Source organism: Salmo trutta, chromosome 22 (assembly GCF_901001165.1).
Source record: "Salmo trutta chromosome 22, fSalTru1.1, whole genome shotgun sequence".
Taxonomy (NCBI): Eukaryota; Metazoa; Chordata; class Actinopteri; order Salmoniformes; family Salmonidae; genus Salmo; species Salmo trutta.
The window spans coordinates 20,852,562-20,918,312 of NC_042978.1; the positions used below are offsets into that span (position 1 = coordinate 20,852,562).

General features: G+C 42.7%; 2 protein-coding genes and 1 long non-coding RNA gene across 5 annotated transcripts; 1 reads left to right on the forward strand and 2 right to left on the reverse strand.

Moving 5' to 3' along the window:
* Positions 1-1,906: 1,906 nt before the first annotated feature.
* On the reverse strand, positions 1,907-4,056 carry LOC115158358 (uncharacterized). Its single transcript, XR_003868659.1, has 3 exons — positions 3,939-4,056; positions 2,371-2,478; positions 1,907-2,267 (listed from the first exon to the last, which is right to left on the reverse strand). It is a non-coding gene; the product is annotated as an uncharacterized LOC115158358 (long non-coding RNA).
* LOC115158357 (glypican-1) lies at positions 2,773-49,096 on the forward strand. The gene is made up of 9 exons (XM_029707198.1): positions 2,773-3,494; positions 34,572-34,730; positions 38,967-39,361; positions 41,513-41,678; positions 41,789-41,919; positions 42,037-42,177; positions 42,273-42,403; positions 46,003-46,178; positions 46,391-49,096. The coding sequence occupies exons 1-9, from the start codon at positions 3,338-3,340 to the stop codon at positions 46,594-46,596; spliced, it is 1,662 nt and encodes a 553-aa protein (XP_029563058.1). The 5' UTR covers positions 2,773-3,337; the 3' UTR covers positions 46,597-49,096.
* A 90-nt stretch (positions 49,097-49,186) lies between these two features.
* ankmy1 (ankyrin repeat and MYND domain containing 1) lies at positions 49,187-58,901 on the reverse strand. Of its 3 annotated transcripts, none has more exons than XM_029707196.1 (19): positions 58,359-58,901; positions 57,979-58,125; positions 57,376-57,860; positions 57,023-57,239; positions 56,730-56,906; positions 55,979-56,613; positions 55,556-55,727; positions 55,193-55,333; positions 54,890-55,039; positions 54,687-54,794; positions 52,961-53,092; positions 52,749-52,862; positions 52,453-52,618; positions 52,210-52,357; positions 52,064-52,090; positions 51,663-51,817; positions 50,047-50,112; positions 49,700-49,810; positions 49,187-49,535 (listed from the first exon to the last, which is right to left on the reverse strand). In XM_029707196.1, the coding sequence occupies exons 1-19, from the start codon at positions 58,563-58,565 to the stop codon at positions 49,351-49,353; spliced, it is 3,543 nt and encodes a 1,180-aa protein (XP_029563056.1). In that variant the 5' UTR covers positions 58,566-58,901; the 3' UTR covers positions 49,187-49,350. The 3 variants fall into 3 exon arrangements, with proteins under 3 accessions (XP_029563056.1, XP_029563055.1, XP_029563057.1); XM_029707195.1 differs by having other exon boundaries at positions 57,023-57,269; XM_029707197.1 differs by lacking the exon at positions 50,047-50,112 and having other exon boundaries at positions 57,023-57,269.
* Between the last annotated feature and the right edge of the window lie 6,850 nt (positions 58,902-65,751).

The window sequence follows — 65,751 nt, forward strand, 5'->3', positions numbered from 1 at the left end:
CTTTTTTGTTTTCTTGAGTAAGGCAGCTCCAAAGTGCAGGTGTTTCAGCCTAACTCAGTGCTTTCTGTGGTGGTGGGGCAAGCCAGATGAAAATATTGAGCGTTGCGCCGTGATTGGCTCAATGTTCTGTCACTCATGGGGACACTACGTCACCGCCAAGTGTAAGGGTAGAGCTAGAAAATTCTAGCCCCTTGGGTGCTGCCATAGAGTTACATTAGAAGTTCCCATCCAAGAAGGCTCAAGGTCATTGGCCACAGATAAAATTACGTCAAATCACATTATATGTACAGTAGCTTTGATTGGACTGATCATGTCAACATCATACTTTCAAAATCTTAACTAGCTGTAATCATCATGATTCAAGTCGACGATCTACTGGCAAATCCCTTGTAATCCTTGTCATATAAAGATAAATAATGAAGAGAAATTATAGATAAAACATATCGGTGCTTATAGGCCTTTGGACATAAACGTTACACAACAAGTAGGAAATCGCAAATTCAACAATGAATGGTTTAGAAGGAATCAGTGACAGTGGCTAACTGCAAGCATTGCAAACCAATCACTAGCCTGCTATTCAGTGGAGTGGGTGTGTGGTTCCAAATGTGACCACACTCTTTTCCAAGTTTAAAATTATAAACATTCAGCATTGGCAATGCTGTCAATGAAGCATGATTTGTGCTGCGCTCAAAGCAACTGTTAACTCGGAACTGCGAAAACTCGATTCAGTGAGTTCAAGACAACTGGGAAGTCGGGAATAAACAAGCTCCGACTGGGAAAATATGTTTTGAACGGTCATCCAACTCGAAATTGTAAATCCGGCCTCTTTCTAGAGCTACAACCTGAAGATCAATGACATCATCATGATTCAACCTTTTCAGAGTTACCAGTTGTTTTGAAAGCACCATAAATCCAAAGAATGGCAGACTTTGATGACAAACTTTCCCATGAAGGACTGCCGTGCCACCTTCCCGTTCAAATGAGCACAGCACAACAAGGTGAGTCCAAAAATGTATTGTATGCTGCTGGCATGCATCCCACTTATTTTATTTTTCCCACCAAGATTTACATGCTAAAATCACCACTGGTAGAGTGGCACTGTATTGTTTTCAGGTTAGAGTAGATTCTTACATTCTCACCATTCAGCTCCAAACCAATCAGTCATGACTCCTGTCATTAGCCTACCCCAACAGTCCTCCCTAGCACGTCATGATCTTGTCTTGACAAATAAACACAATCAAATGGGATAGCAGACTATTTATTATGGATAGCTCTGGATTATCATCTGTAATATATTGTTGTGAATAATCTATACTTTTTTGTTTCTGCATTGACATGCAAACAGTCCTTGGCAACAAACTGTTTATTGAACATGGCGTGTGAGATGTGCATGAGTTAGATTAGAATATTGGTCAACCACAGAACCAGCTTGATGGAATAGAACACCATGAACAGCAGAATGTGGGAAATGAGTCTTAGTTTGTTTTTGGCTCAAAAGGTGCTTGTAAAATGTGGCAATGCACTTAACCACTACGAATTTCAGTATGAGTAGTACTATCATCTTGTGGCGAAGGATCTGTTTTCTCATGAGCCATTTTTTTTATAAGAGCTGAGAAAAGAGAAAAACACTCATACGCACATCAAAACCACAGCAGCAAGTCCCTTTAAAGGCAACTTTGTGTTATTTAGCATAAAATAATACATCCATGCATGTGAGATATGCTCTGTGAATGGACTCTTCTGCTCCATTAAGCAAAAAAAATGGACTATAGGGCTGATCAGCCACTGATGCTTCTCAGTCAGAGAGAGAGAGAGAGAGAGAGAGAGAGAGAGAGAGAGAGAACACTATGCCAAGAGCCTAGACAGACAGAAATCGGTGGGTGCCTTGACCTTTCTGTCTTCTAACTTTCTCGCTTTGTACGCCTACATAGGCCTGAGTTTCACACTTCTACCACACAACACATGCATACAAACCACATACACACACACACATATACATTAAACACATACACACACAAAGGGCCGTGTCTCAACCCACAACACCATGTTAATCCAGTACAGATCCTGGGAGGCTACACTGTTACTGCTACTAACAGGGATTACAGTGTGGTTAGTGAGAGACTAAATTTGTCCCCTGTACATGTAATTACACTGTCACCTCACACATGCCAGTGGCCTTTCTACAGCTTAGTGGCTGGTCAGACCTCCCATCCACTGTGATGGATAAAACTCCCCTCTCTCAGGCTTCTGAAGGCTACCTTTGTGCCCTGCAAAGAATCAGATTGGAAATTAGTGTATACAGTACAGTAGGCTTATGTCAGTAGGAATATGTGTACAGAATGAATGAAGATGCTTCGTATCACTTATTACCGCTCCAGGCATTACCACGAGCCCGTCCTCCCCAATTAAGGTGCCACCATCCTCCTGTGGTCTTTTCCATAGAGATCCTATGGTCTTGTCATTGTGTCTTGTGAGCATCTGTGCATAAAATATTGATTACGAACAGCACTCATACAGGTGAACACAGAGTATTGTCCTATTGTCATAATGTTATCCCATCCAGTAGCCTAGATGTGGATTTCAAGAGCCAATAGTAAAGGCATTTGAGTTTATCTCCATAACGCGAAATCTCCAGAGATTTTTCTAGAATGATACACGTCTTTCACCAAAATAAGTAGGAATGCTATTGGCTATTGAATCAAGATTGCTGCGATGTCTAATATAAAAGGGCTGCACTTGCAGGTAGAGGCGCACTGGCCTGCAGGTGGTGTCATCCTCTGTTCTCTGCGGGGCAGGACCTAAACAGCTGCCCCGCAGTAAAACCAGCCGGAGTATCCCAGCGCGTCTCCAATCCTACAGGCTGTGCTACGTGCTCAGCTCACAACACTCGGCTTTTCTCTCTGACACATCTCCGTTATTTGTGAAGGAGTTAACCTGATCCATTTAATTCACTTTAATCCAAGATTATTGTGAATATTCACAGACAAAAGCAGAGCCTGTATTTTCTACGTTATATTGGTGTATTTGGATTACACGTGTTACAGTAATTAATTTGATATTTATTTGTGAGCGGTTCTGTCTAGTAGACTCCACTGCGAGGACTGGCTGATCTTGACAGTCACAGCGTGCACCAATACTGCACGTCGTCACAGGACTCCGGGGAGAGCTGACAGATTGCTCAGCTGGTGTTTGCAGCTGTATCTTCGGCGCCAAAGCGAGATACACTGCCAAGGAAGGCTTTATCTACCGGTTGGATGCCATACGAGGCTTTGTAGGACTTCTTTTAATTGCCTCGACTCGTTCTCTTGGATCTACACCTGGTTGTTTGGTTGTCGGTATGGATTTCCTACAGGCTCTTCTATTCTTTTTTCTATCCGCTGTCCCGTTGTCGGCGGACAATGCGAACAGTAAAGCCCGGAGCTGTTTGGATGTCCGACAGTTCTACAGCGGGAAAGGCTTCACCCTGAACGGGGTGCCACAGACAGAGATATCTGGTAAGTAACGGTGCATTTTGTAGCCATACTGTTACCTATTTCACGCAACTAGTTCATTAAATAATTGTATACAATTTAGTATACATTTTGCTTCCGGTGTAAACGTTAAATAATGAGCACAAGACACGATTGAGGGCAATAAGGTAGTTAACGGTCAGCTAATAGGCTACTGTATCTACCTCTACAAGCACACTCTCCATGTGCAGCTAAAGCCCCGAAGTTGCGCACTTCAGCTGAAAAGAGCTTCTCAAAGTGCTCTGCTGTCTTCACATAGCATCAATATAATACTTTAAGATGTGGTACACAGAGAGAATAAAAAAAATAAACATCAGCATCATCATCCATTATAATTTTGTAGGCCTACCTGAGTGCATCACTTGTTTTCAGTCACGCGGATAAAAGAAAGCATGGTATAACCAAGAGGCAAAGTATGGTAGAACTTACATTCTATTTCAGGCACAATAGCTCAGACACACCAGTAGGATTGTCAAACATTTGTCTGCTGACAGTAGGCCTACTTAGTAACTCTGAACAGTGTCAGCAGTCAATCTCTTATGTTCACACAGCAAAGACCATGAAAGTCTTCAGCACTCAGCCTTCTTAAAATACTCCAAACCAGAAGGTGGCAGTAGCGTTGTTTGACAATGCATGTCCATGTGTGTTGCTGAAGGTCTAGATTCCAAGCTAGCTGCACTGTTGCTTTTTTGTACACTCATAGAAAAAAAGGTTCTGGATAAAACCAAAAAGGGTTATATTGCATGTGTCATATATGGCACCTACCAGTCAAAAGTTTGGACACACCTACACATTCCAGGGTTTTTCTTTATTTATTTTTACTATTTTCTACATTGTACATTGAATTCTAAATAAATCACTGACAGTGTCACCATCAAAGCATCTCCACACCTCCTCCTCCATGCTTCATGATGGGAACCACACATGCGGAGATCATCCGCTCACCGACTCTGCATCTCGCAAAGACACGGCGGTTGGAACCAAAAATCTCGAAGTTGGACTCATATTTTGATTTGTTTAACACTTTTTTTTCTTTAAGAGTGAAGAAAGCCCTTGATGATACTAGCCAGATGACCACAGCTAGATACTACCTAGCAAGATTACGAAGAAACAATTTAATTCACTCTCCATAAACCCACACTGCCAGTGCCAGCCCATAGCCAAATGCTTAGCTAGCTAGCATTAGCATATTCACTAGCTAGCACAACATAGCTAGCTAAGCACTGCACTAACTCGGCAGCCAACATAGGCAGATGTTTCATTGGAACTAGGGGTGCGTTCGTAAATTCAATCTGGAGTGCCAGAGTGCGCTCAGTGTGCCCTCTGGGCGTTCTTAAATTCAGAGCGTTTCTCTCTCGAAGCGTTCATAGCGCACACTGCACACTCTGGCCAGAATAAGGGTTGACCCGAGTGTTCTCGCTGCACAACGGCACTCAAGCACCCATGCTAACTGGCTAATACTGGCTAGTTTACTCGCTACTTTCAGACATAAATGTGAGAACACCTCACTCTGACCATTTTACTCGCCCTAGCAGAGCTGGTCAGGCTGTTTTTCTGTTATCCAGAGCATTGGTGACTTGCTGCTGGCAACAATTTAATTTTGTAAAAATAAATTTGCCGACATTTACTGTCACAGGCCATATTCAACGGGTGTTGAGTGTTTGTAAGTTCGTCAGTTATTCTGCGCTCTGGCACACTCAGGCGAGAGTGCTCTGAAATCAGAGTAGATAGCCAGAGTGAATTTACGAACGCGCCCTAGCTAATCCATTAAGATGTAATTATGTCAATACTAGCTACAGTGGTTAGCTAGTTTGGAGGAAGTATTTAGTGTTGTGTGCATTGCGTCTGTGCACTTAGCTAGCTACCATCCCATAGCCCACATTCCATATGAGGGATGGCAGGTTGCCTAGTGGTTAGAACATTGGGCCAATAACCGAAAGGTTGCTGGATGGAATCCCTGAGCTGACAAGGTAAAAATCTGTCGTTCTGCCCCTGAACAAGGCAGTTAACCCACTGTTCCCCGGTAGGACGTCATTGTAAATAAGAATTTGTTCTTAACTGACTTGCCTAGTTAAATAAAATATGAATCGGGACGGGCTCACCTGTGGAAGTATGGAGAAAATACCCTATTTTTATTTTTATATTTGATGGCTCCCCACGTGGGGTTTCGTGCTCTCTGATTGGCTCAAAGTCAAGTTGTCAGCCATTGACAAGCATTGCGATTCTACTAGTAGAAACGATAGGCTCGTCGCTACCGGGTCGGCATGCAGCAGGTACAGCTTTTCTTCTAACAAGAGAAGGAACGGCAGTCTATCGGCTGTGAGATTCACTGTGTGTTTCATGTTTAACCTTTGGACTTCTCTCCCTAATGCTACTCTACATTAGACAAGGCCTCCCTCTATACTGCCTCATCTGAACGTTAGTCCATCAGCAAAAATGGTGTCATCATATTGACTGTGTTCTGGTGTGATGTCATGGCTTGATGACCATAACCAAACTTTCCTTTAAAATATATAGTGATTTATATGGATAACTGAGAAATACAGACACACACGCATACACACACAGCAATATTCAAAATTACTGTGAGTAGACAGTTAATATTCCAGGATGAATGATCAAAACAGCCATGCAGATGAAGAGGCATTAACAGAACAGTGTAGGAGGTGGGCTGCCAGTCTTCACATCCAGCATCACGCAAAGCAACATGTTCTATCACAGTGATTAGTAGGCAATGTCAGCCTCTGAAGCAGTCACCCTTTATATTAGACGCTTTGTTGTGCCATCCTCCATAACTAATAACTCATACACACACATGCATGTAGCACACACGCACGCACGCACGTACACACACATGCACCTCTGCAATTATTGCAGAGTTGCAATAGGTTTCTGAGTCTCCTGTTGGCTGTGTATTATGTACACAGAGCTAAGAGGGTAGTAGAGGGGAAATTGCCAGTGGGCTCTGCAGGGAATTTGAAGGTCACTTCATTCAGTCTCAATGACATTTTGAAAGCAAGGGGAAAACATTGAATATGCCCAGTGAGAATCATTCAGGGTCTGTCATCTTTTATTTATCTGCAAAACAAAGTAGCGGCCGCAGCTCAGGAATGGATTGTCGTTTTTCATGATGTCCAGGAGATGTGATTCTTTATATCTGCCATTAAATTCTCCCATTTTCCCTTTAACACCACATCAGCATCATGCCCTGGGGCTTCAATATCACTCAGTTGAGGCCCAGATTGAAACATGAAATCGTTTTACACCTTCCCTGTATGTGACAGTGTGCCAGACAAAAAGCAAATGTGTTCTGTAGATACTGATCTACGTTTTGAAAAATGTAAATTAAGTTTGCTGTGTGTACTTTTGCCTTATCTATGTATTTAGTCTTACTAACATCTGAGATGATTGTCGCAAAACCCCATAAGCAGACAATAATCCCTCATTGTTCACTGTTGCCCTTAACAAAGAAAGTTTCTTATTTCCTCCATTCAGGTGGAAGCTATATGAGTGTGTGTGTAGGGCTGGCACAATTACCGTGTAACCGACGGTTATGGATAAGACCATCATAACAATTTTTTTTGTGGAACCAACAGCTGACTGAAGACAGGACAGCCGGGCATTTGTGTGGTTGGGTCTGTTTTGGCCTTAACATTGACTCTTAACAACCTGATGAAACTTTAGCCCTGTTTCCATTGGCACTTTGAAGTCAATCCAGGTTGGGCTGGCTCAAATTGCGTTTCCACTGCCTCCAGAAATGAGAAATTATGTCATGTTGCTAGGTAGCCAATATGCGACTGCAGCTGGCTTCGCTAATGTTGCTAACTAGCAAGATAGTGAATAATGTATTTCATCCTCACCACGCTGTAACTAACGTTACCCATACTCCTGTAAGTGCCAGCCAGACTCAGAGCCATATATTTAGCTTGCTGACGTTGGCTAGCCAGCTAAAGGTTAGCGTCATCGTTAGCCAACTAAAATTCATGCTAGCTCACTTTAGCTAGCTAGCTTGTTTCAACTTTGATTTGCTAGCTAAATTAGGTAGCTAGCATTTGAGTGCTGACTGTTCTCATAAAAGTTGATTGTGTAGTGAAAACATTTATGAAGGATCCAGCTATGGTGGTAATTCGTGTCATGTCTGACTATGCACGCTAACAGCAACAAGCCCAGATGAGCGAGCTAAACGTTTTATTTATAAAAAATATTATATTTATATATATATATATATATATTATATATATATATATATTTAAAAAAATTGCTAAACGTTGTGTCAGCAGTGATTAGCTTGGTGGTTATATAGTAATGGCGTCACCAGCCCGAATTGTAATCGAGCTGGCACCAGCTGTGTAACTGGGCTGCGCTGGCCAAGGTTTCCCTCGATCTAGCTCGAATTTGGTCCTAATGTTAAGTGGCAGTGGAAACGGGGCTTTTGTTGCTCATTGCTGAAACAAGCAAACCAGTCTTCGGTTGCCTAGGCAACGCCCCCCACTATGGAGCAGCAGCACACAGAAATATAATTATTAGAATGGGTGTGGAGCCTCTAACTCAGGCAATTGCACTGGTATACTTATGGGTACACTCACAATGGCTGCCTGGTATTGTGATATAATAATTTCCATAGTAATGTAAAATGTTCATTCAATTGATGTTAACTGATGTGGCTCATGCAATGGCATGTCTTTTTTTGTAATGTCAGTTGAGTTGATTCAATAAATCACAGCACATACAGTATTTTAATGTCCATGCTATCAGGGATCCTTGGGACATCTGTACACCATTTAAGTTGTCATTTTAAATGGTTAAGTGTTATTGTTAGGGTAAGGTTAGGGTTTAGGGTACTGGCACATATTTTACTTGCTGATTGGCTCCTATGGGTACACTCGCAATCGCCACCAGACCACCCATTATGCCATCGTTGACTTGAATGGGGATGCCCGTTTTATTAATTATTTCAATTCCAGCACATGCAGGAGAGGAGGAAATGTGAGTTTAAAAAAAACATCTATATATAGACTACTTCATATTTTTTTGCTATTTGAACGGTCATTACGGTTACTTGGCTGGCGAATTACCGTCATCAAAATTCTATGACCATCACAGCCCTATGTGCGTGTGTGAGTTTAAAGCAGAACTGAACTTGAACTTGAGAACCAACTTCTTCTCTCGTTGAAAACGGCATATGTGACATCAGTATTAGTCAGAAACATTTATTCCAGTGCCAGAATTGACAAAAAAATGCAAGTAGGTTAATTTGATCATAATGCAAAAAAAACAGGTTTGTGAGATTTGTGTACAAGAGTCCATCAGGACTTACTTGAGGTTTGGGTTTTGATTTAGACAGTGCCCACTAACAGGGTATAAACAGAGATTGCGGTCTAGTCAATGGTATGACCGAACACAAAGACAGTGAGACTGACCTGTCCAGCAGCTGAGCAGATTAGACTTTGTTTACATAAGACAACACGTTGCACATTTTTAAACTTGAGAAATACTGGACCAAACACCTTAGCTAGTGTACAATTGTGTGACTGAAACCTCATCTGCAAAAACTAAAAAATGAATTACAGATAACTCAAGTAATCTCAAATCAAAGTATATTGGGCACTTACACATTTTAGCAGATGTTATAGCTGGTGCAGCGAAATGCCTGTGTTACTAGCTCCTAACAGTGCAGCAAAAATGTTACAAGTACACAAATAATAATCAAAAACTAGAAACAAAAAATCGCAAATGTCAGCACGAATCCAGTTAAAAACCCAAATAACACTTTATCGGTAATCCAAATGCAATCTAGCTGTATCTTAGAATAATTCTGACTATTTTGAGGAAGTAATACTGACTTTGTTCCTATGGCGTCTCATGAGGGACAAACATCATTAACTGTCACGTCGAACCACACTCCCAAGACTGAAATCAACATTTTCTTAATAAGCAACAGAGAAACACATGCGGAATTGGTGCTTTCAGTCACTCTTTAAAGCGTACTGAAAGGTAACACCTCTTCCAGGGAGGACATTTTATTCATGAAGTGTCAGAATTGAAGTGCTGCGTTGTTGGGGCGGCAGGGTAGCCTAGTGGTTAGAGCGTTGGGCTAGTAACCAAAAGGTTGCCAGTTTAAATCCCCGAGCTGACAAGGTACAAATCTGTCGTTCTGCCCCTGAACAAGACAGTTAACCCACTGTTCCTAGGCTGTCATTGAAAATAAGATTTTGTTCTTAACTGACTTGCCTGGTTAAATAAAGGTAAAATGAACATGGGTTCCCTGTTCCATTTACTGTGGATGCACTCATATGGCAGACGCCGAATTGTACAGAAGCAGGTTAATGACTCCATGACCTGTTTTTTATTTTTATTTTTTTATTTTATTTTATTTTAATTAAAAGAAAAAAATGTCATGCCTCACCTGCGTCGGGTCATATTGTATGTTGTGCCACTGATGTGAAAACGAACTCATAAAACATGAATAACACAAGATAAGCTACATAAAATATGGAAGTGTTCCAGCGTGGGCCTTCAGACTGCTGCCTCCCTTCCTGAGAACACGAGGAATCATCAGACGACCGCTGAAGTCAGACTCCAGATACATACCTGATATTATAATGAAAAGGTAGGACAGTCCCATGTTTTTAGATGTTTCTTTACATTGTTGACTTTCATCGACTTCAGTTGCATTCATTGAGGAAGACATCTGAAAGCTGTTACAGTACCACTGTGTTAATCAAGCTGCTATGAGTTTCCTCTTCCCCAACTGCTACACAAACCTGATCAGCCTTGTAGCCTGGCCTGACTCCCAGCAGCTTCTTTTTCCTGAGGAAATCAATAGACTTAATCACTGGTGTGATAAAGAGAGGCGGTTCTCAGGCCCCTGAGCTCTGACGAGGAACCATGAAAGCTGCTTTTCACATAGAAATAGTTGGGTTGGCTGACGTCACGAAAATGATGCGCTCGCATCGATGGGGCCCAAAGCCGTGCTTTGTTATGATTCTGGACAGTCAGATGGATAGCAACAATGACAAGAAGATTCCATGTGGGGAATCGTAGGTGGCTTGTTTCAGCACGTTTATCTTGTTCTTGATACCTTGTTTTGACTTATTTCATGTCAACGCTAATATGGCAAAAAATTCACTAGCTAGCTAACCAACAACTGTAATGATGTATTTGAGATCCAACAAGTGGGGTGGCAGGTAGCATAGCGGTTAAAACTTGTTGAGGACAGACGTTCCGCTAGCGGAACACCTAGCCAATATCCAATGGAACAGCATGGCATGAAATACGAAAACCTCAAAAATCCAATAATTTAAATTTCTCAAACATACGACTATTTTACACCATTTTAAAGATACACTTCTCCTTAATCCAACCACATTGTCCGATTTCAAAAAGGCTTTACAGCGAAAGCCAAACATTAGATTATGTTAGGAGAGTACATAGACCAAAATAACCACACAGCCATTTTCCAAGCAAGTATATATGTCACAAAACCCCCAAATAAAGCTAAATGAAGCACTAACCTTTGACGATCTTCATCAGATGACACTCCTAGGACATTATGTTACACAATACATGTATGTTTTGTTCAATCAAGTTTATATTTATATCCAAAAACAGCATTTTACATTGGCGCGTGATGTTCAGAAAATGTATTCCCACCAAAAACTTCCGGTGAATTTACAAAAATACTCATCATAAACGTTGACAAAATACATAATTATTTTAAGAATTATAGATACAGAACTCCTTTATGCAACCGCTGTGTCAGATTTTAAAATAGCTTTACGGGGAAAGCACATTTTTCAATATTCTGAGTACATAGCTCGCCATCACAGCGAGCTATTCAGACACCCGCCAAGTTTGGGGCAACCTACACTCAGAATTAGTATTAGAAATATGCTCTTACCTTTGCTGATCTTCATCAGAATGCACTCCCAGGACTGCTACTTCCACAAGAAATGTTGTTTTTGTTCGAAATAATCCATAGTTATGTCCAAATACCTCCATTTTGTTCGTGCGTTCAGGTCACTATCCAAAGGGTAACGCGCGAGCGCAATTCGAGACACACCGTACTTAGAAGCATGTCAAACGCTGTTTAAAATACATTTTTATGGTATTTTTAATGTAAAATTGCGATAATATTCCAACCGGACAATAGCGTATTCATTCAAGGAGAAAAAGAAAAAACAGCGTGCTCGCGGGACCGCGCATATCCAATCCCTTTGTTGCCAGGCAGACCACTCAGTAACTGAGCTCCTATACTCTGCCCAGTGACAGGAGAAGGCTCAAAGCACTTTCTGAAGGCTTTAGACAGCCAATGGAAGCCTTAGAAAGTGCAACGTAACACCACAGATACTGTAGTTTCGAAAGGGACTAGAAAGAACTACAATTCTCAGATCCTCCACTTCCTGGTTGACTTTTTCTCAGGTTTTTGCCTGCCATATGAGTTCTGTTATACACAGACACCATTCAAACAGTTTTAGAAACTTCAGAGTGTTTTCTATCCAAATCTACTAATAATATGCATATTCTCGTTTCTGGGCAAGAGTAGTAACCAGTTTAAATCGGGTATGTTTTTTTCATCCGGCCGTGAAAATAATGCCCCCTATCCATATCAGGTTTTAAGAACATTGGGCCAGTAACCGAAAGGTCGATGTGACCTTGAGCAAGGCACTTAATCCTAATTGTTTCTGGATAAGAGTGTCTGCTAATGGTATACAAGTGCTCATTGTGAAAATCAATTTGTTTTCAATAAATATTTGGAGATAAAATATATTTTACATGTTGCCAACAATCTAAGCCAAACCTGTCTTTTGCCCCATAGTTGCGCACTTGTCAGTTTTGTTGCTAAACAACTGCTTTTCACTGCTACTGAGAAGAACTACTGGCCATAAACATCTAATACCTGTGGTTTCCTTTAGTTGGTCCTCAACTCCTACAGTATGTAATATATACTGAGCATTAAATAAACTGAGCGAGAGTGTTGTTGTCAGTGCTCATGAGGTGGTGCTGGCTTCAGGCCTGGTTCTGTTTGTGCTTCTTGGTTCAGTTGAAGTTGGGCAGATACTCTTGTTTGGCTGTGCTCTTTTGGCAGCATAGTCACTGACCAACATTCGCTGTACCACGTGTGTTTATCGCAGTCAATTGCTGCACTGAAATTTAGCAAATTTCCAAGCTTTTGAATAATTTACAGGGAAACTTGGCCACAGTCCTGTCGTTTGGGCTCTGTCAATATTGAGTTTCCCTCCTCACCAAATTTGCAGGCAGATTAGTTTAGCATTGAAAGTGAAGCCTGGGAGGGGAAGGGAATTGAAGGGGAGGGAAGTGACAGGGATCGACGATCGTACTCTGTCAGTGCCAAGATGGCACCCCTCACTCATCGTAATGCTCTTAGAGCCGTTGCCTGCCTTCACATCCACTGTGAGAAACATGAGAGAGCAGAACACCTTGTGCTGAATGTTAATGGCTTTCGTTTGGCCAATTATTGCCCTAAATGAACCATTCTCCTCCAACATCCGTGGTGTCTCCTGAGTTCCTGCTGCTTCACACTCTAACTCCAGACAGAGCTAGAATGCATCATATTTCAGTGATAAGTAGGACATCTGTGGAAACTAATAAATAATAATGTCTCCAATTTCCGACTTAGTTTTTGTCTCCTCTTTACTCTCTTGCACACTCTCCCTTAAAAAAAAACATGAAAAAATCACGGAAAAACCCAATAAAGAAACATGTTTTTTCGGCACAGGTGTCTTCTTTTTTGTAAGCCCGTAACCATGTGTGTGAGCTGTATACTTTTGTTTCTAAGTAGATTCGTTTAAGACTACCAAGAAACCCTGTGTAAACCTGATTTAGCCCACTGCAGTAAAAGGTTAATGTCAACTAGGGCTGTCAAACGAGTTCATCGCAGGATTTGTTGTAATTAATCATGATTAATCGCAAATTCATAATTTGCTCAAATTATGCTGTAATTTTCGATATTTTTTTACAAAAAGCATTACAAGAAATTTTCAAACTAACGGTTAGAAAAATCAGGTAAATTGATTAACACATTTTCTTTAACTTCGAAGTCAACTTGTTTTGTCAACGCATTGTTGTTTTTAGCTGTATAGATTATGTAATTTGGATGTTTTCAGTGTATTTTGAACACTTTCAGACAATGCGCCCCCAAACATTATTGCACTAAAATTACAAAAAGTTTACTTGAGTTAACTGATAAACTCTTACAGCGCTAATTTTAAAATGTTAAAAAGGAGACACAGAGCTCTAGCTTCTCTATTTTAGCTGGGCTTCTTCCAATGGTCACTGACCAACATATGCAGAAGAGAGGCGTGCGCTTGCAGCAGTAACACTCCGAATGGATGGCTCAGAAATAAGAAATCATTATTTGTAACACTAGGGTAGGCTAAGTTACCTTTTTACAGATCGGCATTATTTAATTTGCAATTCCATATTTGGAAACATTGCTACTGCAACATTTTAACACCACCTTTTCACATGCAAGGAGAATAAACACTATTTCACCACCACATGTGAACTTGCAATTCCACATGTAAATGTGAGATTTTCACATGAGAAAGCTTTTTACAGGTGAAACACCAAATTTCACATTTGCAACTGCAATTCACATGAGTTGAAAACATGTTTTTCTTCTCAAATGTGAAAACGTAGTGATAACACGAACTCTAAATGTAATACATGTGAAAATATGGTTTCACGAGAAATTTAAGCTCAACGTGAAAAATGTAAGCTCTCCTTTTTAGAGCATTGGTATTTTCCCTTGGTCTACAGTTTTTCCTCTCTCCCTGTATGTCTGTATACTGAGAAAGTGAGTGGCCTTTAGTGTTCCTGATATTGTCATTGAGGGTTTAAATATAGGGCCTAAGTCTAGGCTTGTACCACTGTAACGTTCTATTGAACTGACTCAAGCTGGAGCGCTCCCCACCTTGACATGGAAATAGGATTTATTCTGAACAAAATACTGTAACAATGCCTGATACACGGTACTATAAGGAAAACAATATGAAAGAGCATTGTATTGATTACAGCTAGAAACTGTCATTGATACATTCCTAACATAGATGTGTGTAGTCCTAGAGCAGCGTCTGTGTACACTTTAAGCACACATACAGTAGTGTTTCCTATTGTAGCTGCTTTGTATGGTGGAGGATCTTCCATGTGTCAGGGAGGACATTGATGCTGTCCAAAGTCTCTAGCAGAAGAACACCCATCAGCGATCAGCTGCTCACTCAACCGTTCAAACAGTGCAGCAGCGCATAGAAAACCTTATCACAACATTGTTTCTTGCTGCAGAGCTACTCAGGTGGCTTTTTAAAAGAATTGTTTATCTGTGCCGTGCAGGTGAATTATAATCTGAGCTCACCTGCCACAATGAGAGACCTCAGGGTGATTCCTCACGAAACTAGAACCATACAGAGCAATGGAACAGTCATTTGGAGGAAGGATTGTTGACATGCAGTACCAGTCAAAAGTTTGGACACCTACTCATTCAAGGGTTTTTCTTTATTTTTACTTTTTTGGTTACTACATGATTCCATATGTGTTATTTCATAGTTTTGATGTCTTCACTATCATTCTACAATGTAGAAAATAGTAAAAATAAAGAAAAACCCTGGAATGAGTAGAAAATGAGTACAAACCCTGGAATGATGTGTTCAAACTTTTGACTGGTACTGCATATTTGACATGTGTATCTGAAAGCATAATTGAGAAATAATTAATTGAAGTTTAAAACATTTACCAAATATTTTTTTAAATATTTTCAATATTCATATTCATGAATTAATATAAGAAAATTGTTATTGAAATCACTAATTTGAAATGACTAATTAGTGACCTTAATTCATCAATCAAGAATAAGGGTGGAGTGAAAACCCGCAGACACTCGGCCCTCTGTGGAATGAGTTTGACACGTGACATAGACTGACCAGGTGAATCCAGGTGAAAGCTGTGGTCCCTTATTGAGGTCACCTGTTAAATTCACTTCAATCGGTGTAAATGAAGGGGAGGAGACAGGTTAAATAAGGATTTTTAAGCCTTGAGACAATTGAGACATGGATTGTGTATGTGTACCATTCAGAGGGTGAATCGGCAAAACAAAAGATTTAAGTGCCTTTGAACGGGGTATTGTAGTAGGGGCCAGGCGCACCAGTTTGAGTGTGTCAAGAACTGCAACGCTGCTGTGTATTTCACACTCAGCAGTTTCCCGTGTGTATCAAGAATGGTCCATCACCCAAAGGATATCCAGCCAACTTGACACAACTGTGGGAAGCATTGGAGTCAACATGGGCCAGCATCCCTGTGGAAAGTTTTTGACACCTTGTAGAGTCCCTGCCCCAACAAATTGAGGCTGTTTTGACTGCAAAAAAATATGTTCCTAATGTTTTGTACACTCAGTGTGTATCAGCAATCTTTCCTCCAAAGGACCCTTCTATAGATATATTTTTTTATAAAATCTCCCAAATCATGGTTTTGTTTTGTTATGTTTCGTGTAGAATCACCCCTCTGTTTATCAGTACAGCCAAAGTTTTCCCTCACTACATGTGCTATGTATTCCACTTGGGCTGTGCAGTTTTTGAATTAGTATGCTTGTTATGGGTGTATTCACATGACTGTGTTTAGTTTGTCTTTTGGTTTTGTGTCCTTCTCTTGGTTCTGGTGCCAAGGTTGTTTTATAGATTGTACTTTGTGGGTGAAGTATTCTGTTGTGTGTTTGGGACTGGGAGTGGCTGTGTTGTGCTTTTGAGGTGTGTGAGTGTGTATTTGGTAGGGTCTTAGGGCAGGCTTGTTAAAAGCCTTTGGCTGTAAATTTTTCATGATGTTTGAAGTCTTCCTCCGGTGGGAGGAGAAGCTCCTATGTATTTTAAAGGTAGCAGGACGGAGGACGGCGCTCTCCATCTCCTTGACAGCCTTTGCAGCTTGCGCTCTGTCTTTTTCATCCCTCCCTCCATATTCCTCTTCTTCTTGGATCCCATCCCTGTCTCCTCCTCTCTTCCCTTGTCTTGGTTGCCAGTTGTGTTTCTTCTTGCCCCTCTCTCTCTTTGTTCTTCCTATTCTCGCCCTCTCGTTATCTTTTCCCTTCCTCTCCAACTCCTTTGTTCCTCCTCTAATCTCGCTTCGCAGTTTTCATGCTCCCTCTTGCTCCTGTGTTCCATTTTACTTCTCTCTTCATCTGTAATGTTGGATGCTATTATTAGTCTGTTTCTTCCTCCTTTCTTCCTCAGTTCATCTGCTGATGTTTGATGTGGTCCTCTTGATTGGTGCTAGTCTGTTAAATTAATGAAGCCACATGATCTGTGATTCATGCTAGGGATGAAATAAAGTACACATGCTTTCCTTTGCGGTTGTATTGAAGAGGCAGTGAGTGGCTGGCAAATGTTGAATGGTCTATAAAAGTATGTAATAAAGAATTTCATGCAGCTCCCATGCGTTCCGCTGTGCAGCTCAGAAATCACGTATTTAGAAATATAAGATCTTTCAATATAATTTATGGATCATAACAGTTAAAGCTGCAAAAATGGAAATTAAGCAAACTATTCTAATTTTTGCAACCAGGAAATGGCGGAGTGATTTCTGCATATTGCACCTTTAATACAGTAGGACGATAATGCCTTTACTGCTGACACTCATCATGGATGACAATCTGGAATTATGATGTTTTCTGTCTTTGCATAGGTTCACAGTTATCCAAGTTCAGTATGCCCTTGAGATATCAACAGGTAATGTATAGTACAATAGGGTGTAACAGGATAAGCTTCCTTATACATGTCTACAGGTGCAGGCTATAGTCAAAATAGCCTGAGGGAGAGGTTAGCTAAGTAGCGTTGCTCAGTGTAGCATGCAGTGTCCTCACAGAGGCTACAGGATGGCCTTCGTCCTCACCATGAGGTCACGAGCCACAGATGTAATCAGTGAGACTGCTTATCTCAGAGCCTCCTGTTCGTACACTTGATTGGATTAGCCCTTTACAGGTTTCAGATTGGAAGAACTAGCTGGTTAGTCCAAACCCTGTCTTCCGATCTCATTGACTCTTTTAGGTGGCTGTATCCCCCTCACACAGACACTTACAAACTTCAACAAGATCAACAACATCATTTACAGTAAACAAACTTCCACATAGTTAGACAAACACACATAATTCATAAGCGTCCGTTGCTATGCTTCCTTGAAAACGAAGCAGTGTTCTAGCTGAGTCTAAACTGGTTAAGGGAAGTCCTCGTTTACATGTCTGGGGTTTGGACTCAAAGATGTATTCTGAGAGAGACCTATAATTACCCATGTTTCAGTAGAAAGCTTAGCTATTCCAGAGTTTATATTCAAGTCTGGCTAGTTCATGCTACTTCAGTGAGAGCTGTTTTGCTGGTACAAGCATGTGCCAGTGTGTGTTATGGGATTTAATACCTCCTACTTTCACTCACTCAACTTCATACTTCTTACTCATCTATTTTCCTCTTCTTCTCATGTACACTTCTCCTCTTTCTTCTCCATAACTCATATGTTTACTCACTGCTCACATGCTCGACTGTCTCTCTCTCTACCTCTCTCGTGCGCTTCCTTTCTCTCTCTCTCTCTCTCTCTCTCTCTCTCTCTCTCTCTCTCTCTCTCTCTCTCTCTCTCTCTCTCTCTCTCTCTCTCTCTCTCTCTCTCTCTCTCTCTCTCTCTCTCTCTCTCTCTCTCTCTCTCTCTCTCTCTCTCTCTCTCTCTCTCTCTCTCTCTCTCTCTCTCTCTCTCTCTCTCTCTCTCTCTCTCTCTCTCTCTCTCGTCGAAAATGTGCCCTCAACCAACCATATTTAGGCCTGCAAAGGGTTTTCCTCTGTCTTATTATGGAGGGATTAGGATGTCTTTAAGACATTAATAATCTCGCCACAATCTCAGAACTATAATCCAGTGTTTATAAGCATTGAGCATGGCAGTTTAAGACCGTCTCCATGACCTGTGGGATTTAATCCCTCTTTTTCTCTTTGTTGCTCCAGTATCTACAACAGTACAATGCATCAGATCATCTGTGAAATGCATGTCATGAACGTCTTTGTACAGCTGTCATTCCGGCCAGATAATATATAGCTTGGATGCTGTGCAGTTGTGATGTCCTCTAATAAAGATCTTGATCTTGTGATCAGAGAAGGAACATCTTCAAAGTCTTTTGGTCTCTCATCCTTCTCCCACTCCCGCTCTTCTTTCAGGGACATGTGGAACTGATAGTTTGCTAACAGTTTTAACATCCACGCATCATTTGCAGGGGATGATCCAAATAAAGTGTTACATTTCTCTCCTATCATTTCTACCCACACAGTTGGTTTTTACCAGTATACTGTAGCTGGCCATCTGTATTCAGCTCTGGAGTAGTGGGTCACTATCTCTCTTACCCAAGTTAACTGTCAACGGTTTCATAGCATGAAGTCGCCTCCCTTATAGCATGACATTGGGAAGCCCTTATTCTAAAATTGATTTAAAATGTTTTTTCCCCCTCAAATCTACACACAATACCCCATAATGACAAAGCAAAAACAGGATGTTAGAATTTTTTGCAAATTTATTAAACATTCAAAACTAAAATTTTACATTTACATAAGTATTCAGACCCTTTACTCAGTACTTTGTTGAAGCACCTTTGGCAGCGATTACAGCCTTGAGTCTTCTTTGGTGTGACGCTACAAGCTTGGCACACCTGTATTTGGGGAGTTTCTCCCATTCTTCTCTGCAGATCCTCTCAAGCTTTGTCAGGTTTTAATGGGGAGCGTTGCTGCACAGCTCTTTTTAGGTCTTTCCAGAGATGTTCGATCGGGTTCAAGTCCAGGCTCTGGCTGAGCCACTCTAGAATATTCAGTGACTTGTCCCGAAGCCACTCCTGCGTTGTCTTGGCTGTGTGTTTCTCATGGTCTGAGAGAGTCTTTAGGTGCTTTTTGGCAAACTCCAACCGGGTTGTCATGTGCCTTTTACTGAGGAGTAGCTTCCGTCTGGCCACTCTACCACAAAGGCCTGATTGGTGAAGTGCTGCAGAGATGGTTGTCCTTCTGGAAGGTTCTCCCATCTCCACAGAAGAACTCTGGAGCTCTGTCAGAGTGACCATCGGGTTCTTGGTCACCTCTCTAACCAAGGCCCTTCTCCCCCGATCGCTCAGTTTGGCCGGGCAGCCAACTCGAGGAAGAGTCTTGGCGGTTACAAACTTAATAATGGAGGACACTGTGTTCTTGGGGACCTTCAACGCTGCATAACGGTTTTTGGTACACTTTCCAAGAATTGTGCCTCGACACAATCCTGTCTCGGAGCTCTACGGACAATTCCTTCAACCTCATGGCTTGGTTTTTGCTCTGACTTGCACTGTAAAATGGGTTAACCTTATATAGACAGGTGTGTGCCTTTCCAAATCATGCCCAAGTAATTTAATTTACCACAGGTGAACTACAATCAAGTTGTAGAAACATCTCAAGGATGATCAATGGAAACAGGATGCACCTGAGCTCAATTTCGAGTCTCATTGCAAAGGGTCTGAATACTTATGTAAGTAAGGTATTTCTGTTTTAATATTTTTGCAAAAATGTCAAAAAATGTGTTTTTGTTTTGTCATTATAGGGTATTGTGTGTAGATTGAGGAATAAATTGAATTTAATACATTTTAGAATAAGGCTGTAACGTAACAAAATGTGGAAAAAGTAAAGTGGTCTGAATACTTTCTGAAGATACTGTATATCTAAAGCCTTGGCAAACTCATTCTGCTTTCTGGTAAACATTCTTACCACCAGTATGTAACTGCTCATTGAGAAACCAACAGCAGTAATTGACTGAATACAACACCCTGAAGTAGAATGATATAAAAATGCTTCTTAGAAGACACCCATAACCACACAGCATGACACAAGTTGCTTATATTTACAGCCTCAGAGGGATGAGGAATAAAATACTAGCTTGCTTAAGAAATGGCTTTAAGGGCTTGATACAATTACATAGAATTACATTATTATTATACCCTCAACTTGCTGTGTACACATGCACACGCGCGCACACACACACGCATGCACGCGCGCACACACACACACACGGTGTGCAGACAGGCCAGGGTTGATGCCGAGCAGTGATGTATTTTTGGACTTATAAACGTATAAACCCAGGAATGTTTCACCCAAAGTGTTGTTTTTCCCATTAAGTTTTTTGTGCATATCTATATTACACTTAAAGGGAAAGTCCACTCAAACTGTATTTTGGTATTTTTTTCATTAGTCCACTGTTGGTACCGTCCCAAATAGTTGTCAAGATATTGGACTCTCAAGATGCAAAGTTTCGCCGGTCATGTCATCATGCTAATGACACTGAATCTTTTTTTAATTAGAATCTTTAACCCAAATACAATGCACCTTCACAGGTCCGTTCAACCATTTATACGAGCCCTTAGTTTTCTCTGTTTCTTCTCATTTATTAAAGTCAGAGAGACTATTTCGGGATGCTTGAAAATACATGATAGAAAACTACAGGGCACTCAGGAGTCCTTACTTAATGTGAAGTGATGTAGAGGGAAAACCACTCCCGTCTGCAACCACTGATTCTCCAGCCCTAATAGGATCATGAGGCCTCATTAGACACCTCCATTACAAGTTTATCGTTCTTTCCTCCTCCTAAGGTAATAAAAATATATTCGGAGGCTGGCCATGTGCATACTTAATCAGATACAGGTGCTTTTTTTAAGAACAGGGTAGAGTCAGACCTCAGTGTTCCATAGCGCTGGAAACTCACATACACAGTCCTTCCACCCCTCATTATGCCGTCTGTAACAAGCATGATATAAAAAACTTGCACTTGACTAATATGTTCATTTATAAAGGAAGGAAGGGAGGGAATACAAAACTACTGAAGAAATACATTAAATTGCACTTATTGGCATTTTATAGAGCGCACCAGACCTGCTTTGATGTCATCTCTTGTGGCACACAAAGAGGCGAGCCACAGGGCGGCCGTCAATCCCGTTTATTGTGCGAGTGTGACGGCTTTATGAGCCCACAGGTCAAAGGGCACCAGCGCTTAAAATGAAGGTGAGATGCTGCAGACTCAAAATACTTCCTGTGGCTTACTTTCAACTCCAGCAGACTCTGCAGGGGGCATCCAACCTGGAGGCATGAGGCGGATGTCACGACTGGCAAATAGGGAGAAGAGGTGGAGTGATGGAGGGAAAGAGGTGATAATGAACAAGGGCAGAAATAAAGGAAAGGTTAGAGGGGATGTGGAGGTTAGGAAAAAGATGCTGTGAGGAAAGGTGCTCTGAAAGGTGTTCTGAAAGGTACTCTGAATTGGGAAGGTTGAGACAGTAGAGAGATCAGAACTGACTGAATGGTGAAAGCAAGCCATTACAGTAAATCTCTTGTATTCAATTCAAACATGCTGTAATGCCAATAAGTTAAAGGATTTCTAGCTGATTTTAACATGAGGAACTTTGACATGTTGCCTTCTTTTACATTGATATTGTAGTGTGTGTGTGTCTGTGTACTTGCTCACCCCTCTGACACTGGGTGGGCTTATCCTCTGTGTCCATCCGCTGTGGCTCATAAGGCTGATGGGTATTATGTCTGTGTTGTGTTTGTTAAATGCACTGAACCGCTTAATTGAGACCAATTGTTTCTGTAAACCTCAGATCCCCTGTGACCCCAAATCTGAAAACAAGGTCAGACTTAACGAAGGCGCTTATCTCCGTGTGACTCTGACCATGAGACACCCATCTGGAATGATCTGTGTTTCAACACTAGCTTTTCAAATGGCCGTATGTGGATGTAGCCTAGCCTACGTACATCAGGTATTTATCCCATCACTTTGGTCAACTTCAGCCATTGCAGAATGTCCTGCCTTTAACCTGCAGTATTATCACCTTGGTTCTTGCCTTTTGGAGTGCGAATGACTATTTGTGCCTGTTTAGGCCCGAGTTGATGAACTAAGTTGATAGCCTATCTCAGTCTTACTGTAGATCCTATCTAACCGTCTAACTTCATTCTATTGTTTGTATTTAGCGTTATATAGCTTGTTTGGCTGCCATTCAGACGCATCCATTTATCTTTGAAGACTTGGCTGGAGGCTGAACAGAGCTCAAACAAATTTGCAGCCTGACATTTTTCCGGCTCTGCGTCTGAATGCCTCTCTTTCACAAAATGAGATGGGCTAGCATGACGACGTGGTTTTCTCGCCATTACCAAGGGGGATTTGGAACCACGCCCTGTGCTCTTGTTCAGGCTCGAACTGTGTTCAGGCTCGCTGTGGTATTTAGTCCGAGCCCCACGGAGGGCATTTAAGAATACAGGGAGGAATGAGAAGGAGGAATTGTAGTTGGTTAACAGAGGGATCTGTAGCAGAAAAGGATGGGACATGTAGGTTAACAACACTAGATTGGGATATTCATTATGTACATGTTTTATAATTAAAGTGCTTATGTCTGAGAAAATGGCTCAATACTGTTTTAAAAGGTTTCTACTGTCCAATGTGCTCTGTATTCTTAAGACACAGGTTGGTATTTCTCTCTGAAGTTTTGATAATAGTCCGCTCACAGTAGAAGTCTTTTTGGAACCGTTCTGAAATGGACCTGGTGCTTTCCCACCCGGACCCGATATGCATAAATAATTTTTTAAAATATAGACACCCATTCTGAACGGACCCGAGGACAATTAGACCCGTTCCTTATAGACCAGGTTGGATCCAGACACGATCCAATCTGAGTGAGGGAAGCAGTAGAACATAATTTTTTAAAGCTACTAGCAGGTGGAGGGGCCATACTGTGAGTGAGTAACACAGGGAGGAGGGAGGGAGAGATGAAAAACAGCAACCAACCAACCAACTTAATGCAGCTGGTGGCCACAGCAGATACTGACTGTTACTTTTGATTTTGAACCCCCCTTTGTTCAGGGACACATTATTCCATTTCTGTTAGTCACATGTCTGTGGAACTTGTTCAGTTTAGGTCTCAGTTGTTGACTGTTATGTTCATACAAATATTTACACATTAGGTTTGCTGAAATAAACGCAGTTGACTGTGAGAGGACCTTTCTCTTTTGATGAGTTTATATATATATATATATATATATATAGCCATTGATTCTTGAAGAATATAATTTATAAATGCTTCATGAGCTTAGTTCAACTGCCACACTCCATGAGAACCCAAAATATAAGCTTGTTTTTCTCCAATGTTTGTAAACATTGTAAATGTAAACAAACACTGTATAGCCTCATAACATGGTTAAAACAATGTTGATATCATGGATGGTCAGTCCTTGTTTCCATAGCTCTGTCTATTAATCTGAGTGGTTACGTCTCCAGGCCCATCCCTCAGCTTTTTACCAAAATAGGCGGACATTTTGTTATTGTTTCATCTGTGGATTTTCCCTTTGAACAGCTGCATATTATCAGTGTCTCACCAGCAAAAAGGTAAACAATAGGCCTATAGCAAATGCAGCATATGGCATTCATTTTTCACATGTAAATATCACTTTTCAGTAGTGCTCAAAGCATGCCATTCCATGAGCGCAGCATTTATTTATCGAATCAATGAGCCCAATCAGTCCTCCATGACAACAAAATCTTAAACAACAGAGTAGGGCTGGCTAATAAGTCCTTAGTTTTAGGGTTATGCTCAGGTAAAACAATTTGGCTAATCTATACTTCCATATTTCCAAGTCCTATTCTTGAAGATCAAGGGTTATAACATTTATTGGAATGACTGGAATTCTGATTGACTTTGGTTTTTAATGTGAAGATATAATTTAATTGTATTATTATATGTAGTAGAAAGCGATGGGTTAGAAGAAGCCAACATAACCAACCCATAAAATGTAACATCCATATATGGCCAGCTATGTAAACTTTAACATTGATTTATCCTGCAATAGATGTCGTTCAATTGGTAACAAACATTTTTGTCTTCTTCTATTGCCTCTTAAGAGCGAAGTAATCTGAATGTAATCAGATTACGTTACTGAGTTTGAGTAATCCAAAAGTTACATTACTGATTACAATTTGACAGATAACTAGTAACTGTAACGGATTACATTTAGAAAGTAATATACCCAACCCTGGTTATTTATCATCAAATATGATTATTTAGTAGCTGTCTTGATTGCATCAAACCGGGAGAAACTAGTTAAGCTAGCTAACGTTAGCTAGCTAGGCTAATTGAGGCAGTACTGCATGCGCTTTCTCATTCTACAGTTACAAATGACAACAAATCCATTCAGAATATTAAGTAGCAGCTTACCTGCTATCTTCCAAATCAAATTTTATTGGTCACGTACACATGGTTAGCAGATGTTAATGTGAGTGTAGCGAAATGCTTGTGCTTCTAGTTCCAACAGTGCAGCAATATCCAACAAGTAATCTAACAATTCCACAACAACTACCTAATACACACAAATCTAAGTAAAGGAATGGAAAAGAATATATACATATAAATATGTGGATGATTAATGACCGAGCGGCATAGGCAAGATGCAATAGATGGTATAACATACAGTATATACAATGAGATGAGTAATGCAAGATATGTAAACATTATTGAAGTGGCATTATTAAAGTGACTAGTGATCAATTTATTAAAGTGGCCAATGATTTCAAGTCTGTATGTAGGCAGCAGCGTCACTGTGTTAGTAATGGTTGTTTAACAGTCTGATGGCCTTGAGATAGAAGCTGTTTTTCAGTCTCTCGGTCCCAGCTTTGTAAAAAAGCTAACGTTTAAGTTCCTTGCTCAGAACATGAGAACATATGAAAGCTGGTGGTTCAATATTCCCAGTTGAGAAGTTTTAGGTTGTAGTTATTCTAGGAATTATGACGTGTCGACTATTTCTCTCTCTACCATTTGTATTTCATATACGTTTGACTATTGGATGTTCTAATAGGCACTTTAGTATTGCCAGCCTAATCTCAGTAGTTGATAGGCTTGAAGTCATAAACAGCGCTGTGATTCAAGCATTGCTAAGAGCTGCTGGCAAACTCAGTAAAGTTTGAATGAATGCTTACGAGCCTGCTGTCGCCTACCACCGCTAAGTCAGACTGCTCTATCAAATCAGACTTAATTATAATATAATAAACACAGAAATACGAGCCTTTGGTCATTAATTTGGTCAAATCCGGAAACTATCATTTCGAAAACAAAACGTTTATTCTTTCAGTGAAATACGGAACCGTTCCGAATTTTATCGAATGGGTGGCAACCCTAAGTCTAAATATTGCTGTTACATTGCACAACCTTCAATGTTATGTCATTATTATGTAAAATTCCACTGCTGTCCCGTCGATGTGGATAAGGGGGTTCTCCCTCTGCTGTTTCCTGAAGTCCACGATCATCTCCTTTGTTTTGTGGATGTTGAGTGAAAGGTTGTTTTCCTGACACCACACTCTGAGTTGTTGGTAATCAATCCTACTACTGTTGTGTTGTCTGCAAACTTGATGAAGTTGGAGCATGTTCACCCATGTAGTCATGGGTGAACAGGGAGTACAGGAGGGAGCTGAGCATGCACCCATGTGGGGCCCCAGTGTTGAGGATCCGCGAAGTGGAGATGTTGTTTCTTACCTTCACCACCTGGGGGCGGCCCGTCAGAAGTCCAGGACCCAATTGTACAGGGCTGGGTTGAGACCCTGGACCTCAAGCTTAATGATGAGCTTGGAGGGTACTATGGTGTTGAATGCTGAGCTGTAGTCAATGAACATTCTTACGAATGCATCATCTGTGGTTCTATTGGGGCGGTACACAAATTGAGGGGGTGGTGGCCATCTTGAAGCATGTGGGGACAGCAGACTGGGATAGGGAGAGATTGAATATGTCTGTAAACACACCAGCCAGCTGGTCTGCACATGCCCTGAGGCAGCCGTATTTATGTAGTCCATGATTTTCTGTAGACCCTGCCACATACGTCTCGTGTCTGAGCCGTTGAATTGCGACTCCACTTTGTGTCTATACGGACATTTCGCTTGTTTGATTGCCTTATGGAGGGAATAACTACTCTGTTTGTTTTCGGCCATATTCCCAGTCACCATTCCATGGTTAAATGCGGTGGTTCGCGCTTTCAGTTTTGTGCAAATGCCGCCCTCTATCCACAGTTTCTGGTTAGGGTAGGTTTTAATAGTCACAGTGGGTACAGCATCTCCTATGCACTTCCTTATAAACTCACTCACCGAATCAGCGTAAAAATCAATGAATCCCGGTGGCTGTACAGACTCCGACAGTATATCTCGAGCGAGCCATGTTTCCGTGAAACAGAGTATGTTACAATCCCTGCTATATCTCTGGAAAGCAACCCGTGCCCTAATTTCGTCTACCTTGTTATCTAAAGACTGGACATTAGCGAGTAATATACTCGGAAGCGGTGGGTGGTGTGCGTGCCTCCAAAGTCTGACCAGAAGGCCGCTACGTCTTCCTCTTTTGGGTCAGCCTCTGGGATCAGTTTAAATGCCCTGGGTGGTTCAGACAAAGGATCCGCTTTGGTAAAGTTGTATTCCTGGTTGTAGTGCTTGTAAGTTGACATCGCTCTGATATCCAATAGTTCTTCCCGGCTGTATGTAATAACGCTTAAGATTTTCTGGGATAACAATGTAAGAAATAATACAGAAAAAAACAAAGTACTGCATAAAAAAACAAAGTTTCCTGAGGACTAGAAGCGAGGCGGCCCTCTCTGTCGGCACCATCTTGTCCCCATCTTGTTCCATTGATTAGTTATCTCCTAACTTTTTCCACACAGAGGCTCTATGACTGTAGCCTATTGCCACTTTGATGAATTCTGATTGGCCAACAACAAGCTACACACTCCACTCTCGTGAAAAGCAAGAGCAACATAAATTATAAAATGACTCTCTACTGCAGCAGTCGCGATCGGATCTGTATGGTCCCTTCCAGACAAGTCAGTTAAAATTACACATACCCGTGACAATCATATCAGATCTGACCCAGACCCGTGACATTGTTTAGAATTCTGGATCCGGACCCGCCCGGATCCGTGAAGACCTCTACCTCACAGTCTTTCGTTTTTAAGGTGTGGATTTAGTGTTTCACTGACTGGTGGGTTTGTGCCCACCGGAGGCATAAACATGCAGAATGTTGGCTAGGACTGAATACAGATGAGCATTGACAGCAATCAGCAGTGCCAACAAATTGCTGTGTTTTACCCAGAAGCCTGCAGGACACGAATTATATTTACTTATTCTCAACATTCTATCATTTATTTAGGGTATTTCTCACTGCAGTGCTCGCCTCTCACTGTGGCCGCCTGAAGGAGCAAATCCAATCAGAGTTAACTCCTGGATAAATGTATATGTATTAGCCCTTGGGAAGTCTAAATTTATGCTGTGGCCTAGAGGCAAGTGGAGAAGAAGAGGAACCACTTCAGTTGGAATTGTCTTTGTGTTCCTCAGACAAGGGCTTAGGGAGAGAACAGGGTCAAAGGTCATGGGCAGGCACATAGCTCTCTTTTAGTTACCTACTTTATGGAGGCCCTGAGATCTGTATCTGATCCGTGGTGTGTGTGTGTGTGTGTCATGGTACATATGTCTGATTTTTAGGCTACTGTTAACTATTTTCTGTACTCTGTCTAACTATAATAATTATTAACTTGTATTTTCGAGGCAAAACAGGACAGATTTAATTGGGTAACCATGAAGAATAGTTTGGTTTACCAGCCAAGAGTCTGACACATTGAAGTGTAATGAAAAAGCCTAGATGCCCCATATGCAAGGCTATAGAGATGATTGATGATTTCAGATGGAGATATAGGATAGATAGACACAGCATAAACCTGTATATATTCAAATTGGCTAAGATGTTGAATAATTTATGTATAATGAACATTGAATATAGATCATTGAGGAATCAGAGGAAAATACATTTGCATTTCAGATTATCCCAAATCCTCATTGTCAGTCACCGCAGACTGGTAGTAATAGTGTAATGGCCCACTTCAACATTCAAAATCCGGACCAAAACTAAATTAATTTTTCATGAATAGTTGACCAGAGAGGGATTAAGCACTCAAATAGAAATTATTGGCCATGGTGATGCACTTTAATGTCATTTCTGAGAAGGTTGTAACAGACTACCAATGTTTAATTCTACAAATTAGCAAATGATTCTTACACCATATCAGGCACTTTACATATTTCATCTCAGACAAATATTATCTCAATGTCATCCCTTATTTCGTTGTCAGTGTAAATTAACTCTCCTCTCTGTCTCAACATTGTGGCGTTGTTGACATCAGATTTGTCACACATGGGCCTCAGATCACACAGTCTCCACTTTGTGCTGCATCAGGACTCTCTCCAGCCAGGTCTGAGAGCTGTCAAGGACCAAAAGCAAGCAAGCAGGCAGGCATGGATGCATAGATGTTCCCCTGCCAGCATCCCAGTAGATGCATGTGACCATTTATGAGATTAAAGCATGGGATGGCTGTGGTGGGATTATGCCAGGTGGGCCAGAAGAGACGCAGTGCTCTGCTTAAGATGCACAGCAATTCAGTCATGATCAACTGGCACGACAAGGTGTGTGTGTGTGCGGTTCTCAGGAGAGGGTGGGAAAGAGTTGATGGTTGTATAGGGTATTGATGCTCTCAATCTACACTCTTAGAAAAAAGGGTTCCAAAAGGGTCCTTCGGCTGTCCCCGTAGGAGAACCCTTTTTGGTTTTAGGAAGAACCCTTTTTGGTTCCAGGTAGAACCCATTTGGATTCCATGTAGAACTCTTTGTGGGTAGTAGTTTGGTTTCAGGGGTGCCCGTAGATCCTTAGTTACCATGACAAACTAGATTAGTGAGTATGTGCTCTCTTCCTCTGTGCTGTAGCGTGTAAATGTAGCGTATAAATAATTCCTTACCAGTTGCTTTGCATTCTCTATCCTACAATACCCTTGGGTGGTGGCCTGCAGGCTATGTGTAAACCTCATGTGTGTCTGTTCTGTGTCTGTGTACAGTATCTTTGTGCGCACGCGTCTGTGTGTCTCTGTGCACATGGCTGAGAAAGGAGATGGAGTAGATGTCTAATATCAGGTGACGGCTCAGCCTTTCTCTGAATACAGATGGCTGGCGTTAGTGCACCGGGCGCGTCTGGCGACCTTTCACTGAGTCGGCCCCGGTGTCTACCCTGTCAACACCTGGCTTAGGAGCAGTGTTACTCCCCACACTGCGCCCCGGCCCTGGCGGTGATGTCACACTTTCCAAAATGTAAACTATCAAAATAAAGAAAGTCGCACACTCCATGTATAATCTCCCAGCAATTTAATGGGTTTTTACCAACGTTTCGGCATCACAGACCATGGCAGACCCCGAGGAAAGCACAGTGATGCCGAAACGTTGGTTAAAAACCCATTAAATTGCTGGGAGATTATAAATGGAGTGTGCGACTTTCTTTATTTTGATAGTTTGTAGTTTATTTGCCATTAGTCAGCACCTCCACACAAACTATTATTCTGGGTGTGCGCCAGCTCATGTTTTTTTATCTACACTTACCAAAATGGACACACCATCACTGAATGGCCCCTCCCAGAGCCAAGGTGCCCGTAAAATGATGCAGCATTTAGAAATGACTCATGTCCTTTCCAGATGAAACTGTAGGCAGGGAGTAATGGGAGTGACGGTGTGTCTGGTGAGTGGAGATGTGGGGAGGAAGGCAAAAGAGTGGCTGCCATGTTAAAACAGTAGGCCACATCCCAGATACATGCTCAACAATCTCATTGAAATGATCTATGAGATGAGTCACATCAGATGGATTTTTATTGTTCATTTTTTTTTTATGTAACCTTTATTTAACTAGGAAAATGCAGTGGTTTAAATTGAATCATTAATGCTGTGTTAGAGCTAATCTAATGTATATGTGTGGGCTGTAGAATGAGCTGCCTGTACCGGTGATTATGGGTCTAGATCTGCTATTCTCAGATGGCTTTCCAATACAGCTGTGAATAATGTTCATGGGATGTAAAGTAGTGTATGGTTGTAAACTGGATCATTTTACACTATGGTGCACACAGAGCAATAGAGAGAAAGAAAGATGGGGAACAGAGAAAGAATAGGTCAACTTGAACACATTGGTAGTGTCTGTGGATGGAGAGGGAGAAGTAGCAGTCTGGTAGAGACAGATGCAGAGTGACTGAGCATCATTCATTATCCCTGTTACAGTATGATAGGGTGCAGAGAAACCTATATCATTGTGTTCATTGTCATTATGTACTGTAACATTATGGAACAAACTGCCTATATGGGACTGTGATCCACTGAATGGGCTGCAGTTTATTTGTTTGTCACTCTAAGTGAATTAACTTTATAGCTCCTGCAGGATAACCAGTTTCCATTACGAAGCAACGCTGGAACATTAAGGCCCTTTACTGTAGTAAACATACTTCAGTCTAGGGACAACAAACATCTCTGTCTGTGGTGGAAATGTGTTTCCTCCATCCACAGATCAGTGGTTAAACCAAACACAATTAAATATATTAAAGTGGAACGGCAAATCCTCCATTTGGATTTTTTTGCATCTTCTAACCAAAGTTTCCAGTTAGTTAAGGTTACACATTCTGAAAGTCTTTTCAAGCCTTTAATTTCCCCTTCCAAGCATCTGACATGGCTTTCTTTTTGATCTCTTTTGCATGGTTCCATTTAGGTAGTTTGTCACCAACAGACATTTGTAGGCTGGCCACAATCATCTGTCCAGACATTAACTTCTGATTGCAGAAATGACAGCCATTAGAGATAGATGTGATATGGGATGGAGAGTGCAGGTTCCTGGACAAATAGTCAAAGTCAATATTATCTTTCAACGGCTGTCCAATCAAGATTTGCTAGCTACATTTTCTGTGAAAGTCTTGCATATTCTATTAGCCTGTATTACGTGTATGTTGTGCCTTTGACTGTGGCTGGCAGAGCTCTAATTGGCTATGAATGGGCTTTGATTCGATTAGTGTGACACAGGGGGCAAGGTTGGCCACCCCTCATCTCCCTCAGCAGTAATCTGCCTCTTGAATAAACGCTGTAAGTGGGCTGGACTCTCTCCCCGCACCTGCTCCCTCACACAGCCAGCCAGAGCCAGACCTGTTCTGTCTGTCTGTCGAACACTAAGCAGCAAACAGGATATAGCCCACTAGCCACTATAGCCAGGAACTACATACCCATTTTCAATCATACCCATCACAGATAATACATTGATAGGCCTAGAGCTTCTCTATATGGAGTGCCGAATGTTACATATATAGCATTTTAAGGGATCTACATAATGTAGGCATAGGTCTCAGGAACCTTGCTGTCTTACTGGTCCAATGAAAGATGTGATCCTATCTGCATACTGATGATGACTTGCTAGTTGTTATTCTGTGTGTCTGTCTTTGCATGTCTATGGATTAGGGAGGTGTGTCTGGGTGCTCAGGCGTGTGTGTCCCTGTGTCCCTGGCTTGTATGAATGTGTGTGCACACGACAAATCTGATTTATCAGTCTTGTCTCTCCTTGTTCGCTGTCAGCAGTCATTGAAATGCAGGCCACACGCCTGCCCCCTGCTCGCTGACTAAAATGGACGAGCGCTCACGAGCTGGCCAGGAGATTAGATGTTTAATGGGATTTAAGCCTTTTCTTCTCTGCAAGACGCTCGGCCTACCAGAGACACACAATATGATTTCTACTGGAATCCCTCCATTGTGTTTTTACTGGTTCACACTTTGCGCTGCATATCAAATCACCTCAGCACAACCTGTTTGAAGTTTCGCTTCAGAAGCTATGCGCTGTTTCAAAGTAAAGAGATTTTAACACTTTGACACATGAGAGAGAGGCACGAGGAAGGAGTTTATGATAGGATAATGCACAGTAAAAATGTCTGTCAAGTTAACAGAGTTCTGCCCTTCTCATCTCTTTACACAGCGTGATCACGATCAGGCTCAATCATCCCTTTTTTATCTCCTCTCAAAGTTGTTTGATTTGATATAAAGGATTGCAAATGACAGTGTCACATGCTGTGCAAAAGATGACAGAAAAACAGACAGAACACTGCTTGACTACCACACAACTAGTGAGCTTCCTGGCACACAGATCCTATTTCCCTTCTCTAGAATTTTAAGATAAAAGAAGTGAGGAAATAAATAAATAAGTGAATAGAGATTTCTCTGCACTTTTCCCTCCTGCTGTAGTCAGGATTCATAAAAGATGCATCTCTCACTCCAGTTCCCGGGGCAGACAGCCAGGGCCAGGCAGAGACAGGGCTTTAGCAGGGAACCCGTTTGTGAAGTGGCAGAGAGGGCTGGGGGGCAGACCACTCACCCCCATCCCCTCTACGCCTAACCCCCTCCTCAGGCTCACCCCTGCCTGCTTGGGGACTGGGGCTGCAGACTGCACTCTAAGCTGTCTGGCTCTTTCTCTCTCTCTCGTGTGTGTGTGTGTGTGTGTGTGTGTGTGTGTGTGTGTGTGTGTGTGTGTGTGTGTGTGTGTGTGTGTGTGTGTGTGTGTGTGTGTGTGTGTGTGTGTGTGTGTGTGTGTGTGTGTGTGTGGAAAAGGCATAGAAGAATTTAACAAGATTGTTATTTGTTCTACCTGGAACTTGTCAGTAATACATATGGCAGTAAATACACTTCATAGAAGATTCTTGTAATATCTGACTTATATTGGGGGTTAACATTTAGACATAACAGAAATGTTGTATGTATTATATAAAAAACATACAAGAGACATGTAAGCTAAGCCTTCTAAGGCACATGGGACATACATGTTTCAAAGCACTTGCATACCACTGTCTGACATCATTGATACATGCAATGTGATACTTACTGAAAAAAGAAGCAAAGTCTGCTATGAGGAGAGAGGAGGACAGGAGGGGGGAGGAGGAGAGAGGAGGACAGGAGAGGGAGGAGAAGGGTGGAGTGGAAGAGGAGGGGGAGAAGTAGAGAAGAGGACAGGAGGGGAGGAGAATAGCAGGAGGGGAGGAGGAAGGGGGAAAGCAGAGGGAGAGGAGGAGGAGGACAGGATGAGTACAGGAGGAGGAGAGAAGAGGACAGGAGATGGAGGGGGAGGAGGAGGACAGGAGAAGAGGGGGAGGAGGAGGGGAGGTGAATTGCAGGAGGGGAAGAGGAGGGGGCGAGAAGAAGATGACATGATGGAGAGGGGGAGAAGGAGGAATGACTGATAGCAGCAGTGAATATATTTAGTTATTAAGTGGAGATTTCTCAACAATCAGTCTCTCGATAGCACATTGGTATTAGTCTGTGACAAATACCAAAGCTAAGCAGGGCTTGGCTTGGCTAAGACCCTGGATAGGAGACCAAAAGTGTAGCTGTAGGTAAATCAGCTGTCCAGTAGGAGGTCCTTCCCAGCCTTAATTATGGAAACTCATAAATTAAAATGTATATACAAATGTTGTATTTTTCTTATAGTAATTGGCATGTTTTTTTTATATGTTGACTTATAAAAAACGTGAAACATATAAGGAAAGCATTTTTTTGTAGAGGTTACATTCTCAGAACATACACTTTTCCTATAATATTCATATAGGCTCATATAATTCATGAATTTTGTCTCAAATATGTCATACCATGTCTTTGCAGGAAGTGCACCACAATCATGTATTCAATTGTGTATGTCATATAAGGCTTATAAGTTAACACATATACAAATACATCACGGACATATAAGGAAAACATATAAAATCTTACCAGAGCCTTAGTAGATTACTTATTAGATTTTTGTACAAATAACCTTCTTCTGCCATTCAAGAAGTAATCCCCTGTGGCTCAGTTGGTAGAGCATGGCACTTGCAACACCAGGGTTGTGGGTTTGATTCCCACCAGGGACTAGCAGGAAAATGTGCAGTATGCATTCACTGCTGTAAGTTATTCCAGATGTGGAAAGAGTTTGTTTTACATGTTAGTCATTTAGCAGACACTCTTATCCAGAGTGACTTACAGGAGCAATCAGGGTTATGTGCCTTGCTGAAGGGCACATCGACAGATTTTTCACCTAGTCGGCTCGGGGATTCAAATCAGCAACCTTAACGCTCTTAGAGCCTCTCTAAAATCGACTATTTTTGGTATTAAGTGGATACAACCTTAAACATGTCCTGTCCTCTGTCTTGTCCCTAGGTGAGCACCTGCGGATCTGTCCCCAGGGGTACACCTGCTGTACCAGTGCCATGGAGGAGACCCTGTCCAACCTGAGTCGCAGAGAGTTTGAGGGGCTGGTCAGAGAGGCAGGACGCTCGCTACAGGCCTCCCTCAACACACAGTACAGGAGCTTCGACAGTGAGTAGCCACAGAGAACTCATACTCTCCTCTATACTGACAATGCACGCACGGACTTACACACACAATACACACAAACCCTCATAAAATGAACATGGGCATCTACTCTGTCTGTGATTCAGTTGTTTAACGAGAGGATAGGGCAAGTGTTGAGGTGGTCTCAGATAAATAAACAAACCAAATAAATGTCCACACGTCAGAAAGACACGCTGAGCTGTCAGCCTGAAGGGTAAAGGAGGTCACTAGACATTGGGATAATAACATTGGGAATTGTGTATTTGTGTCAAAATGCTGATACTTCCTGACATTTCTTAAGCGCTGCCTGTCTTGACACCAGCCTCAAGTCTGTAGTTGCGTGCAATCTTTTCAACAACTGGATGACCTTGATAGTGTCCTTGACTTGTTCTGCGAATTTTGAAGACATTACTGCAATCTTTGACCCATCACTAATAAACTCTATTTATATAAATGAATCAATATAGTCCTGAGGCTCCAGCTACAGTAGGATACTGTACCCAGATGACAGTAGCTGATGATGCCTGGAACACGGCTGTTTGCTCGGGAAAATAAATCTCCCACAAAGTAATCTGGACATCCATCCATCCATCTGATTAACATAAGATTAAAACAGGATCTGGGGATGATGGCATGCAGTCATATTTCCTGTCTTGATGGGCTCTAGCTTTCATCAGAGTGGTAGAGACAGGTAGACACAGACAGGAGAGGGGAAGGCGGGCCGCTGGGAGACAGAGTTATGATTGGCTGTGGTAATGAGTCATGGAACGTAGCAGACACTGTGGTGTGGATGGGAGGAAGAGGGAGGGGTGAAATGTGATAAGCTGCCCCCCCCCTCCACCCCATCTACTCCCACAGGCTGGGACGCTGGCCCTGCTAATGAGCATTTGACCCAATGAGGAGAGTGGCTGCCAGAAGCATCACATCACCACACATCAGAGTAATGAGAGAGGGGGAGAAAAGGGCAGAGAAAGAAGGGTGAAGCGGGTAGGTAGTAGAAGAGAGAGGGAGAGAGGGAGAGAGGGGAATGATGGATTGATTAGAGGTAGTGGAGGGCGATATGGAGAAAGAGAGAAAGGGAGGAGAAGAGAGAAAGATAGGGGTGGAGAAAGGGTATGGTGGTATGAGTCAGGCAGTGTGTGTCAGATGGGGAGTTCCAGTACATTTTTCTCCTGCTTTCTATACTTCCTAAACGGCTGGGCTGCTCTGATTTACGGAGTGAGATAAAATCAGTGTGACTGATATGTGTGACAGATGCCTTGGCAGAGGTAGCCTAGCTTAGCAACAGGAGGAAGGTGTGGGCCACACAACAACAAGGACACCGTCACACACAGGGGATGGGCCCTAGCACTACACAGCTGATTCAAATAATGAACTAATTAACTTGATTATTTGAATCAGCTGTGTAGTGCTAGGGCAAAAACCAAAACGTGAACCCCTTGGGGTCCCGAGGACTGAGTTTGGGAAATGCTGGTATAGAGCTAGTCCAGCTGCATACACAACCCCTGCCCCCTCCTCCTCTCCCTCAACATCAGGAGGTTACAGCCACAGAGACAGAGGGAGGCCAGATGTTGGTGAGGATGAAGCAATCCATCAAAGAGGAACCGTAGAGCTACAGCTACATGAAGCAGCGATAGAGAGGGGAGGAAAGGGAAGTGTGCAGGTGATGTTTCAAGTCCATTTGATATGATTGCAGCTGTGTCTTCTATAGACTACAGCAGATGAACAGGAGCAGTAGGTAGAAGCAGTAGCAGTAGAAACAGAATGAACAGAAGATCGAGGAGTGGCGGTAAGAGTTGCATGGCCATCTGGTTGTGTTTAGGGTTGCCGGGCGTGGGCCCTGGACTCACTCAGTTAAATGCAGGTTTTTACAGCTTCTCCACAGCAGCAGCGGCACTCACAGGCCCCGGCCCCGGCCCAGGCCCTCCGCCTGTCTCAGCATTCAATCCCTCAGATTAGAGGGAGAGTCAGAGGCAGTCTGCCCTCCCTAACCTTCCCTCTACGGGGGTCAGCTACAGCAGCCCAGTCATTGTGTCAGCAGAATGGGAGGTGACAGAGTTTTATTACATTCCCCCCTGACACTGTAACTCTCAGTATCTGCTGCTTTATTGGAAGGCTCAATAAGGAGGTATGTAGGACAATGGTATAGTCCGTTGTTATTTTTGTTTTTCTCTCTTCCTCTCACTTTACCCGCGAAGTGCTGTTAACTGAACTGCAGCTGAGACAGTGCTCTACAGTTCTACGGTTGAGTTCCCAGGTTCTCAGTGTCTATAGTTCATTTGTCAGGCATGCTAGAACACTCCTCATTGTATGTCACATTGGGCCAAATCCATCTGCTCATTCCCACGCTCCCATTTATTTGTTTATTTACGTAGCACGAAAAGCTTACCCACTAAGCACAGACATCATTTCAACATCTCGTTTTGATTTACATTTGGTTGAGTTGTCAACTAATGTGACTTCAACCTGAAATCAACAATAAATGTCACCATGTCAATGTATTTAGGTTCAAAATTGGGTAAAAAAAAAATCCACGTTGATTCAATGCCATCACTTAGATTTTTTTAAATTATTCCTTTTTTTTCACTTTTGATTCAACCAGTTTTTGCCCAGTGGGTAGTGACTTTGGTTTTTGGAGAACACATCAATCATGCGTCTGGGTGCCAAATGGGAGGACAGTTGGATCTGTACTTTACAGTCTAGCTAGTCTCGTGACAGCCTAATTTGGTGCTGATATTCAAATCAAATCAAATTTTATTAGTCACATGCGCCGAATACAACAGGTATTATAATACAACAACCTTACAGTGAAATGCTTACTTATGAGCCGCTAACCAACAATGGAGTAAAAAAATGAAAAAAATGAGTAAGAATAGGAAATAAAAGTAACAAGTAATTAAAGAGCAGCAGTAAAATAACAATTGCGAGACTATACACACCGGTTAGTTGAGGTAATATGTACATGTAGGTAGAGTTATTAAAGGGACTATGCATAGATGATAACAACAGAGAGTAGCAGCGGTGTCAAAGAGGAGGGGGGGGCAATACAAATAGTCTGGGTAGACATTTTATTAGATGTTCAGGAGTCTTATGGCTTTGGGATAGAAGCTGTTTAGGAGCCTCTTGGACCTAGACTTGGTGCTCCGGCACTGCTTGCCGTGTGGTGGCAGAGAGAACAGTCTATAACTAGAGTGTCTGGAGTCTTTGACCGTTTTTAGGGCCTTCCTCCGACACCACCTGGTGTCGAGGTCCTGGATGGCAGGAACTTGGCCCAAGTGGTGTACTGGGTCGTACGCACTACCCACTGTAGTGCCTCGCGGTCAGAGGCCGAGCAGTTGCCATACCAGGCAGTGATGCAACCAGTCAGGATGCTCTCGATGGTGCAGCTGTAGAACCTTTTGAGGATCTGAGGACCCATGACAAATCTTTTCAGTCTCCTGAGGGGGAATAGGTTTTGTTGTGCCCTCTTCACTACCTACTGTATATCTGTGTGTTGCTGGTGATATGCTCACATTCTATTGGATCTACTGTACTTCAAATAGTGGCCATTTAGCTGTACTTGATCTGAGCCTGTGTTCACTCTGTGGGCAGAGGCCAGCAGCACTGATGAAACAGTGAAACAGTTTGATGTCACACAATGCTTTGAATCACCAACATACTGTACAGTAAAACTGACTAACTGCAGCCTCCATTTTGATTTGGGTGGAGAGGGGCGGCGCAGGGCGGCACAGTAGACAGGTACCGAGGCCCAGAAGGTGCTGTTTCTCCTGACAGACAGGTGGTGATGGAACTAATGGTGTAATGGCTGACAGCTGGAGACCAAACAGCACAAAAAGGAAAGGAGAGAATGAAAGTTAGGGATGGAGTGTGACGGGAAGAGGGGGAAGGGTTTATGAATGCAGGTAACCATCAATATGAATGAGCCTGATAACCTTTTAGGCACTGTAGAATAGACCATAGGGCTGTAGCAGTCAAACATCTAACTGCTATTGATCATCTCTTTTTTATCATCTCAGTGTTTGATTGGTCGGTCACCTCCAAAGTTCACAGGTCGCCTGTTTGCGCAAGTAAAGGAATGTCTCCCCTCTCGCTCTAGGCTCGCCAGACCCTGTATTAAGGGGTCTGTGGCAAAGGCATTGATAAGTGTTGCACCTGTCCCAATAGTTAAAACGGACTATTCCAGAATTTGACTCCTCATCTCTCTCTCTCCTCTCTCCTCAGCGTACTTCACAGACCTCTTGAACAGATCCGAGCGTTCCCTTCAAGAGTCCTTCCTGGCCACACTGGGCTCTCTCTACTCCAAGAACGCCCCTGTGTTCCAGGACCTGTACGCTGACCTGCGTCGCTACTACCGTGGCTCCGCTGTCAACCTGGAGGAGACACTCAACGACTTCTGGGCACGGCTGCTGGAGCGCCTGTTCAAGGCCTCCTCCCTCCCGCAGTACACCCTCACTGACGACTACCTGGAGTGTGTGGCCAAGCAAACGGAGACCTTGCGGCCCTTTGGGGACGTCCCCCGTGACCTCAAGCCCAAGGTCACCAGGGCCTTCGTGGCGGCGCGATCATTCGTCCAGGGCTTGACTGTCAGTGGGGAGGTGGTCCGCAAAGTCTCCCAGGTACTGTTATAGTAGAGACCTGTGCTGTTTCACGTTTTGCTACCTAATATGGCAGTGCTTTTTATTCCTGATATTACCACCTCACATCCACCACACCGTCAACCATTAAACACCCTGCACACACAAACACTCTCAACCAGTTGAAATTGGGATTGTTATGTAAATCACAGAGTATGTTCCTTGTGTAAATCTGTCACAGAAAGAAAATGCCCTGGGTGTTTAATTTTCACGCCCAGGCAGTGTGTTTAACCTTGGTTACCCTGGTGAAAACACATGCATACTGTAGATAGATAAAGCACATTAAGGGTGTGTCTCAGTAGGGGCATGGCTCAGTAGGGGCATGTCTCAGTAGGGATGGGTAAAGGGCTGCTGTGCATTGCCCCAGCTACAGGGTGTCTGAGGGGCGGATGAAAAATGTAGCGAGGCTAGCTTAAAAACCATTTACCAGGAGTGAATTACAGAGAAGCCTGGCCCTCTGACCCCTGTCCCTTCAGCCACAGTCTACTGGCCGACTACTTGGCCAGTCTACATTTAGCCTTTATTGGATGAAAGTAAGGCATTTTAGGGACATGTCTCTATCTCTTTGGATGGTAGCAGTGGAACGTGCCCAGTGCCTGTTTCATATGCCAACTTTTATGATGCTTTTAGTATTATAGAGAATCACAAAAGCACGTTCTTGGAGAGAGGAAGGAGCCTTTGAGAAATGTTTGGGTTTTATGTTCATTTAAATGTAACATTATTATGAAAGTACTTTTAACCTACACATATCTAATGTGTAATCTTTTGTGTCTTTGAGTGGATCGATGTGTATTTTTGCGTTACTTATCGAACATACACAAGCTATTTACACAAACACCAGAGAGGGCAATAGCCACGTACAGGAATCCTGTGGGCTCTCACTCCCTTCTTCCTAAAAATAACCACCATTTCAAACCGCTCTTTATGTTGGCACAAAGAGGCCGGAGTCTGGCCCATTTAAATACTGACTTTATTTACAGCACGATGCCACCAGCTTTACAACTTTTAAATAGAACACAGGGAGATAGAAGTGGAGAGGAGGAGAGTTAGATGAAAGTGAGTGTGTGAGAGAGAACCTGAGAGAGAGAATCTGAGAGAGAGAGAGAGAAGGAGAGTGAGAGAGAGAAGGAGAGTGAGAGAGAGAAAGAGGGCGCAAGGGAAGGAGCATGTGGATGGATGGAAGAATCCCTTTGAGCTATGGTTGATTACTCTGTGACAGTGGCTGATGTAACAGTATGGCATCATGGGTGTCTGTCCAGTCACTGATCTTAATTTAGCAGCACCATTACCTGTCCGCTCTGCTCCACTCCACCTCCTGTTGTCACACTGTAGGAGATCTAACACTGTGGGATGTCACAATCAATCGGTGACATTCGGACGTATTAGGAAGCTGGTTGTCTGTGTACATTAAGCCCTGTTGATGGGTTCCTGTGAAGTCTGTTAATACAAGAACCGGTTGTAATGACACCGCTATAATCTTGTTAGCTGATCAGTCTCCTTGTGAAGTTCTTAATGGTCTCCCATTCTAGACAGCATAAGCTCACTCTTATCCTTTTAAGGAGCTACATTTGAAGCTGCATTCTGGGAAAATAACATGGTCCTCCTCCGAATTCTTTAATAGTGCGAGATTATTCCTGAAAATGATAGCCAACTCTTGTAACAGTTAGCATCCTTTAGAAAACATCTACACCAACATATCCATTTATCTATCCCCTACTGAACTCCTCTTTTGCATTAGCTGCATGGTATTGTTGCTGTTTCATGTTGCACAATGCGCACTACATAATCATAATCAATACATGATAATCATGATCATAGTGTTTTAACCACACATATACAGTGGGGCCTGAAATGATTGACATCCTTGATAAAGATGAGTAATAATGACTCTAAAATAAATAATTCCAATACTGAGCTATGTGCATGCTCAAAAACAATTAGAAAGTATATTATTTTATACTAATGCAATTGCTTAGAGAAAGAGAGTTTAACAAGTAATATTTATTTTCTCAAAAAAGTAGGAGTCAAATATTTATACCCCTAAAGATTCTTATAAATAAAGTAGTCTCATTACTCCTCACAGTTAAAAAGATGCAAAGCTCCTTGATGATGATTATGGGTGTGCCCCTCCAGGTTCCTCTGAGCCCAGAGTGTACCCGTGCTATGATGAAGCTTGTGTACTGCCCCCACTGTAGAGGCCTGGCCTCCGTCAAGCCCTGTGCCAACTACTGCAGAAATGTCATGAAGGGCTGCCTTGCCAACCAGGCCGACCTGGACACCGAGTGGCAGAACCTCGTCGGTGAGAGAAACACACGTGCATTCACACATGCCCGCACACACACAACACACACAAATAAGCACACATTCTCAGTCTTTTCCTTGATTCTCTTCCCTGTCTCTATTGTCCAGACACCATGCTGCAGGTGGCGTCTAGTTTCAGTTCTGACCCCAGTGTGGACGTGGTCATCTACTCCCTCCACATCCGCATCTCAGAGGCCATCCTCTACATGCAGGAGAACACAGAGGTCTTCACCGGCAAGGTCAGTCCAACCAGCACCAAACCCTGACTAAACCTTCCCACTCCCACTCATGGCCCATTCTCTTCAGTCGTAGATGTGTGCCTAAAGGTGTGGGTTTCATTGTGTGTTTGGTGGTAGGTGTTCCAGGCCTGTGGGACCCCCAGGATGGCAGACACACAGAGCTCAGGGTCTGAGGAGAGAAAGAAGAGAGTGAACCCTGCCAGCACCGCAATGGAGTACAAACCCAGCCCCACCACAGGGGTTCCACTGGAGATGCAGGTGTGTGTGTCATTAGAACTGCAGGACGTCCTCTCTGTCGTGTGTGTCTGTTTGTGTGTGTGCTGAGTATTCAAACTATGTCTTATCTCTCCTAGATATCTGATGTGTCCAGTAAGCTGAGGGAGATGCAGCAGTACTGGGTCCAGCTGCCAGCTGCTCTGTGCAATAGTAAAGTGGCAGCAGGAGCAGCTGGTGACAAGTGCTGGAATGGCATGACCAAGGCCAGGTATGACAAGCACCTGTCCAGTATTTTAGCTGTCTGGCAGAGACAGACTGTTAATGACACATTGTCAACAGTAATATGTAGAATATCATCCCCTCTCTGGTTAGAGTGAATCCCCCATGAGCCTCTGTATCTCAGCCTGAAATGGCCTCCCCTTCCCCTCACCCTCTTTCATGCTATTAAACTAAATTGATTATTGAGCAGTTTACCTCCCTTTCTGCAGTGCCACAACTCCTCCCTTATTAGATTGAGATTGGGCAATTTGATTTATAGTGGGCTGTTGACTCTGAAATATGTGACAGGCTATGTCATAAAAAATGTATGCACTTGTGGGTTCATGGCCGTGTTTGTGATAGTTTTTCAAGCAGCATTGGACGCTGATATAAACATGTGAGTTTGTGTGCGTGTGTGTGTGTGTGTAGCTCGGTTTACATCCAATTGGCAACAGATTTTCATGCGAATATTCTAAAATCCACATAAAGAAAATCTGCATATTTTCCCACCAGTGGTGTATTTCCACCAAACTGACTTTGTTGTGGATAAAAATCAGTGTGTGATGACCTAGTGCACACAAAATGTTTTCATGTACCGAATAAAAATCGAATGTTCAATATGTTTCCATCGCATTTTGAACTCTACCGATTAGTTTTTTCACAAAAATGTGCCTACTCTGGTCTTGGCACATGCACTCCAGCCAATAGCTCACTGATACAGTGCAGGTAGACTGATACAGTGCAGGTAGGCTGTGCGGGTAGGCCAGTCTACATTATGATTATTATGGAAAAGCGCAAGAATATTTTTATTTGTCAAACAGCAGCCAAGCATGGATGATCATGTCACCCTTGATATTTATTGGAACTGAGCATCAAGCTCATCACCGTGCACTTTCACCACCCTGTGAAGTTCATCATAACTTATTTCATCTGTAGCCTAATAAACTGCATGCTTTCCCGAGGTGTAACGGGTGGACCACACACCATGTCCTCGTGTGACTCCAAGTTTACCTCTACATGAAGGTTATTATATCAATATTTCAAATCAAAATGTATTGGTCGCATACACATATTTAGCAGATGTTTTTGCAGGTCTAGATAAATGCTTGTGTACCTATATAAATGCTTGTGTGCAGTATAAATAAACAACGGCATTTCTCACATAATTCATTTTGCAGACTATCCCACCATGTTGAATGAAGAAATTATCTGTAGGCATTTATCAAATTGTAGAGCAACGTCTTGTTTCCATCACACCTGTCGTGATACGGCATGCAGTGCTTAATTTGTAAATCGGGAACACATAGTGAGCGCGAGAGGGGGTTATCCAGTGGACTCTTGAGGTACCGGAACGCATGAGAAAATCGGTGACAAACACAACGTAGCAGCAGCGCAGCAGACCAAGTATCCTACTATCTATGGGGGTGAAACTGACAGCGTTCTCCAAGGTGCTGATTCATTCAAAGCATTTTAGACGTCACTGTAGAACACCCGCCATACGTATAGCCTATAGTATGCCCACATACTAGATTATAGCCCTGGGGCAAATCCAACATTTTTTACAAGCTTAATTTTCAAGACATAAATGTACAGCAACATTTTTAGATGGCTGTGATAGGAGAAAACTGAGGATGGGTCAACAACATTGTAGTTACTCCACAATACTAACCTCAATGACAGAGTGAAAAGAAGGAAGGAAAAATATCCCAAAATATGCATCCTGTTTGCAACAAGGCACTTAAGTAATTCTGCAAAAAATGTGGCAAAGAAACAAACTTTTTGTCCTGAATACAAAGCATTATGTTTGGGGCAAATCCAACACATCACTGAGTACCACTTTTCATGTTTTCAATCATTGTGTTGGCTGCATCATGTTATGGGCATCTGCAAGGACTATGGAGTTTTTTTCCCCCGGATAAAACCGACCACAGCTATAAGCACAGGCAAAATCCTAGAGAAACCTGGTTCAGTCTGCTTTCCAACAGACACTGGGAGATTAATTCACCTTTCAGCAGGGTAATAACGTAAAACACAAGGCCAAATCTACACTGTTGCTTACCAAGACAGCAATGAATGTTCCTGAGTGGCCTGGTTACAGTTTCGACTATGGCAAGTCTTAAAATTGGCTGTCTAGCAAGGATCAACTCTCAACTTGACAGAGCTTGAAGAATTTAAAAAAGAATAATGGGCAAATATTGTACAAAGCTCTTACCCCAAAATACTGTAATTGTAATTGCCGCTAAAGGTGCTTCAGCAAAGTATTGACTCAGGGTTGTGGATACTTATGTAAGTGAGATATTACTGTATTTAATTTATAAATTTGCAAAAATGTCTAAAAACATGTTTCACTTGTCATTATCGGGTATTGTGTGTAAAAAATAAATTGAATACATTTCGAATTCAGGCTGTATCACAACAAAATGTGGAATAAGTCAAGGGCTACAGTATGCATACTTTCTGAAGACACTGTAAATCATTGATGGAAACGTGGTTAGAGATGCTGAAATATTGAAATTTGTGACAGGTCAGGACATAAAAATGCAACTCCAAGGCAATGGGCCATTAATAATGCATGTAGGGCTCAGTGTGCTGTATCGCTAGCTCAGCCGTAAGCAGAAAGTGATATGCGTAATTTACAGGTTAACAGGCATCAAGTATAGCTATTCAAGCTACAGGTAACTACCAAAAACATGGAAACACTTGAGTAAATGAGGGATACAAAGTATATTGAAAGCAGGTGCTTCTACAAAGATGTGGTTCCTGAGTTAATTAAGTAATTAACATCCCATTGTGCTTAGGGTCATGTATAAAAAAGCTGGGCAGGCCATTATTTTGGCTACCAAAGCTACTGTATGCCCGTAGGATGACAATGCCCCCATTCACATGACACAAGTGGTCACTCAATGGTTTGATGAGCATGAAAACGATGTAATCCATATGCCATTGCTGTCTCAGTCACCAGATCCCAACCCAATTTAACACTTATGGTAAATTCTGGAGCGGCGCCTGGGATAGCGTTCTCCACCACCATCAACAAAACACCAAATGATGGAATTTCTCGTGGAAGAATGTCGCATCTCTCCAATAGAGTTCCAGAGGCTTGTAGAATCTATGCCAAGGTGCATTGAAGCTGTTCTGTATCGTGTTGGCCCAACGCCCTATTCAGATGCTTTATGTTGGTCTTTGCTTTATTTTGTCAGTTACCTGTATATATACACTATATACTGTATGAGTGTGCGATTTCCCATCCAATACTGTGACCAAAGCAATATAGTCCAGTGGAGGAGAGGGGAGCCTAGAGGATATATACAGTAGAGAAGATGAGGAGAGACTGAGATAGACAGACACATCAAAAGGTTGACAAATCAATAACTGGTGAAATCGATACACTAAATCCCTGAAGGAAAATGGATTTGTCCAAAAATAAATAAATACCAAGGGATAAAAACAACCCACAAAATTCTACTTGCCATACATCTCCTTAATGGTCCAAAGCCACATTCAAATAAAGGCCTAGTCCCAGAGCTTTGTCATCCTAATGCAATGTAGTACCACAGAAATGCAACCATGTTGCCTGCTAAGTGATGTATTGATGTGTCCTGTGTCCAGGTATCTTCCTGAGGTGATGGGTGACGGCCTGGCCAGCCAGATCAATAACCCAGAGGTGGAAATCGACATCACCAAGCCAGACATGACTATCCGCCAGCAGATCATGCAGCTGAAGATCATGACCAACCGGCTGAGGAACGCCCTCAACGGCAACGACGTGGACTTCCAGGATGCCAGTGAGTGACGGGTGGGGGAGGAGGGCTGATGGAGGAAGGAAGGGCTGAGACTGTAGTAGACAGTGGGTAAGAGAGTACGGGGTATTGGGTTTGGGGATGGGGGGGTAATGGATGTATAGGTTAGAGTTGGGAGTGTAGCAGAAAGGTCTTGAACAGCTTGGACTCACTGATATCCTCATTTCAATTAACCAATGCCTTTCCCTTGTCCCCAGGTGATGATGTCAGCGGTTCAGGAAGTGGAATGTGTACAGGCGAGTCATGTGCTCGTAGCGGACCTCGTGTCATTGTACCCAAAACAGACAGCACCAGATACTACAATCCTCCTGAGAACAAGAAGGTGAAGGGCACAGGAACCCAGACCCACCCATCTATCCTCCTCCCCCTGCTCTCATTGGCCACACTGCTGCTCAGGCGATAATGAACAGGTGGTGCATCCAATTGAGACTGTGTTTTGAGATGGAATAGAAGAGGAAAAAAGGGGGATTGGTGGGTAACTTTGCCAAATAGGAAAGGATTGTCATTGAATAAATGGACTACCTTTTATTTTGATGAGAAAAAAACAAAGAACATTAATATTCCTTGTTTTTTTTGCTTGTTTATATTTTTTTTATGTGGCAAGTAGAGCTGGTCTTTGGCTTCTTTTTATTGTTTCTATGCTTGGGTGGTGAACAAGGATGGTTCACATGCTAGATGTGATGTTTGGATGGCACAGGCTTCTTAGTGAATATGCCATTCTAATGTAAAGTCAATGTCACCTTGTTGCAATGTTCTAACAATGCCAATAACTTAACAGTGATGTTGTGAGAACACTGTGAATGCCGGTTTGGTGCGTATCTACAGAATGCTCATCGAACACATTCGTTTTTTTTAACTCAATCACAGTGACGAGGGAATGTGGATCTCTCAAGTATCTATTACATAAATAATGGTTTATTGTAAAACCCTTGCATCAATAGCACATTAATTAACACAGCAGCAGTGACATATCTATGTCATATCTTAATTTGACCTCACAAAAGGACAATAATCTTGCAGCAACAGGAAATGTGAATTATTATGTGGATTATAATTAATATACATTTTTGTAGGGGTTGATACATTTTTTCATTGGGGCAAATCAAGGCTGACATTTTAAAGTGGAAATTACAAACTTTAGAAGCCTTTTAAAAACTCTTAATACATGACAAGTTTGCATTGCCTGCTGCACAGGGACATTCTGTGATAACAGAGTGATTAAATGAAGATAGGAGATCTGTAGGTCTGTGAAAGCAGGTGGTATAGTATAACAATCTAGCCGTTCTCTATTGAAGGACTGTAGAAAGCTGCTTCCGTCATACTAGGCCTGGAAGCCTCTCTGTGTCTAATATTTTATTTGATCAATCTGGTCTTCAAACTTCTAAAAGCCACCATTCTGTTAGCAGTCAGGTGATGCACAGCTCACTTAGCCAGCAACACACATAGAATAAACACACTCCAAAATAAGCCCAACACACATACAGATCACAAGAAGGATTTTAAGCATAGTTGTTGGTTAGTATTGTTCACTCAACACATCCTGGCGACCCGTCAAAAAAAGGAGAGGTGCCGCTTTTTATACATATTTCCTATCTTGTAATATAATGTAATCTATTATCACTAACCCAAACTTAGGGGTTTGAACCTTCCCCGCCCGCCGTATGCACAGTTGACTACAGCTGGATGTGGAGCAGGAATGCCTTGACTAAATCACTGTCACACATTCTCCAAACATTGCTAGAATGTTCCAGGCAGCACAGTGACATTGTAATGAAGGTGCAGTCAGTGATGTGAGTGCATTGTTGTTGGAGCTGGCTCATGTTCCCTCCGTCACACACAGGAGGACCATTTCAAAGTGTCTGTGTGTGTACAGTTACAGTCTGTCATAGCAGAGAATAAATCTGATGTAGTGGCATATTGTGTATGTATGGCCAATAGTGATTAAATTATAAATTGTTGGGGTGAGACATCCAGACAGTACGTGGATGCTAGAATGGAGAAGATCTGGTGACAGTGTCCGTTAATGTAACACAGTGTATATGTCAATGTACTGGTGTACGGTGTGTGAGTGCCTGTCTTTGACTTTGTGTAAATCTGTGTGTGTGTGTGTGAGACTGTTTGACTGCCTGCATATAGAGGCACAGCATGAATGGATGCATGTAGAATGCATGTTAAGACTGTGTGAATACAGCTCCTGATTTCCCAGGAGAGAAACATTGAAAACTGAGCTAAAAGAAACGTAAACAGAAGACAGAGCATGATTGCTGCTTTCCAGTCTTGATCATCATCCCCTAAATTTGCACTGCCCCTGGTCTCTCCAACACTTCCAGGCCCACTTCCACTTCACCTGCTTTTCATGTGGTTCCATGGCACTTACAGTAGCCTGTAGATTTGGTGAGATATTTTGCTCTTAATAAATTTAGGTGGAATAAGAAGCCCATTCCTCGTTACCTGCAGGTTCTTATAGCTCTTCGTTTAAAATACTTGTGCTAACAAACCCAACACTGGGGTGCTCAGCTCAACTCCCAAGCCCAATGAACACTGAGAAATCGATGAGCAGGCCCTCTCAACACACAGAGAATCCTCATATGGAAAAATCAATGGGAGAGAAGCGCCATGTTGAAGTGCTGATTGATTTGGATACAGATACAGGCTGGCTGATTACATAAAATGTGTGCGTGCGGTGTGAATGTGGTTTTATGTGTCAGGGCGTGAAAATCAAGGGCCACAATACAGTGGGAGGCATAAGTAAAATGTGCCAATTTGAAAAATAATACAAAATTCCCCTTTTTGAGGTTCTTGTGATTGAGCAACAATGCCAAGGTGAAAATATGTCGACATGCTGTCGTTGTTTTCCACCATGAATTGTGTCAGCTATTATAAACGTAATGACATTTTAAAGATGTCCGACTGAGACTGACTGTTATTTCTAATGGCTTCTTCTGGTAAACAGAGTCACGAGTCAAAGGTACTGGGATGCTGTCCAATGATTCCACATTTTATCTTACTGCACATTATCATGTCTGTCAAGTCATGTGGCATACAGTTTCACATGAAACCAAGTCACCACTCACCACACTCCTCCATTTATCTTTCTAGAGAATATATTCCATTCCCAAAGTACTTTAATATAACAGAATCTGTCTCTGTGCAGCTGTCAGATGAAGCTGTAGTTCTCTTTCAGGTTTCCATAGTGGCTCTCTGAGAGTTTCTGGTCCAGGTTGAGCTGGCCCGTCTTGGTTTTGGCCCCGGCTCCTAAATATCGTCTCCGAGTGGCTGGATCCTGAGAGCCCTCGCTGCTTTTGGCCTTCCTCATAGAGTTGTTTGGGTCTTTGGGCTTAGCTGAAGACACAAACACAGAGCCGTGCTTAGTCCCAATCTCTATCTAAATGGGTCGTAACTGGCAGACAATATCCTTATCACATCAGAGACTTTCACTTATCTATTCAGTACTTTGAGATAATGTCCTGTAGTGAATATGGTGCCTTATCTTACTGTAATCCTACCCTGTAGTAACCCTCTTGCCAGCTTCTCCTTTAACCTGTCACGCTTCAGATGGACCTTCATCTGCTCTATCAGCGATGCCTTGGTGGGGTTCTTTTGGGATTCGGCAAACACTGGTGTCACAGCAACAGCAGCGTCATCACATACTCTACTAGGTCACTGTCTTTAATACACTTAAACTGTAGTGTACAGTGTGTCAACATAGATTTTGACTTCTGCTTTTAGGAATTCTATCATCTAATTTCACCCTCAAATGTTTTTTCACTCTCCAAGATATATAGCAGACATCTTCATACATAATCATCACTCACACTGTTTGCTATATATCTGTTTTACACCATGGCCTTACTCTTGACTGTGCTTGGCTGTCCTTTTCTCTCCTGAATTAGTAGAGTATTTTCACTATGGGTGACTCCTGTAAAGAATCAACATAGGACACAAGCTGACTGCATGACCCATCTGTGCCTAGTTCTTATTTCTAATTTAAAGCTCAAATAGCCACTTCTCATTATCAATGCCATGTTAACAGGTTCGATCAGTCTGTGGAGCGTCACTGCCACCTAATGGCCGATAAGTAAAAGGCATGGAGAAAGCTGCTGTACAGCAGGGGTTGTCAAACCTCTCCTCTGGGAACCCCAGACCTTCCATGTATTTCATCTATTCCAGACCTAGCACACCTGATTTAAATGGTCAACTAACCATCAAGCCATTGGGTGCATTCCTCTGCCCAGACGTTGCTGATCCATGCCAGATCCTACAACGCCTGGATAGGTATTTTAGGTATCAGCTTATCATGTTATAGCAATCTGTCAGTCGACGACGTGGCATGCAGCCATTGGTTGATGCATGCGTCTGAGCAGGGGAACGTGACCCTTGACTAGGTGAATCAGGTGAGTTAGTTCCGGGCTACAACACAATTGTGAAACGTCTGAGTTCCCAGAGTACAGATTTCAGAACCACTGCAGTACAGTATGTGCAATTGAATGACTTCAGTATTAAACCATGCACTTCCATTATACAGTACATACACTGAGTGTACAAAACATTAAGGACACCTTCCCAATAGAGTTTTGCCCTCAGAACAGCCTCAATTTGTTTGGGCATGGACTCTACAAGGTGTCGAAAGCGTTCCACAGGGATGCTGGTTCAGCTTGACTCCAATGTTCCCACAGTTGTGTCAAGTTCGCTGGTGGACCATTCGATACACACAGGAAACTGTTGATCGTGAAAAACCCAGCAGAACTGCAGTTCTTGACACAAACTGGTGCACTTGGCACCTACTACAATATCCTGTTTATTTATTTAACAAGGCAAGTCAGTTAAGAACAAATTCTTATTTACAATGACGGCCTACCCCAGCCAAACTCTAACCCGGACCAATCACGGCCGGGTGTGATACAGCCTGGAATCGAACCAGGGTGTCTGTAGTGACGCCTGAGATGCAATGCCATAGACCACCGGGCCACTCAGGAGCTGTTAAAGTGCACTTAAATCTTTTGTCTTGCACATTCACCCTCTGAAAGGCACACATGCAATCCATGTCTTAATTGTCTCAAGGCTTAAAAATCCTTCTTTAACATGTCTTCTCGCCTTCATCTGCACTGATTGAAGTGGATTAAACACGTGACATAAATAAGGGATCATAGCTTTCACCTGGATTCACCTGGTCAGTCTCATGGAAAGAGCAATGTTTTGTACACAGTGTATATTACATCAACATTGTGAAACAGTGTGTCTATTAAGCTGACTATGGGCTCTTTGACATACTCAATCACTTGAGGGTTAGGAATGCAGATTGGTTTAATCAAATGTGCTACAGAACAGGGAAAAGCTAAAGTTTGGATGTTGGAGTATAGCTTCATATGAACTTGTGTTTTAATGACACACAGGGATTGATCGGTTAGTTAAAGGTGTTGGCATGCTGTGTGAGGAGGTGATTGGGGGAGGTGGTGTTGTCCTTCCGACCTGGTACACGGACACACTCATCCTTGTGGCGGTCGTTCCAGGCCTTCATCTTGCACATCTTGCTACAGTAGAACACCTCGTGACAGCGGCTGCAGGCGATCAGGACCACACCCACAGAACGGCCACACTGGTAGCAGTATTTAAACAGGGGCTTCCTGAAAGCACCACATATATATATGCATGTATAAATATCAGATAGAGCACAGTGTGGGTCTAGCCTCATGTAAATGCCATAACAATGACTTTGCTGCCATCTAGTGACAAACTCATAGCTTTAAATGTGTTACTTACTAGTCTCAACTCATACAGTAGCCTACTTTACTAGAACACGTGTGTGAAACCCTGGTAAATGTTAAAACAAGGTCTGAGACAGCAGTTAAATCAATTTAAGTATAGTTCACCTGACAATCACTGCCTTACTTCCCCGTCTGGAATGAGAGGAAAGATAGTAATTCTTTAAAGAAATGAGTAACTTGAATTTGAACGGTAACAGTAACTGAATCAGTGTGTTAATGTGTGTGTGTGTGTGTAGTGGGGATGCTAGTACCTATGCTCAGCCCTATGCTGTTGTTCTATCTGCTGAGGGAGAGACTCTGTGCTGTCCTGCTCCTGGGAGAGAACCACTCTGGCTGCCTTGTTCCAGGGAGGAGTGGCTCCTGCTCCAGTGTACACAAACTTCTCTGTGGGACTAACACCTGCCACAGATACACATATATTACATGCACATCACAGATGTACTCACACATACGCATTCACAGTGACACACACACACATGGTCACACACACATACTGCTGATGCCCAGGCCCTGCTCCCTCTCTACACGCTGTCTCTCCATCCTGATGACTGCCTGACGCAGTAGGTCTCCCATCACGCTGAGGATCTGTCTGCGGGCATTGTATGCCTCTCTCTCCCTCTGGTTCAGGGCATGGTACGGGGTGTGGGCAATGCGCCAGTCCTGGGAGAGGAGGCACCAGCACTTCTACTTTAATAACACCACGTAACTACTGGAAGTGCATGGAAGTCTACAGTATGTCTGTTTCTGAGTATAAGATTTGAAGTATTGTACAGTTGTGTTGGTACTGTACCTGGTGAAATGCATAGTGGGCGTAGTCCACAGCGGTGCCCACAGCACACCTGCGGCCCTCACCAACCACCACTGGCATCAGTATGTTGGCACCAGCCTTCATCAGTTTCTCCAGCTCGTAAAAAACAAACAAAGCCGCTCCTGATGTGCTGCATTTAGTGAGGAGAAGAAGCAGTATAGTGTGTATGGATGCAGCCTCCTGAATTTGCTTACCAGCTTGGTTCTGTTGCGGAGGTGAGCCGCACAGTCGTAGCTGATATTGGTCATGGCACAGAGGGCACTGCCCACCCGGCGGGTCAGGGGGAGGTTGGGGTCAGCACCCCCAGCCAGCAGCTCATCAACAGCCTAACGAGACATTCAGTAGAAAAAGGAGGTCAACGCAAGAAGGAAAGACAAGGCTGAAGTCCTATACAGTTACAGTGAGCTCTGAAAGTATTGGGACACATTTTTGGGAATTTTGGCTCTGTACTGCAGCACTTTCTAAATTATACAATGACTGAGGTTAAAGTACAGACTGTCAGCTTTCATTTTAGGGTATTTTCATCCATATCAGGTGAAACGTTTAGAAACTACAGCACTTTTTGTACATAGTCCCTCCATTTTAGGGGACCAAATTCATTTGTCACAAATTCCCTTTGAAGTAGTCAAACGTTTAGTATTTGGTCCCATATTCCTAGCATGCAATGATTACATCAAGTTTGTGACTCTTACAAACTTGTTGGATGGATTTGCTGTTTGTTTTGGTTGTTTTTCAGATGATTTTGTGCCAAAAAGAAATGAATGGTAGGCACTGTATTCATGTAACAATGTGAGAGAAAGTTAGACGCTGAAATATCATACTCCCCCCAAAATGCTAACTGCCCCTGTAATTATAATGGTGAGAAGATATCATACCCCCAAGGCATGCTATTTGTGCGTCTGTAAATTTCTCACTCATTATTATTATTCACGATTCATTCAGGATTATCTGTCATCATGGTAGCATCCACATTAATGTAGAAGTGTTTAGAAACATATTCTATTATTATTTACAATAAAAATGACACAATACATGATTTACCATTAATTTCTGTTGGGCATAAAATAATCTGAAACAACCAAGACAAACAAACAAATGCATCCAACAAGTTTGTAGAGCCACAAGCTTGAAGTAATCATTGCGTGCTAGGAATATGGGACCAAATACAAACACTTTTGACTACTTTAACACACATAAGTGAATATGTCCTTTTGGTCCCCTAAAATGGGGGGGGGGGGGGTACTATACAGTTCACCGGATAGGGATGAAAATACCAGAAGCCTTTCATGTCCCCAGCAGCACTTCCAACTCCTCTCAAGGATGTGCTGCCTCCCTCCCTCCCATCCAGCTAAAGTAGGCAGCCTCTCTCCTTCCCATAATCCTTGTAAGTTTAACACGCCATTGTTACAGCAAATTAAAATCTGTTTCCTTTTGTTGGAGAAAAAAACATATTTCTGATTCAAAACCCCTCAGTCTGTGACTGAATAAAAGGTACAGAATGAATGTAACAGAGCAGACACATTTCACATTGTGCCATGAAAGGAGCTGGTTAAGATTTACTCCTCACATATTATAAAAGGGAATTCATGTACTCAATGGCTATTGAGGAATGATGGGGGGGAAGGAGAGGCAAAATGCACGGGAAATAATGATAGAGCCATTCTCCATTAAGTGGTGGGTGTAAAACACAGCAGGAAAGCTCACTGAACAGTCATGGAGAGATGGGATAAAAACCCTAGGCCAAGCTCAGAATGATTACATATGGGGGGGACTAGGGGAGGTGGACAGGAGTAGTAGACTGGTAACACACTTGTTTCAAACTCCCTCCCAGAAGCATTTACAGTAATAAGTGTGTTTTGCCAAATGCGTAGGTGTTGTATTTCTGTCTTGGCCTATTTAAGAGAGAACTGAAGCCCTTACCAAGTCGTTGCCGCTAGCGATAGCTAGAGAGAGGGGAGAGTGGCCACTCCACAGGAGATTGGTGCTTGCCTTGTGGGAGAGGAGAAGTGACACAACCTCCCTAGCATTCTGAAATACACACACATGAACAATATCACACACATGCACAATACCCATACACAAAGTCATAACTTTACACTCTGAAGACTAGTGTCAATACTCACAGTGTAGTCCTTGTCTCTCTGGCAGGCCATGTGCAGAGGAGTCCTGCCCCCCTCTTCTGGGGGCACACTGGGGGCCATGTAGAACTGAGATGGGGGGCCAGACGACGTGGAAGACTTATTCCCAAAACCAGCCTGGGGCTCCACAGGGTTCTGGGTGGTTGGTGTGTGTGCATGTGCATGCGTGTGTTGTTGTTGTTCGTTTGTATAAAAAATATATAAAAAGGAACCATATCAGTTATGAACCATGAAGATGAGGCAAGTCTCAGGTAACAACAGAAAACCCTATCTTACTCCTCTGCTGACCTTGTCCAGCTTAAACACCTCGTGAGCGTCTTGGGCGGTGACATCTGGGTCTGCCACGGCGTGCAGCAGCAGCTCAGTGATTTTGGGGCCCTCTGCCCCGGGGAGAGCTGCAGCGATGTGCAGGGGGTATAAACCCCTTTGCTGGAACACATGAGATGAGAGGCAATATGAGTGTAATTAATCACTGGAATAGACCAACCAACCACCCTCACCTTCTGTTGTCACTAAGCCATTCCAGCAACCACAGTCATATTGAAACATCAACCCTGTGTAGTCAAAGACACTCAGCTAGGAGAAAGCCATGTGTTTTGTTAGTGGGGCTGAGAGTGAGAAAGAGAAAAAAGAAGGTGAGAGATAGCCCACTTCTGAAGGCAGGCACATATCAGTGCGTGCTCCACACTCCAGCAGACGCCTGACAGCTTGGATGTGGCCTGCCTTGATGGCCAGGAAGAGGACAGGCATGGGCACACTGGAGGCGTTAGGGTCTGCTCCCCTGTCCAGTAGCAGCTTCATGGTGGTCCACCTTCCCCTGTGCCTGTACAAAGAGATGGGGGTTAATCTCCTCCACCCTAACATGATGTCAATCAGCACATCCCTTTTGTTTGTTTGTCTTGATTTTATTTATAGGGCGATTCCATTGAAGTATTTTCTCCATGGTTTGCAGTTTTCACATTGCACATGCTATGAGATAAATCCACATTTATGCGAGTAAGGACAGCCTCTTTAAAATTAACCCACAATGTTTCCTATGAGCTCAGAGCAGAGCCCTGACTGTCCCAGACTCACTCTGTCTTCATGAGGGCCATCTTGCGGACGGTCTCCTGGGTGTCAGCATGTGGTACCAGGCCCGATCGGCTTAAGGCCTCGGCCGTCTTCTGCATGACCTCCTCCGTGACATGGATGTGGAAGCTGGCCAGGGAGCGGGTCGAGTCAAACGCTGGGTCAGCCATAAGGCTGTCTCTCCTCTCCCTCCTCCTCCGGTCCTCCTCTGATCCGGCCTCTCCCTCCTCCTGCTGCTGGGTCAGATCATAAGAGCCACCCCCCTCATGCCAGGGGACACAGCCCAGTGGGATGTTCCCATCCAGCACCTGGATGGAGCGCCTTTCCCTCACCACCATCACGTCCATGCGGTCTAGGTCCAGGGCAGCCTGGTCACTGCATTCCTGGAGGTACTGTTCATCCTCATCCTGGTCAGCTTCTCCCTGACAATAACCCTGGCCATTGTAAAGGGACACTTGACTGTCATTACACTGGCCACGGTCCGTTGCCTCGTTATCAGCCTGGTTGGTGTGGCCCTTTGGAGCAGTGTCGTCAGCCTGATTGGGCTGGTCAGCCTGTTTGGTGGTCTGGGCTCTGTTTTTGGTGGCTTCCACTATGCTGCTCTGAGGACTGTTCACTGATGGGGACCGGGCTTTGACAGCCTGTTTTACATAGGAGTGACAAATAAATATAATGAAGAAAAACAATAAAGAGCTGACATTTTTGAGCAAAGATCTGTCCAAAGAAGGCACGTCAAATGTTTTGGTGCCTCACAGACCTGTGATTTTGCATGGGTCTTTTGTGGGACCTTCTCTGCAACTGTCTCATGGAGTGACTGGATTGGGTAGTACAGGACATTACAAACAGCCAGTGCAGACATGCCCTCACAGTTGAGCTTGTTCACATCTGCTCCGCTGTCCAGGAGCAGGTGGATCACATCATTATGGCAGTTGACCTGTAAAGAAATCCTAAAAGTTAAATCCTGTGCACACAACACCTCTAGCAATATTATCCATTTATATCTCTGTTGGAGTCTCCCCATGCCTATGTGATACTATGTCAGTGCCTTACCGTAGCTGCAATGAGTGCTGTGTGTCCTCGGGCATCTCCAACATCAGGGTGTATCTTACCATCCCGTAGGATGCGATAGACACTTTGCGGGTCACCCAGCGAGGCCTCCTGGATGAGGCCCTCTGAGTTGAGCTCCAGAGATCCCTTAGGGCCAAACCTCTGCCGGTTCTCAGACAGAACAGCCTCCACGTCCCAGTCCAGGGCCTCCACCTCAAACCTGCAGCATGAAGTGACAACAGACAGGCCACTGTGGTAAAGCAGGACACAAAAATAAATCCTTTTAAGACTAACTCTAAGGAGCTTATTTGCTTTCAGACATCTGTATAATAAATTTGGCCTGCGTTAGCGTTTACCTGTGCCTATGGATGTGAGCCTGCATGCGCTGCTGCAGTGGTAAAGCAGCTGAGACATCAGGGTTAGTGTCTGGGTTGTCACAGTGCTCGCCGAAGAATTGCCGGTCCAGCTCCTTACGCAGCCCCCAGGGCACAGGCAGGTGGTCCGAGTCTGTGGAGTAGCGGTCCATGTCTGGGGGCAGGATGAAGCGTTCGTCCTGCAGCAGCTCATGGTAAGGAGAGAGAAGTGGGTCCATGCCAACCTCCCTGGTGCCAGGCTTGGCCTTGGTCTCTGGCCCCTTGGCTGAGCTCTGGGACTGGTTCTTAGGCTCCTTCTTGCAGTTGATCTGAGCCATGTGTTCTGGGAAGGCCTGGAGAGTGAAGCCCCCCTCCAGGGCAGTGCACAGCCTCAACAGCCTCTCCCGGTGCCATAGACCCACGTCCTGATGTCCATCTGGGTATGTCACCACACCTGGCCCAAAGCGCTCGTCTGCATGGTACAACCCCTGTAGGCGTCAGGTTAAATCAAAAGTCAGGTGTTAAGTATTTTATTTCTACTCAGCTCCTCAAGCAGAAAATGTCATAGGTTATCGGTATCAGGTGACACTCATACTCCTGTCCTACCTGAAAAGTGGTGCCATCAGGGAAGGTCTGAATGCCATAGCCCTCCTTCCGGTTCAAATAAAACTTTCCAACAAATTTGAAGCCTGCTGGCCAGGAATAAGTCCCATTTCCATGACGATAATCGTTGTAGAATGAGCCATCATAAAACTACAGAATAAAATGATAGAAATAACTCGATGACATAGGCTGTGGACCCTGTAATAGTGAAAATGTCTTTAAAAAAAGTAGAATTGAACTACTTGCGTCAATGTAACAATACCTGCTATAAACAGCGACTTGTAACAAAAGTAGCCTAATGTTGGCCAGCCAGGATTGTATGACCCCCTCCCACAGGGCTATTTCATGACTGTCAATAAATTATTATATTCAAACAACAATACCTCTCCATTTGTCCAGGTGAAGACTCCACTGCCGTGCTTCAAATCATTCACAAATTCTCCTTCATATTTAGATCCGTCAGACCACTGCTGAACCCCAGGTCCATTTCTCTTTTCACGTCCAGCTTTAACGTTAGTCCAATGCTCTCTACCTGCCCGCACTCCACATCTGACAGATGCCTCAGGTGCAACGCTTGTAGAAGTCGCCATTATACACAGAGCGTATTATTTTGTGGAATAGTAGGCTTTCATTAAATTACAAACATTAGCTGACCAAACAAGTTTCCATAAACTTTTACAAATCCTTCAACAGTCTGTTTTCGGGTGGTTTGTCTGTCAGTCAGTGTAGGTTGCCTTGACAACGATGGAAGGGACAGCCCATTTGTTAATCGTTCACAAATAGTCGCACGTTCTCTACAAATTCTGCCTGTTTATAAATAATCCTTACATTCTTGTAGCTTTCTTGTTGAAATGCTGCGTCCAAGAACACCTCGATCTGAACACGTTGGATAAATTACTTAAATCCAGTACATTACATGTCAAATATTATCGAATCTTGGTCCGACCGAGAGCGAGCATGCAGAGAAAACCTAATCATTGAGTCGACGATCTCAGATGTCAAAGCAAAAGGTCATTCCATTTACTGCAACACAAGTATCATCACACTGTGATGGCTCCAGGGAATGTTTCCAACACTCCTTGACAACCGAGGCGTCCCATGGTTAGCTACTTATTTTATTGGGCCGCGTCTCCCAGGAGTTTTGCTGTTTATCCTTTAGTCTACACATCCTAGACTATGCAAACTTTTAGGCCTGCTTCTTTTCCAATAAAGTGTTTTTCTATGTAATTCATAGAAAAATATAATGTGACGTTTTGAGAGAATAATCATGTAACAAAGTTAATCACTTTTGTAGGTCCAGCCTGAATAATGGAGAGTAACAAGGATTCAACTTGTTGCTTTAGTACCTGTATACAAGTCCATTAGAGCTGAACCTGTGTGTGCCACCTGCCACTCTACCTGTAAGGACAAACCTACACCCTATCTTCACTTGAGCCCACATCCGCATATACAACATGTGGGTTGGCTTGAATTAGTGCATAGTGTCTCAGGTATACACGTAGAACTGCATCATTGTCAGTGCAGTAGTGATGACCAGTTTTTTGTTGTTTAATGTCACAGAACCCTTTTATTAGGTCATCATAATATACATGTTTTCAAATGGTGCTCATACCATAAACTCAAAGGGGCAACAAATATGTATTTACTTTCACAGGACAAGATCCTCCACAGGCTTGCTGTTCAAATACATGACCATTGTAATTTAGTTTCAGCATTGTATGAGCGTGAGAGTGAAATCACCAGAAAGTGGGTTATAGAGAGTCATAGTAAGATAGATAATAATGCTGCTCAGACGCATTACTTCTTGCCTCCCATCTTCGGCAGCAATACAGAACCTGTTCTCAGTGGCCAGGGCAGGCAGCTTGGTTCCTGATATCTCTCTGGATGACACACTGTTCAGCTTCCTATCCTTGGACTCAAGTACTGCTCTCGACCAACAGCATGCATCCATTCAGCAACTAACTGTTTTCAACCAGGACCTGACGTCTGCATTGGGAGGAGCACAAAGGTGGCCTTGGGGGGTGTGGGTGTTGTGGCACTAGTCCTGTCCCTACTCTTTGATGTCTTAGCCCATAAGGCAAAAGGGCAGGGGGACAACGAGAATGCTATGAACACTACAAAGATGATCTTTGGAATCAGCAATTCCTCAAGAATTGGGTCCCACATCAATAAATACCTGAAGCTGGTCCCTGAGATAGCCGGTGATATGGACAAGATGGCGGAGGTGACAGAGCTCTAAGACCAGTACCAAAAGTTTGAGCTGATTGACCATTTTGAGAGGATGACCAACAAGAGATGTATGGGGTCAGTGGCCATGAAGCAGTGGCTGTGTGGGGCAGCGTTCCACCTGCACATGAGGATCCACGAGATCCGCTTGGGCTCCATTCCATGAGGCTCAGCAGAAGCACTGCGTCTCTCCTACAAGACTGCGTTCACCAGCCTGGTCAAACTCTATACAGCCTAAGTAAGCAATAATATACAGAAGACACCACCAGTGCCAGGAGCCGACATTATGCCAGGGCTCCTGGTCATTGAGCCTTACACAGATTTCACACACAGAATTCAACACAGTCTCTGTGAGTCTAAGGTCATTAGAGATGCTCTGCTGCTTCGGATCATTGCTGCTCAGGACATTGAAGACAGCAAAGACTTCTTTCTGCAGTCTGAACGTGACTTTTATAAACTGATCGACCAACGGGAAGATTTTGAATTGCAGAAAAGAAAGGGAGAGTGAAGCTAAGCGTGTCAGTGAAATCCATGTTAGTTGTATTTTGATTTCAAACAAGTCAATACATTAAACATGGATTTTTATAACGCACGCAATCACAAACATAGGATATTGTGTCAATCATGTTAGCTGAATAATGTTAGCTGAATGTTAGCATAATGTTAGCTGAAATCTGGAAAGTAATGGAAGAAAAGTTCCTTTAAAAGGCATTGCACACCCACAATCCTTGTCTCAAGGCTTAAAAATCCTTCTTTAACCTGTCTCCTTGCCTTCATCACACTGATTTGAAGTAGATTTAACAGGTGACTGTCACGGCTGTCTTCGTGAAGAGATTACCAAAACGCAGATGGGATATGAATGCTCATCTTAATATTTAATTAAAATAAAGTGAAAACGAAGAACGACAGGTGACAGTTTCACAGGCTATACTGAAACTAGCAGTGTAAAATACAACAACCCACAAACCCCCGGTGAAAAACACACTCCTAATATATGACTCCCAATCAGGAACAACGACATACAGCTGTTCCTGATCGGGAGCCACACAGACTAACAAAGAAACAGAACAATTAGATAAACCATACAACACAAACCCATCTGCCACGTCCTGACCAAATACTAATACAATTACTCCCTCTGCTGGTCAGGACGTGACAGTGACATCAATAAGGGATCATATCATTGACCTGGCCAGTCTATGTCATAGAAAGAGCAGCTGTTCCTAATGTTTTGTGCACTCAGCGTATACTCTTATAGTTGGCTGGCCTGTAATTAATGTATACTCATGTTACAAACACAAAGGATAATGTATTTACCAAGAATAAAGTAACAAAAATGTATATAAACCAGCATTCATAATGTTCTCTGGTGTGTGACACACACAAATTTTGGAATCCTAACTCTAACCAAAACCCTAAACCTAACTTCTAAACCTAACCACTAACCCCTTACCCTAATTCTAATCCTAACACCTGAGCTTAAAATAGCCTTTGTCCTCATGGGGATTTGGGAAATGTCCCCACGAGGGAGAATGTTCCTTGTTTTGTTATCCTTACGGGGACTTTGTGGGATTTTCGGTCCCCACAAGGGTAGAAGAACCAACCCCTCTACCCCTTGACTTTGCCTTCGGAAAGTATTCAGACCCCTTGAATTTTTCCCAATTTTGTTAGGTTACAGCCTTATTCTAAAATGTATTAAATCGTTTTTTCCCCCCTTATCAATCTACACACAATACCCCATAATGACAAAGCAAGAATTGCAAATTTATCAAATAAAACTAAAATATTACATTTACATAAGTTCAGACCCTTTACTCAGTACTTCGTTGAAACACCTTTGGCAGCGATTACAGCCTCGAGTCTTCTTGGGTATGACTACAAACTTGGCACACCTGTATTTGGGTAGTTTCTCCCATTCTTCTCTGCAGATCCTCTTAAGCTTTAGTGGGTTGGATGGGTAGCGATGCTGCATAGCTATTTTCAGGTCTCTCCAGAGATATTCAATTGGGTTCATATCCGGGCTTTGGCTGGGCCACTCAAGGACATTCAGAGACTTGTTCCGAAACCACTCTTGCGTTGTCTTGGCTGTGTGCTTGTTCCGTTCATCTTTGCCTCGATCCTGACTAGTCTCAGTCCCTGCTGCTGAAAAACATTCCCAAAGCATAATGCTGCAACCACCATGCTTCACTGTAGGGGTGGTGCCAGGCATTCAGGCCAAAGAGTTCCATCTTAATTTCATCAGACCAGAGAATCTTGTTTCTCATAGTCTGAGAGTCTTTAGGTGCCTTTTGGCAAACTTCAAGCAGGCTGTCATGTGACTTTTACTGAGGAGTGGCTTCCATCTGGCCACCACCGCAAAGGCCTGATTGGTGGAGTGCTGCAGAGATGGTTGTCCTTCTAGAATGTTCTCCCATCTCTATGGAAGAACTCTAGAGCTCTGTCAGAGTGACCATCGGGTTTTTGGTCTCCTCCCTGACCAAGGCCCTCCCCCGATTTCTCAGTTTGGCCAGGTGGCCAGCTTTAGGAAGAGTCTTGGTTGTTCCAAACTTCTTCGATTTAAGAATGATGGAGGCCACTGTGTTCTTGGGGACCTTTAATGCCACAGACATTTTTTGGTACACTTTCCGAGATCTGTGCCTCAACACAATCCTGTCTCGGAGCTCTGCGGACAATTCCCTCGACCTCATGGCTTGATTTTTGCTCTGGTATGCACTGTCAACTGTGGGACCTTATATAAGTGTGTGTGCATTTCCAAATCATGTCCAATCAATTGAATTTACCACAGTGTCACACCAGCCTTCGCTTTGGCTCCCCCTCCTGTCCAGCTCAGGCGTTCGGCGTCACTGGCCTTCTTGCTGCTGCCGAACCTACTGCTGGCAACGTCCTTCACTCATTAACCCCGGACTTGTTTCGTCATCATTACACACACCTGGTTCCAATCCCCGCTCTATCACTGTATATATACTCCCTGTCATTTGTCTTTGTAAATGTTGCTTGTTTTCCTAACAGGAATCTCTCGTACTATTTTCTGAATACTTTATTATTTTGCACTTTGGGTTTCGTCCTGCTTTTATATATGGTGCTTTAATAAATTCAGTAGTTCTAAACCTGTGACTGCCTCCTGCCTACTCCTCTCTACACTTGTGACAACAGGTGGACTCCAATCAAGTTGTAGAAACATCTCAAGGATGATCCATGGAAACAGGATGTACCTGAGCTCAATTTCGAGTCTCATAGCTAAGGGTCTGAATACGTATGTAAATAAGCTTTTTCTGTTTTTCATTTGCAAAATTTTGAAAAACCTGTTTTTGCTCTGAAGAATCTCAAATATAAAATCTATTTCGATTTGTTTAACACTTTTTTGGTTACAACATGATTCCATATGTGTTATTTTGTAGTTTTGATGCCTTAACTATTATTCTACAATGTAGAGAATAGTAAAAAATAAAAACCTGGAATGAGTAGATGTGTCCAAACTTGACTGGTACTGTATATGTAGCAGAAAAGCTGTAAACAAACAAAAAATATATTTGTCATCTGAAGGGTTAATAAAAAAATATACACTACCGGTCAAAAGTTTTAGAACACCTCCTCATTCAAGGGTTTTTATTTTCTTTTTATTATTTTCTACGTTGTAGAATAATAGTGAAGACAACAAAACTATGAAATAACAAATATGGAATCATGTAGTAACAAAAAGTGTTAAACAAATCAGAATATTTTATATTTGGGATTCTTCAAAATAGCCACTCTTTGCCTTGATGACAGCTTTGCACACTCTTGGCATTCTCTAAACCAGCTTCATGAGGTAGTCACCTGGAATGCATTTCAATTAACAGGTGTGCCTTGATAAAAGTTAATTTGTGGAATTTCTTTCCTTCTTAATGCATTTGAGCCAATCAGTTGTGTTGTGACAAGGTAGGGGGGTATACAGAAGATAGCCCTATTTGGTAAAAGACCAAGTCCATTTTATGGCAAGAACAGCTCAAATAAGCAAAGACAAACAGTCCATCATTTCTTTAAGACATGAAGGTCAGTCAAAAAGGAAAATTTCAAGAACTTTAAAAGTTTCTTCAAGCGCAGTCGCAAAAACCATCAAGCGCTATGATGAAACTGGCTTTCATGAGGACCGCCACAGGAATGGATGACCCAGAGTCATCAACTGTTCAGAGGAGATGTGTGAATCAGGCCTTCATGGTCAAATTGTTGTAAAGAAACCACTACTAAAGGACACCAATTAGAACAAGAGACTTGCTTGGGCCAAGAAACACGAGAAATTTGAGATTTTTGGTTCCAACCGCCGTATCTTTGTGAGACGTGGTGTGGGTGAACGGATAATCTCCGCATATGTATTTCCCACCGTAAAGCATGGAGGAGGAGGTGTTATGCTGTGGAGGTGCTTTGCTGGTGACACTGTCAGTGATTTATTTAGAATTCAAGGCACAATTAACCAGCATGGCTACCACAGCCTTCTGCAGCGATACACCATCCCATCTGGTTTGGGCTTAGTGGGACTTATTGGGACTATCATTTATTTTTCAACAGGACAATGACTCAACATACCTCCAGGCTGTGTAAGGGCTATTAAACCAATAAGGAGCGTGATGGAGTGCTGCATCAGATGACCTGACCTCCACAATCCCCTGACCTCAACCAAATTGAGATGGTTTGGGATGAATCGGATCGCAGAGTGAAGGAAAAGCAGCCAACAAGTGCTAAGCATACTGTATATGGGAACTCCTTCAAGGCAGTTGGAAAAGCATTGCAGGTGAAGCTGTTTGAGGGAATGCCAAGAGTGTGGCAAAGGCAAATCAAGGCAAAGGGTGGCTATTTGAAGAATCTCAAATATAAAATGTATTTTGATTTAACCCTTTTTTGGTTAATACATGATTCCATATGTGTTATTTTATAGTTTTGATGTTTTCACTATTATTCTACAATGAGGAAATAGTAAAAATAAAGAAAAACCCTTGAATGAGTAGGTGTTCTAAAACTTTTGACTGGTAATCTGTGTGTGTGTGTGTGTGTGTATATGTATATGTGTATATATATATATATATATGTATATGTATATATATATATGTATGTGTATATATATATATGTATGTATATATATATGTATGTATGTATGTGTGTATATCTTTATCCTAGAGGAATATCTGAATTTACATTTTAGCAAGACAATAACCCAAAACAAGGCCAAATCTACACTGGGGTTGCTTACCAAGAAGACAGTGAATTTTCTTGTGTGTTTTGACTTAAATCTGCTTGAAATTTATGGCAAAACTTGAAAATAGTTGTCTAGCAATGATCAACAACCAATATGAAAGAATTATGGGTAAATATTAGAGACTCACAGCTATAATCGCTGCCAACAGTGATTATAACATGTATTGACTTAGGGGTGTGAAAACTTATGTAAATTAGATATTTCTCTAATTTTCATTACATTTGCAAAAATGTCTACAAACATGTTTTCATTTATCATTATGGGGTATTGTCTGTAGATTGGTGAGGGAAAATACATACATTTAATCTATTTTAAATTCA

Coding starts and splice junctions, on each gene's coding strand:
- LOC115158357 (XM_029707198.1), top strand. CDS start 3,338: ATGGATTTCCTACAGGCTCTTCTATTCTTTTTTCTATCCGCTGTCCCG. Junction 41,679..41,788: donor CGAGTGGCAGAACCTCGTCG/GTGAGAGAAACA, acceptor TCTATTGTCCAG/ACACCATGCTGCAGGTGGCG. Junction 41,920..42,036: donor CAGAGGTCTTCACCGGCAAG/GTCAGTCCAACC, acceptor GTTTGGTGGTAG/GTGTTCCAGGCCTGTGGGAC.
- ankmy1 (XM_029707195.1), bottom strand. CDS start 58,565: ATGGCGACTTCTACAAGCGTTGCACCTGAGGCATCTGTCAGATGTGGA. Junction 56,614..56,729: donor AGACCCATGCAAAATCACAG/GTCTGTGAGGCA, acceptor TATGTAAAACAG/GCTGTCAAAGCCCGGTCCCC. Junction 55,040..55,192: donor AGGTGTTTAAGCTGGACAAG/GTCAGCAGAGGA, acceptor CCAACCACCCAG/AACCCTGTGGAGCCCCAGGC.